Source organism: Rutilus rutilus, assembly GCF_951802725.1.
Source record: "Rutilus rutilus genome assembly, chromosome: 24".
NCBI lineage: Eukaryota > Metazoa > Chordata > Actinopteri > Cypriniformes > Leuciscidae > Rutilus > Rutilus rutilus.
In genome coordinates this window covers 30,501,849-30,563,513 of record NC_140228.1, presented here as the reverse complement: position 1 = coordinate 30,563,513, position 61,665 = coordinate 30,501,849, and the positions used below count along the sequence as shown (strand labels likewise).

Sequence of the window (61,665 nt, the reverse complement as noted above, 5' to 3'; positions counted from 1 at the left end):
GGCAACTCTGTGCCAGAAAGTCCAGGGCCACTTTTTAGCCCTGGTCCACCCCTACTCTTGGGGGAATTAAATGAGCTTACTTCGGAGTCGGGTCTAACCCAACACAATAGGAACCAGTGACATTAGTATACGCTGATTGCTCGAACGCATGCCATATGAAACACCAGCACCCGCCATTTAAAAAAAAAAGCTGTGTACTCACACAGTTTACTTCACAAACAAACTCTACAATGGAAAATAGCTATAGATGGACCGACGCCGAAATTCAGGCGCTGCTTTACCTTTGGGACACAGAAGAAATCCAACACGACTTTGAAGGTGCCAAGCAAAACATGAACATTTTTGCTTATATTTCTGATCAGCAAATGACGCTGGGCATCAACCACACGGCAAAGCAGTGCCACGAAAAACTTAAGAAACTGAAGCAGAACTACAAAAAATAAAAGATCACAACCACCAGAGCGCAAAACTAGCAAATGGTACCAGCTTCTTGATGGAATAGAACAACAGGAAGTCACAGGTTGACCAAAGCTCTCTCTTCTTCTTCTTCTTCTTCTTCTTCTTCTTCTTATTTTTATTTTTATTGGTGGTTGGCAAACCAACTTAAAAGGTGCATTACCGCCACCTACTGGACTTGGAGTATTTTAATCGTGCGGACTTAAAGGCTGCACTCCCTAAATTCCACCAGCATGTTAAGTGTGCTACAAGAGGAGATAACATCCTGGACAAGGTATACTCTAACATCAAACTGGGCTACAGGGCCAGACCACTACCACACCTGGGCCAGTCCGAAACATTTTTCCTTGCTTTTAATCCACGCATATTCCCCCCTCAGGAAAACTGCTCCCGCCATCACACAGACTGTTGCCACATGGCCAGAGGGTGCCATCCCAGCAGCTACAGGACTGCTCTGAGAGGACCATCAACATCAGGACCATCAACATCAGGACCTGGAGGTGTTCACAGACAGTGTTCTGTGCTACATTAAGAACTGCATAGACACTGTCACAGTGGACAAACGCATCCACGTCTACCCCAACCAGAAGCCCTGGATGACACGGGGGTCCAGCAGCTGCTAAAAGAGAGGAACACTGCCTGGAGGTCCGGCAACAAAGACCTCTACAGTACAGCCCGAGCTGAAAAACATAACATAAAGAGAAAAACATAAAACAGACTTACACACAACTTCACAGTTCACACAATATTGTTGTACTGATAAGCAACTTTTAAAAATATGAGTGCTAGTAGCCTCTTCCACTTAATCTGGTAGACTTTATGAGGTAAAGCTCTGGTTGGCAAGTAACTTTTTAACTTTAAATGTGTCACGGTTCATAAATCCTTGTGTTCATTTTGTGGATCTGTTGGTGTGTGTTAGGTGTTGGGTCTATGTGTGTTGCTTGTTTGTTGCCTAGTGACCAGCTCATCACTCCAATCAGTCACTTCAGCTGCAGCTAGTTACTGCCTATATCTAGCTGGAGAGAGTAATGATGGGTGTCGGTTCGTCACTTATGTCTTGTTCTTGTTGCCAGTTACCTCGTCTGAGCTGCTTGCTGTGTTCTGCTCCCCGCGTTCTCCTCTGAGTCCCACGTGGCGCTGGATTACCAGTTCGGGAATTCACATCGACCAGTCTCTTGTAGTGCACCCTGAGTATTCCTTTATGGTTTCGTCTGTCAAGTTTCATCAGTCTCCTGCATCTTGTCTGATCATCTTCTCTGTCTAATAAACTGAGTAACTTGCATTTGGATCTGGAACTCGTTATTGTGACAAAATGACTCAAAACTGATGTTATAGTCTTTGGCCCATCTGACAAATTCTAGTTTAATAACTTTATTTTAGAAAGTCTGTTACCTTTTAATTCAAAGTCTGTACGGATCCTTGGTGTTCTTCTTGACAGTCAATCGATGCAGATATTTCACAAGCTTATTGTTTCCACTGTAAAATCATAAAACCTGTGGGTATACTAAAATAATGATAAAAAAGTTTTTCCACAAGTGTGTATAACGAGATATGAAAGATGAAAGATGCAGTTCTGCAGTTACAGTAAATTAATCTCATGTTATTTTCAGCTTGTTTAAGTTAATATGAGCACACACGCTGCCACAAACACTCACTGTTTCATCACGGTTTGCTCTCTGGGACAGTTTCTGATTCTTCTATAGAAATCATGAGAAAAATGTTAATGATTCAAGAGTGTTTTGTGAGGGAAAGAGAGCATATGATTATCTTTCTTTACAGACATGAGGAACACATTAGATGAGGAAATATCATTTCTATAATGAGGGCGAGATGCTCTCCTCACTGGTTAGATAAAGTCTTATATGATCGTTTACAATCCAATCCTGTCTCTCGTATAATTCTCATAGACTCAGACTGGGCTCAGCAAGACAAAGAATAAAAATGAGTTATTACAAAGAAGACAAGCAGCAATAAAAGATGAAAACAATGAGATGCTCTTTCAGAGTTAATGAACTGAATGCATGAACTGACAACTTCTGAGTTTGTAAAAGAAAAAACCTTCAGAATAAGTGTATTGTGAGTGTCCAAACTCCTGCTAACTACACAGAATTGTATTAAGTTTAGTGACAACACAATGTTACGTACACCGACTGGTAGATACTGTTTTATTATTGCTCGACACAAATTTCACGATTTCAATTCTTGTGATTTGATTCCGATCTTGATTTAATATCGATTAATGTGGATGAATATTAGGTACAGTAGATGTGTGTTATGATGCATCTCATCTAATGCTGTAAACATACAGAGAGCCCTGTCAGCTGGCAGAATTAATATTATTAAAGGTTAAAAATAACAACTCAGTTCAATATAATGGGGTTTTTAATATAATAACAACGTTATAATATTTTAATGATATAAGTAAAAATATAATAGGGAATGTAGTGCACATATTTAGCAAAATACTCCTCTCTATAGCTCATTTTTCTAGCCAACTAGCGTGCTATGGTCATTAACTGGCTTTCCTGAGGTAAATATAACGTGACATTATTCTCCAGCTGTTTTATTGACTTCTTTCCAGCATTAAAAACACTGATTGATCGATATTATGTATGAGGCAAATACATTTCAGTAAGTTGTACTGTCTCTTTCAACACACCTATTGTTCATTCGTGTTTATTTACTATTAACTAGTAGTAAAAGAGTAAGAGATGATCTGCACGTCACTTTTACAAGCTCCAAAACGGTATTTATTGTTCTAATTTAATTCTAAAAGTAATAAAATTGACAGAATTTGAATTCAGAATTAGTCTGATATCAGCAGTAACTGCTGTGTGTGTGTGTCCTCTCTCTCCTGAGTCTCTGAAGGCCTGAGGCAGATGTGCTGATGTTCATCTGTCATTATAGTAACTCTGCTGCCCTCTAGTGCCTGTGTGTCACTGTTGCACACCACACACACATCTCTCTGAACCACACACACATCTCTCTGAAACACACATCTCTCTGAATCACACACACATCTCTCTGAATCACACACACATCTCTCTGACACACACATCTCTCTGAATCACACACACATCTCTCTGAATCACACACACATCTCTCTGAAACACACACATCTCTCTGAATCACACACACATCTCTCTGAATCACACACACATCTCTCTGAATCACACACACATCTCTCTGAATCACACACACATCTCTCTGAATCACACACACATCTCTCTGAATCACACACACATCTCTCTGAATCACACACACACATCTCTCTGAATCACACACACATCTCTCTGAAACACACACACATCTCTCTGAATCACACACACATCTCTCTGAATCACACACACATCTCTCTGAAACACACACACATCTCTCTGAAACACACACACATCTCTCTGAATCACACACACATCTCTCTGAAACACACACACATCTCTCTGAAACACACACACTGAAACACACACACATCTCTCTGAATCACACACACACATCTCTCTGAAACACACACACATCTCTCTGAAACACACACACATCTCTCTCTGAATCACACACACATCTCTCTGAAACACACACACTGAAACACACACACACATCTCTCTGAATCACACACACACATCTCTCTGAAACACACACACATCTCTCTGAAACACACACACATCTCTCTGAATCACACACACATCTCTCTGAAACACACACATCTCTCTGAAACACACACACATCTCTCTGAAACACACACACTGAAACACACACTGGCTGACACACTTCAGTCATTCCTCTCGAAACTCCTCATGCTAAACTCTAAAGGCCGGGTGTTCTCGACTTAATAAACATGTTTCAGACAAACACCAGTCTCTCTCTCTCTATATATGATGTGATGAACGTGACGCGATACTCCCTAAAATCAGCTTCAGTTGAAGGTTTCCAGTCAATAACTTGAAGGTAAGAGTAAATGTTCATTCTCCTGAGCCTCAGACACTGGAGGATCGTCTAGCTGGAGGAACGGCTCAGATCCAGACACACACACTTCAGCCTGTGAGCAAAGCTAATAATATACTGAATGATTTCACTGCTCTGAAGCTTACACTTGTCCTTGTATAAATGTAGTTACTTTTTTAGTGTTTGTTACCTTTTTATTTACTATTTTCTGCAGCCACATACATTATATGGTTATGTTCAAGGTCTGTCTTATTGTTAGTGTTCTCTAGTATTTCTCTGATGCCTGTTTATTTGTACATTTGTCTGGTTTCAATAAGAAAACACAGTCTATGTAGTGCAGGGCAGTTTCTAGCCTTTTTGGCACCCTAGGCCCTAGGCCAGATTCCTGTTGAGCAAATCTAGTACATTTGAAGGTTAAATGCATCAGTCTCGTGCACTGAGAGCTCAAGATTAAGAGCTTCAACCCATGACCTGTGCACACATTGAACAAAGAAGCATTGACTTGTCCCTGGACATTAAAGAGGGCTCACACATCTCTTTAGTTATGATATAGAGTCTCAGTCTACTTTACATTATATGTATGTATGTGTGTGTGTGTGTGTGTGTGTGTGTGTCGTCCACTATGTAGGAAGCACGCGTGACGGATGGAGACGCGGGCCGCGTGACGTCAGGAGCGTGACGTCAGCGTCAGCTCCCCTGGGCCAGTGCGCATGCGCGGGCTCCACTACTGTCTGCACTTCCTGTTGATGCTCTTCTTCTTTTTCTTCTTCTTCTCGCGCGCAGTCATGGCGCTGCTCACTGCAGGTACAGATGCTTTATTCATAACTCATGATCATATCTGAGATATCGTGATCAGGCAGTTATGGTGTGTGTGTGTGTGTTTGCAGTTTTCTCCTGTCTTCTCCTCAGTCCGCTGCTGGTGGCTCATGTGCAGGATCTCGATGACATGTAAGATAGTCCGTCTCGTTTGATATTTTCTGTTTTTTCAAATTAATTTTCATGAGGTGAACAATATTTATGAGGAAGATTTATGTCGACAGATGTAAGGCTCACTTGAAACAGTTTATTGCAATTGGAATGAAAGTGTTGAAAAGTTAAGGTGTGTATGATCTGATGCATTAATATCTGTATGATCACGTGACTGATGCATGATTCATGTCTGAGTTTGATAAATATGTCTGAGTTTGATAAATCTATATGTCTTTATGTGTTTTATCTTTTCTGTTTCTGGTTATATCTTGCTTTGAGAAACCGGATTGTGCTTTAATGCTTTAAAGCCATAAAGCTCATGATCACAGTCTGCATTGTTTAAAATGAAACTCATGAAACTGCTTGATAAGTAGTTTTCTCTTCTGGACTGACATGAGTTTGAAAGCCGGCGGTGAAAGACAGTCATGAGATTCAGACACTGGAAGATGTTCATCATGTTCATCATCATGTAAAGGATAAATCAGCTGAAGATGAAGATCTGTCATCCGTTACTCTAATGTTCTCTTAAAGACAAACACAAACAGATTCATATAAACTCAGACGCTTCGAACGATAATAAAGTTATAAATAAATAATTATTAATGGAGCGTTAAATCCAGTTCTTCTGAAGAGACTCGATCGCTGTATATGAAGAACAGGTTTAATTCAGGAATCAGGCTGTTACTCACAGAAACATCAATCAGCGACTCAGTTCCATCCATCCGTGTGTGTGTGTGTGTTCCATCCATCCGTGTGTGTGTGTTCCATCCATCCGTGTGTGTGTGTGTGTGTTCCATCCATCAGTGAGTGTGTGTGTGTGTGTGTGTGTGTGTGTGTTCCTCCAGTGTGTGTTCTGATCAGTGTGTGTGTGTGTTCCTCCAGTGTGTTCTTCAGATCAGTGTGTGTTCCTCCAGTGTGTTCGTGTTCCTCCAGTGTGTTCGTGTTCCTCCAGTGTGTTCGTGTTCCTCCAGTGTGTTCGTTTTCCTCCAGTGTGTGTTCTGATCAGTGTGTGTGTGTGTGTGTTCCTCCAGTGTGTTCGTGTTCCTCCAGTGTGTTCTGATCAGTGTGTGTGTGTGTGTGTTCCTCCAGTGTGTTCGTGTTCCTCCAGTGTGTTCTGATCAGTGTGTGTGTGTGTGTGTTTGTGTGTGTGTGTGTGTGTTCCTCCAGTGTGTGTGTGTTCCTCCAGTGTGTTCGTGTTCCTCCAGTGTGTTCGTGTTCCTCCAGTGTGTTCGTGTTCCTCCAGTGTGTTCGTGTTCCTCCAGTGTGTTCGTGTTCCTCCAGTGTGTTCCTCCTCCAGTGTGTTCCTCCTCCAGTGTGTTCGTGTTCCTCCAGTGTGTTCGTGTTCCTCCAGTGTGTTCGTGTTCCTCCAGTGTGTTCGTGTTCCTCCAGTGTGTTCGTGTTCCTCCAGTGTGTTCGTGTTCCTCCAGTGTGTTCGTGTTCCTCCTCCAGTGTGTTCGTGTTCCTCCAGTGTGATCGTGTTCCTCCAGTGTGATCGTGTTCCTCCAGTGTGATCGTGTTCCTCCAGTGTGTTCGTGTTCCTCCAGTGTGTTCGTGTTCCTCCTCCAGTGTGTTCCCCCTCCAGTGTGTTCGTGTTCCTCCAGTGTGTTCCTCCTCCAGTGTGTTCGTGTTCCTCCTCCAGTGTGTTCCTCCTCCAGTGTGTTCGTGTTCCTCCAGTGTGTTCCTCCTCCAGTGTGTTCATGTTCCTCCAGTGTTCCTCCTCCAGTGTGTTCGTGTTCCTCCTCCAGTGTGTTCCTCCTCCAGTGTGTTCGTGTTCCTCCTCCAGTGTGTTCCTCCTCCAGTGTGTTCGTGTTCCTCCAGTGTGTTCCTCCTCCAGTGTGTTCATGTTCCTCCAGTGTTCCTCCTCCAGTGTGTTCGTGTTCCTCCTCCAGTGTGTTCCTCCTCCAGTGTTCCTCCTCCAGTGTGTTCCTCCTCCAGTGTGTTCGTGTTTCGTGTTCCTCCAGTGTGTTCGTGTTCCTCCAGTGTGTTCGTGTTCCTCCTCCAGTGTGTTTGTGTTCCTCCTCCAGTGTGTTTGTGTTCCTCCTCCAGTGTGTTTGTGTTCCTCCTCCAGTGTGTTTGTGTTCCTCCTCCAGTGTGATCGTGTTCCTCCAGTGTGTTCGTGTTCCTCCAGTGTGTTCGTGTTCCTCCAGTGTGTTCGTGTTCCTCCTCCAGTGTGTTCGTGTTCCTCCTCCAGTGTGTTCCTCCTCCAGTGTGTTCCTCCTCCAGTGTGTTCCTCCTCCAGTGTGTTCCTCCTCCAGTGTGTTCCTCCTCCAGTGTGTTCGTGTTCCTCCAGTGTGTTCGTGTTCCTCCAGTGTGTTCCTCCTCCAGTGTGTTCCTCCTCCAGTGTGTTCGTGTTCCTCCAGTGTGTTCGTGTTCCTCCAGTGTGTTCGTGTTCCTCCAGTGTGTTCGTGTTCCTCCAGTGTGTTCGTGTTCCTCCAGTGTGTTCGTGTTCCTCCTCCAGTGTGTTCGTGTTCCTCCTCCAGTGTGTTCCTCCTCCAGTGTGTTCCTCCTCCAGTGTGTTCCTCCTCCAGTGTGTTCCTCCTCCAGTGTGTTCCTCCTCCAGTGTGTTCCTCCTCCAGTGTGTTCCTCCTCCAGTGTGTTCCTCCTCCAGTGTGTTCCTCCTCCAGTGTGTTCGTGTTCCTCCAGTGTGTTCGTGTTCCTCCAGTGTGTTCGTGTTCCTCCTCCAGTGTGTTCCTCCTCCAGTGTGTTCCTCCTCCAGTGTGTTCCTCCTCCAGTGTGTTCCTCCGGTGTGTTCGTGTTCCTCCAGTGTGTTCCTCCTCCAGTGTGTTCCTCCTCCAGTGTGTTCCTCCTCCAGTGTGTTCGTGTTCCTCCAGTGTGTTCGTGTTCCTCCAGTGTGTTCGTGTTCCTCCAGTGTGTTCGTGTTCCTCCAGTGTGTTCGTGTTCCTCCAGTGTGTTCGTGTTCCTCCAGTGTGTTCGTGTTCCTCCAGTGTGTTCGTGTTCCTCCAGTGTGTTCGTGTTCCTCCAGTGTGTTCGTGTTCCTCCAGTGTGTTCCTCCTCCAGTGTGTTCGTGTTCCTCCAGTGTGTTCCTCCTCCAATGTGTTCGTGTTCCTCCAGTGTGTTCGTGTTCCTCCAGTGTGTTCGTGTTCCTCCAGTGTGTTCGTGTTCCTCCAGTGTGTTCCTCCTCCAGTGTGTTCCTCCTCCAGTGTGTTCCTCCTCCAGTGTGTTCCTCCTCCGGTGTGTTCGTGTTCCTCCAGTGTGTTCCTCCTCCAGTGTGTTCCTCCTCCAGTGTGTTCGTGTTCCTCCAGTGTGTTCGTGTTCCTCCAGTGTGTTCGTGTTCCTCCAGTGTGTTCGTGTTCCTCCAGTGTGTTCGTGTTCCTCCAGTGTGTTCCTCCTCCAGTGTGTTCGTGTTCCTCCAGTGTGTTCCTCCTCCAATGTGTTCGTGTTCCTCCAGTGTGTTCGTGTTCCTCCAGTGTGTTCGTGTTCCTCCAGTGTGTTCGTGTTCCTCCAGTGTGTTCGTGTTCCTCCAGTGTGTTCCTCCTCCAGTGTGTTCCTCCTCCAGTGTGTTCCTCCTCCAGTGTGTTCCTCCTCCGGTGTGTTCGTGTTCCTCCAGTGTGTTCCTCCTCCAGTGTGTTCCTCCTCCAGTGTGTTCGTGTTCCTCCAGTGTGTTCGTGTTCCTCCAGTGTGTTCGTGTTCCTCCAGTGTGTTCGTGTTCCTCCAGTGTGTTCGTGTTCCTCCTCCAGTGTGTTCGTGTTCCTCCTCCAGTGTGTTCCTCCTCCAGTGTGTTCCTCCTCCAGTGTGTTCCTCCTCCAGTGTGTTCCTCCTCCAGTGTGTTCCTCCTCCAGTGTGTTCCTCCTCCAGTGTGTTCCTCCTCCAGTGTGTTCCTCCTCCAGTGTGTTCGTGTTCCTCCAGTGTGTTCCTCCTCCAGTGTGTTCCTCCTCCAGTGTGTTCCTCCTCCAGTGTGTTCCTCCTCCAGTGTGTTCCTCCTCCAGTGTGTTCCTCCTCCAGTGTGTTCGTGTTCCTCCAGTGTGTTCCTCCTCCAGTGTGTTCCTCCTCCAGTGTGTTCCTCCTCCAGTGTGTTCCTCCTCCAGTGTGTTCCTCCTCCAGTGTGTTCCTCCTCCAGTGTGTTCCTCCTCCAGTGTGTTCGTGTTCCTCCTCCAGTGTGTTCCTCCTCCAGTGTGTTCGTGTTCCTCCAGTGTGTTCGTGTTCCTCCAGTGTGTTCGTGTTCCTCCAGTGTGTTCGTGTTCCTCCAGTGTGTTCGTGTTCCTCCTCCAGTGTGTTCCTCCTCCAGTGTGTTCCTCCTCCAGTGTGTTCCTCCTCCAGTGTGTTCCTCCTCCAGTGTGTTCCTCCTCCGGTGTGTTCGTGTTCCTCCAGTGTGTTCCTCCTCCAGTGTGTTCCTCCTCCAGTGTGTTCGTGTTCCTCCAGTGTGTTCGTGTTCCTCCAGTGTGTTCGTGTTCCTCCAGTGTGTTCGTGTTCCTCCAGTGTGTTCGTGTTCCTCCAGTGTGTTCGTGTTCCTCCTCCAGTGTGTTCGTGTTCCTCCTCCAGTGTGTTCCTCCTCCAGTGTGTTCCTCCTCCAGTGTGTTCCTCCTCCAGTGTGTTCCTCCTCCAGTGTGTTCCTCCTCCAGTGTGTTCGTGTTCCTCCAGTGTGTTCCTCCTCCAGTGTGTTCCTCCTCCAGTGTGTTCCTCCTCCAGTGTGTTCCTCCTCCAGTGTGTTCCTCCTCCAGTGTGTTCCTCCTCCAGTGTGTTCGTGTTCCTCCAGTGTGTTCGTGTTCCTCCAGTGTGTTCGTGTTCCTCCAGTGTGTTCCTCCTCCAGTGTGTTCGTGTTCCTCCAGTGTGTTCCTCCTCCAATGTGTTCGTGTTCCTCCAGTGTGTTCGTGTTCCTCCTCCAGTGTGTTCCTCCTCCAGTGTGTTCCTCCTCCAGTGTGTTCCTCCTCCAGTGTGTTCCTCCTCCAGTGTGTTCCTCCTCCAGTGTGTTCCTCCTCCAGTGTGTTCCTCCAGTGTGTTCCTCCTCCAGTGTGTTCCTCCTCCAGTGTGTTCCTCCTCCAGTGTGTTCGTGTTCCTCCTCCAGTGTGTTCCTCCTCCAGTGTGTTCGTGTTCCTCCTCCAGTGTGTTCCTCCTCCAGTGTGTTCCTCCTCCAGTGTGTTCCTCCTCCAGTGTGTTCCTCCTCCAGTGTGTTCGTGTTCCTCCAGTGTGTTCGTGTTCCTCCAGTGTGTTCGTGTTCCTCCAGTGTGTTCCTCCTCCAGTGTGTTCCTCCTCCAGTGTGTTCCTCCTCCAGTGTGTTCCTCCTCCAGTGTGTTCCTCCTCCAGTGTGTTCCTCCTCCAGTGTGTTCGTGTTCCTCCAGTGTGTTCGTGTTCCTCCAGTGTGTTCGTGTTCCTCCAGTGTGTTCCTCCTCCAGTGTGTTCGTGTTCCTCCAGTGTGTTCCTCCTCCAGTGTGTTCCTCCTCCAATGTGTTCGTGTTCCTCCAGTGTGTTCGTGTTCCTCCAGTGTGTTCCTCCTCCAGTGTGTTCCTCCTCCAGTGTGTTCCTCCTCCAGTGTGTTCCTCCTCCAGTGTGTTCCTCCTCCAGTGTGTTCGTGTTCCTCCTCCAGTGTGTTCGTGTTCCTCCTCCAGTGTGTTCCTCCTCCAGTGTGTTCCTCCTCCAGTGTGTTCCTCCTCCAGTGTGTTCGTGTTCCTCCAGTGTGTTCGTGTTCCTCCAGTGTGTTCGTGTTCCTCCAGTGTGTTCGTGTTCCTCCAGTGTGTTCGTGTTCCTCCAGTGTGTTCGTGTTCCTCCAGTGTGTTCGTGTTCCTCCAGTGTGTTCGTGTTCCTCCAGTGTGTTCGTGTTCCTCCAGTGTGTTCATGTTCCTCCAGTGTGTTCCTCCTCCAGTGTGTGTTCTGATCAGTGTGTGTTCTGATCAGTGTGTGTGTGTTCCTCCAGTGTGTTCCTCCAGTGTGTGTGTGTGTGTGTGTGTGTGTTCCTTCAGTGTGTTCTTCTGATCAGTGTTTTAGAGCAGAACACGAAGCGCTACTGTCGGACTGCTGTTAGTGTGTTCAGTAAATGCAGATCTTGTGTTTGTGTGTTTCCCGCAGGTTTAAGGAGAACCGAATGGCTGACGTCTGGCTGGTGGATGTGAGTGACCCTTCCTGTAATGTGTGTGTGTCGGAGCTGTGTGTTGGGCTGTAGTTTTATGCGGCGTGTTTGTGTGTGTCGGAGCTGTGTGTTAGGCTGTAGTTTTATGCTGTGTGTGTGTGTCGGAGCTGTGTGTTGGGCTGTAGTTTTATGCTGTGTGTGTGTGTGTCGGAGCTGTGTGTTGGGCTGTAGTTTTATGTGCTGTGTGTGTGTGTGTGTGTGTGTGTGTGTGTGTGTGTGTGTGTGTGTGTGTGTGTGTGCTGTAGTTCTACGCCCCGTGGTGTGGATACTGTAAGAAGCTGGAGCCGGTCTGGCAGGAGGTCGGAGCAGAACTCTCACACTCCGGGTCGCCGGTGCGAGTCGGGAAGATGGACGCCACTGCATACTCAGGTGATCACACACACACACACACACACACTCACACACACAAACACACACAGACAGACTGAGTCTCCACACACACACACACACACACACAGACAGACTGAGTCTCCTGTGCACACACACACACACACTGAGTCTCCTATACATACACACACACACACACACTGAGTCTCCTGTGCACACACTCCCTGGAGAGATACATTTGTGTCTTCATTAGTGGTTTCCAGACGAGTGTCCACACAAAACTGCGAGTGAATGGTAGCTCCGACTCTCTCTATCACACACACACTCTCAGTCCTGCTGTCACGGAAAGCTCAAGGTCAGGAATACCTGGAGATCAGCTTCGTTTTAGTTAAAAGGGATTGACATTAAACAGGAAGAGGTTTAGAGTTGGGCGATATATCACAACAGTGAGTCCTCGTTCAGTTTCTGAAAACGATTTAACAGTTCATAAGAAAACAAGAACCGAAGAACAAGAAGCTTTAGGACATATGAATACACCAGAAGAAAGATCCTAATGAGCTTCAGGGACAGCGAGTGTGTGACTGCGCATCAGATCTGAAGAGACACTCGTTACTGGGAGTGAGACTGAGGAGAAGCGTCTCAGCATAAAGAGAAGAGAAACATCTCAGCATAAATCTGCAACACAGTCTGAACACGGAAGGAGTCTGAACACTGAAGGGGTCTGAACACTGAAGGAGTGTGAACACTGAAGGGGTCTGAACATTGAAGGAGTGTGAACACTGAAGGGGTCTGAACACTGAAGGAGTGTGAACACTGAAGGAGTCTGAACACTGAAGGGGTCTGAACACTGAAGGGGTCTGAACACTGAAGGAGTCTGAACACTGAAGGGGTCTGAACACTGAAGGGGTCTGAACACTGAAGGGGTCTGAAGGGGTCTGAACACTGAAGGGGTCTGAAGGGGTCTGAACACTGAAGGGGTCTGAACACTGAAGGGGTCTGAACACTGAAGGAGTGTGAACACTGAAGGAGTGTGAACACTGAAGGGGTCTGAACACTGAAGGGGTCTGAACACTGAAGGAGTGTGAACACTGAAGGAGTGTGAACACTGAAGGGGTCTGAACACTGAAGGAGTGTGAACACTGAAGGGGTCTGAACACTGAAGGAGTGTGAACACTGAAGGGGTCTGAACACTGAAGGGGTCTGAACACTGAAGGAGTGTGAACACTGAAGGGGTCTGAACACTGAAGGAGTGTGAACACTGAAGGGGTCTGAACATTGAAGGAGTGTGAACACTGAAGGGGTCTGAACACTGAAGGAGTGTGAACACTGAAGGAGTCTGAACACTGAAGGGGTCTGAACACTGAAGGGGTCTGAACACTGAAGGAGTCTGAACACTGAAGGGGTCTGAACACTGAAGGGGTCTGAACACTGAAGGGGTCTGAACACTGAAGGGGTCTGAACACTGAAGGGGTCTGAACACTGAAGGGGTCTGAAGGGGTCTGAACACTGAAGGGGTCTGAACACTGAAGGAGTGTGAACACTGAAGGAGTGTGAACACTGAAGGGGTCTGAACACTGAAGGGGTCTGAACACTGAAGGAGTGTGAACACTGAAGGAGTGTGAACACTGAAGGGGTCTGAACACTGAAGGGGTCTGAACACTGAAGGAGTGTGAACACTGAAGGAGTGTGAACACTGAAGGGGTCTGAACACTGAAGGGGTCTGAACACTGAAGGAGTGTGAACACTGAAGGAGTGTGAACACTGAAGGGGTCTGAACACTGAAGGAGTGTGAACACTGAAGGGGTCTGAACACTGAAGGAGTGTGAACACTGAAGGGGTCTGAACACTGAAGGGGTCTGAACACTGAAGGAGTGTGAACACTGAAGGGGTCTGAACACTGAAGGAGTGTGAACACTGAAGGGGTCTGAACATTGAAGGAGTGTGAACACTGAAGGGGTCTGAACACTGAAGGAGTGTGAACACTGAAGGAGTCTGAACACTGAAGGGGTCTGAACACTGAAGGGGTCTGAACACTGAAGGAGTCTGAACACTGAAGGGGTCTGAACACTGAAGGGGTCTGAACACTGAAGGGGTCTGAACACTGAAGGGGTCTGAACACTGAAGGGGTCTGAACACTGAAGGGGTCTGAAGGGGTCTGAACACTGAAGGGGTCTGAACACTGAAGGAGTGTGAACACTGAAGGAGTGTGAACACTGAAGGGGTCTGAACACTGAAGGGGTCTGAACACTGAAGGAGTGTGAACACTGAAGGAGTGTGAACACTGAAGGGGTCTGAACACTGAAGGAGTGTGAACACTGAAGGGGTCTGAACACTGAAGGAGTGTGAACACTGAAGGGGTCTGAACACTGAAGGGGTCTGAACACTGAAGGAGTGTGAACACTGAAGGAGTGTGAACACTGAAGGGGTCTGAACACTGAAGGGGTCTGAACACTGAAGGGGTCTGAACACTGAAGGAGTGTGAACACTGAAGGAGTGTGAACACTGAAGGGGTCTGAACACTGAAGGGGTCTGAACACTGAAGGGGTCTGAACACTGAAGGAGTGTGAACACTGAAGGAGTGTGAACACTGAAGGGGTCTGAACACTGAAGGAGTCTGAACACTGAAGGGTCTGAACACTGAAGGGTCTGAACACTGAAGGAGTCTGAACACTGAAGGGGTCTGAACACTGAAGGGGTCTGAACACTGAAGGGTCTGAACACTGAAGGAGTCTGAACACTGAAGGAGTCTGAACACTGAAGGGGTCTGAACACTGAAGGGGTCTGAACACTGAAGGGTCTGAACACTGAAGGAGTCTGAACACTGAAGGGGTCTGAACACTGAAGGGGTCTGAACACTGAAGGGGTCTGAACACTGAAGGAGTCTGAACACTGAAGGAGTGTGAACACTGAAGGAGTGTGAACACTGAAGGGGTCTGAACACTGAAGGGGTCTGAACACTGAAGGAGTATGAACACTGAAGGGGTCTGAACACTGAAGGAGTCTGAACACTGAAGGGGTCTGAACACTGAAGGGGTCTGAACACTGAAGGGGTCTGAACACTGAAGGAGTATGAACACTGAAGGGGTCTGAACACTGAAGGAGTCTGAACACTGAAGGGGTCTGAACACTGAAGGGTCTGAACACTGAAGGGTCTGAACACTGAAGGGGTCTGGACACTGAAGGGGTCTGGACACTGAAGGGGTCTGAACACTGAAGGGGTCTGGACACTGAAGGGGTCTGGACACTGAAGGGGTCTGAACACTGAAGGAGTGTGAACACTGAAGGGGTCTGAACACTGAAGGGTCTGAACACTGAAGGGGTCTGGACACTGAAGGGGTCTGAACACTGAAGGGGTCTGAACACTGAAGGGGTCTGAACACTGAAGGGTCTGAACACTGAAGGGTCTGAACACTGAAGGGGTCTGGACACTGAAGGGGTCTGGACACTGAAGGGGTCTGAACACTGAAGGGGTCTGGACACTGAAGGGGTCTGAACACTGAAGGGGTCTGAACACTGAAGGAGTGTGAACACTGAAGGGGTCTGAACACTGAAGGGTCTGAACACTGAAGGGGTCTGGACACTGAAGGGGTCTGAACACTGAAGGGGTCTGAACACTGAAGGAGTGTGAACACTGAAGGGGTGTGAACACTGAAGGAGTGTGAACACTGAAGGGGTCTGAACACTGAAGGGGTCTGGACACTGAAGGGGTCTGAACACTGAAGGGGTCTGAACACTGAAGGGGTCTGAACACTGAAGGGGTCTGAACACTGAAGGAGTATGAACACTGAAGGGGTCTGAACACTGAAGGAGTCTGAACACTGAAGGGGTCTGAACACTGAAGGGTCTGAACACTGAAGGGTCTGAACACTGAAGGGGTCTGGACACTGAAGGGGTCTGAACACTGAAGGGGTCTGAACACTGAAGGGGTCTGGACACTGAAGGGGTCTGAACACTGAAGGAGTCTGAACACTGAAGGGGTCTGAACACTGAAGGGGTCTGAACACTGAAGGGGTCTGAACACTGAAGGAGTATGAACACTGAAGGGGTCTGAACACTGAAGGAGTCTGAACACTGAAGGGGTCTGAACACTGAAGGGTCTGAACACTGAAGGGTCTGAACACTGAAGGGGTCTGGACACTGAAGGGGTCTGAACACTGAAGGGGTCTGAACACTGAAGGGGTCTGGACACTGAAGGGGTCTGAACACTGAAGGGGTCTGAACACTGAAGGGGTCTGAACACTGAAGGAGTGTGAACACTGAAGGGGTCTGAACACTGAAGGGTCTGAACACTGAAGGGGTCTGGACACTGAAGGGGTCTGAACACTGAAGGGGTCTGAACACTGAAGGAGTGTGAACACTGAAGGGGTGTGAACACTGAAGGAGTGTGAACACTGAAGGGGTCTGAACACTGAAGGGGTCTGGACACTGAAGGGGTCTGAACACTGAAGGGGTCTGAACACTGAAGGGGTCTGAACACTGAAGGGGTCTGAACACTGAAGGAGTATGAACACTGAAGGGGTCTGAACACTGAAGGGGTCTGAACACTGAAGGGTCTGAACACTGAAGGGGTCTGGACACTGAAGGGGTCTGAACACTGAAGGGGTCTGAACACTGAAGGGGTCTGGACACTGAAGGGGTCTGAACACTGAAGGGGTCTGAACACTGAAGGGGTCTGAACACTGAAGGAGTGTGAACACTGAAGGGGTCTGAACACTGAAGGGTCTGAACACTGAAGGGGTCTGGACACTGAAGGGGTCTGAACACTGAAGGGGTCTGAACACTGAAGGAGTGTGAACACTGAAGGAGTATGAACACTGAAGGGGTCTGAACACTGAAGGAGTCTGAACACTGAAGGGGTCTGAACACTGAAGGGTCTGAACACTGAAGGGGTCTGAACACTGAAGGAGTATGAACACTGAAGGGGTCTGAACACTGAAGGAGTCTGAACACTGAAGGGGTCTGAACACTGAAGGGTCTGAACACTGAAGGGTCTGAACACTGAAGGGGTCTGGACACTGAAGGGGTCTGAACACTGAAGGGGTCTGAACACTGAAGGGGTCTGGACACTGAAGGGGTCTGAACACTGAAGGGGTCTGAACACTGAAGGGGTCTGAACACTGAAGGAGTGTGAACACTGAAGGGGTCTGAACACTGAAGGGTCTGAACACTGAAGGGGTCTGGACACTGAAGGGGTCTGAACACTGAAGGGGTCTGAACACTGAAGGAGTGTGAACACTGAAGGAGTGTGAACACTGAAGGGGTCTGAACACTGAAGGAGTGTGAACACTGAAGGGGTGTGAACACTGAAGGAGTGTGAACACTGAAGGGGTCTGAACACTGAAGGGGTCTGAACACTGAAGGAGTGTGAACACTGATGGGGTCTGAACACTGAAGGAGTGTGAACACTGATGGGGTCTGAACACTGAAGGGGTCTGAACACTGAAGGGGTCTGAACACTGAAGGAGTGTGAACACTGAAGGGGTCTGAACACTGAAGGAGTGTGAACACTGAAGGGGTCTGAACACTGAAGGAGTCTGAACACTGAAGGGGTCTGAACACTGAAGGGTCTGAACACTGAAGGAGTGTGAACACTGAAGGGGTGTGAACACTGAAGGAGTGTGAACACTGAAGGGGTCTGAACACTGAAGGGGTCTGGACACTGAAGGGGTCTGAACACTGAAGGGGTCTGAACACTGAAGGGGTCTGAACACTGAAGGAGTGTGAACACTGAAGGGGTCTGAACACTGAAGGGGTCTGAACACTGAAGGGGTCTGAACACTGAAGGAGTGTGAACACTGAAGGGGTCTGAACACTGAAGGAGTGTGAACACTGAAGGGGTCTGAACACTGAAGGAGTCTGAACACTGAAGGGGTCTGAACACTGAAGGGGTCTGAACACTGAAGGGTCTGAACACTGAAGGGGTCTGAACACTGAAGGGGTCTGAACACTGAAGGAGTGTGAACACTGAAGGGGTCTGAACACTGAAGGAGTGTGAACACTGAAGGGGTCTGAACACTGAAGGGGTCTGAACACTGAAGGGGTCTGAACAGTGAAGGAGTCTGAACACTGAAGGGGTCTGAACAGTGAAGGAGTCTGAACACTGTTGAATCCTCTTCACCAACAGTTTACATTCACTCAGGCGTAACTGCATGTTTCTAACTCTCACAGGCATACACATCTAACACATAAGAGGAGAACACACATTATATGAAAATCCCACTGAAATGTTGACAGGTGCTAATAATGCTAATAACAGTTATTGCCGTGTCATGTGACTGGTTGTTGATGTGTTGATGCAGGAATGGCCTCAGAGTTCGGCGTGCGAGGATATCCCACCATTAAACTGTGAGTCTGTCACCAACATTATTAACATATTAAAATCTCTGTGTTCAAAGTTGAAGTGTTTGCCAGCTAATGGATCTTAAAGGGATCATGACATATTTTGACACATAAGAGGCCTTTGTACCATTAAAACATCCTGCAAGTTTCAGAGCTTAAAACATCCTCATTATAAACAAAACATTTATGTATTCAAGCTCCAAAAACAGCTCGTTTTGATATTGCGATATCTGTGATGTCACACAGGTAAATATATTTGCATATGCCCGCCTCCAGAGTGAGACATCGACCAATAGTTATTCATCACACCATAGGCTGTGACTAAAGGCCCCGCCCACTGGTGTTCAGTCAAGTAACGGCTGATTATAAAGACTGACGCTGATACGCTGATACTGTTATACAGTGTGTCTACACTGAAATACTGTGTCTACTACCAAATAAATAGTGTTCCAACCAATCACAGACAGGGGAGGGTGTTCCAACCAATCACAGACAGGGGAGGGTGTTGTGAGGTTTAGCGCTCGTGCACGGCTGCACGCGAAGTCGGAGAACACGAGCGCTGAACCTCACAACACCCTCCCCTGTCTGTGATTGGTTGGAACACCCTCCCCTGTCTGTGATTGGTTGGAACACCCTCCCCTGTCTGTGATTGGTTGGAACACTATTTATTTGGGTTTTGAGTGTTGGTGAAACGAACTGTTTTTGTGTGCGAATCTCAGAGCCTCGGCTGCCGACAGAGACGCGGTTATGAGGCGGGCAGCTAGCGGATCGTTAGGAAAGATTAGATGAATGTGATCATTTATGTTTGGGCCTGAAATCGCTGATACAACCTTTAATATGCTGCCGTTAATCGTTTATATGTAAATGAGTGTTTGACAGATGATGAAGTCATATTAGCATCCATTACATCAGTTGTACTAATATTGTTTGTTGTTAAAGCTTGAAGCTGGTGACTTTCACTGCCATTAGATGGTCAAGCTGGGATCCGTGTTTCTCTGCATGGAGTCGGGAGTGCAGCTCATTCCCGTGGGATTGTGGGATCAGGGGAGGCAGGTGTTGATGAAGCTCCCCGTGAGGCTAATGCTCCGCCTAATGAAGGACAAGATCTCTCCCCAGAGTACATGTTTATCAGTATATTTATTCATTTCATTTGTTATATTATTGCGTTTATTGGCACCCTGGGGTTTCTCTTCTATATCTGTCAATCATCCTCCATCTAGCAGCTAAACATTCAGGATTCATATAAAGCACAGATCTGTCAGTGTGTTGCTGAGTGTGTGAGACGCTGACAGTAGCGGAGAGCAGGACTGGGATGTTGTCAGTGACTAACTCTCGGGAGATTACGGGAATAGTCTTGTGTACTTCTGTAACCATAGAAAACATTCCTTTATGGGTGTCGAGTGCACAACAGTTGCTGGAGCGATATCTTAGGATGCGTTGCATCATTTGCATGACAGTGGAGGGTTAATACATCTAACAAACACACACAGTCTCACACTCACACACAGTCTCACACTCACTCACACACACAGTCTCACACTCACTCACACACACAGTCTCACACTCACACACACACACAGTCTCACACACACAGCGGTGTGACGGGGCTCTCTTGGACTCATGTAGAGGTTTACTTGCACATGTTGTGAGTCGAAGAGAAGAGCACTGCAGCCTAGAAGTGAGGAGGTCCTGGACGAGGAGTTGTTGAATGTTCAGTTGTGGGAAAGGCCTGATCTTCCTGATCTTCCTGATCTTCCTGATGCTGTGCAGTGCTAACATGCGTAACCCGTGTCCCGCTGTGAAGGGCTTGCAGAGCTCAGACCCATCAGACACACATGATCAAGCTCTTCAGCGTTACTGAAGATGAGCATACTTACGCAAACAGATCAGCTCTTTTTTTCCTTAAGCGTTTTTATTTGTTTGTTACATGAATTTTGTTGGTTTCAATATTACATTAAAGGTGTAGAAAGATCTGACAATCTCAGAGAGCTGCAGTAACTGGGGTGTGTAGACTTTTACACACTGTAGGTGAGAATCACATGATCTGAATGCATCGGTGGTTCACAGCTACTCATGGATCGTCCATTACATTTGCTTACATTACTGATCTCTCTCTCTCTCTCTCTCTCTCTCTCTCTCTCTCTCTCTCTCTCTCTCTCTCTCTCTCTCTCTCTCTCTCTCTCTCTCTCTCTGTCTCTCTCTCTCTCTCTCTCTCTCTCTCTCTGTCTCTCTCTCTCTCTCTCTCTCTCTGTCTCTCTCTCTCTCTCTCTCTCTCTGTCTCTCTCTCTCTCTCTCTCTCTCTCTCTCTCTCTCTCTCTCTCTCTCTCTCTCTCTCTCTCTCTCTCTCAGGCTGAAGGGCGAGCTGGCATACAATTACAAAGGACCGAGAACCAAAGACGACATAATCGAGTTCGCCAACAGAGTGGCTGGGTGAGAAATTAATACAGATGCTGTTGAACCTTTAGCATTTTTTAATTTACTTTTTTTTTTTCTCTTAACCTTCTGAAAGTTTAAAAGCTATCGGACATAATTCAAGTTATGGTGATAAACATACATTGCATTATTTCAGCAAGATTGTCCTGTTATTGAGTTCATATTAAACAATGATTTGTGTGAATATTACTATCTCTTTTACGAGTGCTTCATGAGGGCAGAGAGCAGGAATACACACTGCATATATAATACCCCTTTTCCACCAACAAGAACCAGGTGCTGGTTCGGAGCTAGAGCTAGTGCCGGTTCGGAGTTGGTTCTACTGACGAGCCTCCAAAGAACCGGTTTGCTTTTCCACAGGCTAAAAGAGCCAGCGCAGAGCCAGGTCTTACGTCACAGCTACGTCTCATCTTTCTCAGCAACGTTTGCGCGGCGGCGCCAAACACAAACACATCATCAACAATGGCGCACGTTGCTTTGCTATTGATGTTCATGGCTTTGCAGACCTACATCGGCATCCAAACACGGCGGATCCAACGTGTTCGCGCGGCTCGCCATTATTTGTACAGACGGAGATTACAAGCGAGAGTAACGGCATATACATAACATTTATTTTTAACAATAAGATGCCGACTTTAGCCTTAGATTTATATTTTAGATCGCATCCATCGTGTTTAGCTGCTGTTAGCTCGATTAGCTGCTATTTGAAAATGGCGGTCACAAGTTTCTCTTCAGTCTTGTTGGCCACGGTAACCCCGCCCCCAGCCTCTGATGCAAGCGGTTCTTTCTTGGCTCCGTTCTAGACCCTGCAATGATTTGGTGCTACTTAAGAACCAGTTTTACTGGTTCGGAGCTGGTGCTTTGGCGGTGGAAAAACAAAGAACCGATTTGAAACTAGGCTCTGGCTCCGAACCAGCACCAGCTCTGCCTTGGTGGAAAAGGGGTATAAGTCCGTTATCTTAATGTCGCCGCCAGTTCTGGTAGATCGTCCTGTTCCTGCGAGTCCTCCTTTACACAGAGCCTGAATGTGTGTGTGTGTGTGTGTGTGTGTGTGTGTGTGTGTGTGTGTGTGTGTGGGACCGACGGTTAAGGAGAGACGCCCTGAAAGAGGGTTTGAGGGATTAAAAATCAATATCTAACCTGATAAAAATGTCATCTGCAAAAACATAATTGCACAAAGAGCACATCAGCGAAACAGTCGTTTGGCTATCGACTATGAACATCATTATGCAGTGAACGTGTGCGACCCGAGACCCGCAGATCAACAGCCGGCTTGTTTTCTCTCCAATATGGCAGGAAGAAGTAAATAGTATAAATTGAATGTGTAGTGTGTGTGAATGAGGACATGAACTGTGACAGGATGATTGACAGGCCGGGTTATGGTGACAGAATGCTGTAACTAAATGCTAAAGTGGTCTGTGGTTTCAAGGCATTTTTATGACGTCCCAAAACTTGCTTCTGTTACACTCAGAGGGTTGTACTTTTTATTCACATGAAGAGCACATGGTTCTAGGGCGCATTATAAGTCTGTGAACTGAAGCAGGGTGAAGGTGCAGGACCTGAGGGGTAAACCTGAAAGATCCTCAGCTAATGGATGCCATGTCATGTAGTGACTGAGACAAATCAGACACTTGTTATATTTAACAAATAATCTTTAAAACTCACCCATCCACAGAGCAAGGTGCCTGTGACCCCCCAGTGGCCGCACCAGGCGTCTGGTCCATGGTTTTACATGTGAAAGAGTCGACACTCACTCCAGTCCTTGAAACGCACAGAATGCTCATAAAGGACTCGTTCACATTCATAGGAAACATTCTGTGAAGGAACATGCATATCTCCAGGACCTTGTGTGTGATTACTGCTGTCTTGTATAGTGTCGTTTGTATTGTATACCGTTTTATGAATGCTTTATGATAAAACCAACAATTAATGTATCTTCACCTATACCATGTTTGGTATTTAGTATCTAGTTGTTCCTTAAACCCCAATCGTTCTCTCCGCTCGTCTGACTCTTCCACTCTACAGCAGCCCACATTCACATTAAAGTCGATGGGTGGACGCTCCTTTACGGTTACCGCCCCGCGGTTGTGGAATAAACTTCCATTTGCGATTAAAAACTCCCCAACTCTGGACTGCTTTAAGAGGTCTCTTAAGACCCATCTTTTTAAAAATGCTTACTGTCTTTGAAGTGTATCTTATTTATATTTTTTTGTCTGATTTTTCTGTTTTTAATTATTGTTTAATCATCTTATATTATGTTTACTATACTGTGTAGCGCTTTGGGTTGGAGAAAAGCGCATTACAAATAAAATGTATCATCATCATCATCATTTATGAATTAGTATTTGATGATCTAAATGATCGTGTGTATTATATGTTGATACCAATGCAACATTTCAGTATTACGAGAATCTTTAATAGTTTCTGCATCAATACCTAATCCAGTTACATATGCAAATTACCTTAAAGGGGCATTCCACCCATTTGAACATTGTTTTTTATTTAAAGTGGGTCATATATGTAGCCGAAATGTAAAATAAATTTTGAATTTGGTGCCTTTGTGACCGAGGAAAGACAAAAAATAACTTCAGGACGCATTTGTGTGAAAGACAACAACTCCCACAATGCACCACATTGCACAGCTCCGCAAGCCACTCCCACTAATCCAGAAAGCGCATATCTGCCTATAAGAGAAATCACTCTTCCGTCTACAAGGCTAGCTACCACCAGAGCTTGAAATTCATTTCACACAAAATGTCTAGTTAGTTGGCGAACTCATTAGTGCATTACTCCTCATTTGTATTTCTTTCGAAAAGGTGAATGATTGCATGGTACCTGGATGTTCAGTCAGAACATATGCGGTGCGAAACTAGGATAGTTCTCAACACAAACGTCCGTGTCCTCGTCTGATTCAGAGATTTCGTCCAGGAGAAATTGTCATTGTTGAAATTCTTTGCCACAGACGGACTCTATCTCTGTGTTCGTAGCGGTTCGTAGATGCATAGTGAGGTCACCGGCGCCACCAGTCCGCCCTAACCCGAGCCAGTCCGGGCTCCTCGTCCGCGGCAGGCAGGTCTTCTGCCTCGGCTGCTCTTCGCTATAATGCGGCTTGTAAAGGTAGCCACAAACACCTGATTCAAGCATCAGACTTCCGAAATCCTCTTCTTCTATATCATATTGAGCACTCTCCTCCGCTATTGTCATAACTTTACATCTGTCTCCACAGCGCCTGTTAGCTTAGCTTCAAACAAGATGGAGGATATTGCTTTCAGTTTCAGAGAGTAAAGTCCCACCCACTGATCTGTAATAGGTCTGTAGCGTGAGCGGGTCCCGCCCCCTGGGAAAGATGAGGAACGAGTGTCTGTAGTCTCAACAGAAATCCCCCCCTCTTACACTTCCTCCTACAATGACGCAAAATTACGATTTTTGCGTCATTGTAGGAGGAAGTGTAAGAGGTAAATAACGGATTTCTCCCGTCTCAGGGGAAAATGAGAGAGTGTTGCACGACCATTCAATAGTATGACTGGGTTTCTAACAATGCAAAGCTTAATGCAAATGGGTGGAGTGTCCCTTTAATTCCCTCCGAAAGCTCAAGCTTCCATTGGCTCACTGACTCCCGGGAGAGGGCGTCTGTGGATCTGTGGATCTGAGTCTGAAACGAGGACTGGTGGGACGATGTCCTGCACATCTTTCCTCTCAGTCTGTGAAGAGGCTTTCAGAACGACAGGAAACTCATTTATGACACTTCATTCAAAAGAAAGAGCTGCTCGTTCCACACGTCATACGTCATTACGCTATTTCTACGTCATTACTCGTTACGCAGGACTCTCCAGTTTTGGTCTTCAATCCGTTCAAGTGTTTATATGTCCTCTCAATCGGATAATCAATAACCCACTCCTTACAATCTGAGTGAAATTTTAATCAGATCTGGCCAATTCATTCCGATTGAAGTGGTTACAAGTGACTTTCTTTTCCGATTGTGCTAGTCCGATTACAGTCAGATTGTTCGGGTCCATGTAAACGCAGCTTATGTTTAAGCTGGCCATCACTTCTTCATTCAGCGCGGAAGAAACCGATTTCATCTTCAACACCATCGACCCACAGAACCTTCTAGACTTTCTTCTGAAACTGCATCCGGAAGCTCTTTCAGTATCTAAGGCAATACAAGTATTGTGCGATTGACTGACGACAGGTTTATTATGAGCGGTTGAGTCCTCCTCACTGAAGCTTAGGAGTCAGGAACTGATGCTTCTGTTGAGAGGGTTAAAGACTCACGGCTTTATTCCCTGTTTCTGTTTCCGTTTCCGTTCACTTAAACTTTCCATTTTACAGATTAGTTTTGTGTTTGTTATTTAGTTAAATAAAACGTTGTGTACATTCATGCTTGTTGATTCTGGTCACTGCTTGTGAATCAACATCAGTTTAGCGATTATGATCACAGCTACATGCTAAGAAAGAGTTATTTTTCTGTAATATCCTTTCTGAGCGTTAAGAGATGAGTAATACGGAGTGTTCGCTGGACGAACAGATTCATTGATTGTAATATTAGTTCAGCTACATCAACTTAATTCAATTAACTGATCCAAATGTTTATAATTTTAACAAATTATGATTAATTATTCATATTTCCCTTTTGAGCTAATTTGCTAGAGTCATGTTCTGTGTGTGTGTGTGTGTGTGTGTGTGTGTGTGTTTCAGACCGGCGGTGCGATCGCTCCCGAGTCGGCAGATGTTTGAGCACATGTTGAAGAGGCACAGTGTCCTGTTTGTGTATGTCGGAGGGGAGTCTCCTCTTAAAGTGAGCTGATCTTCATATCTACACTGAACCACAGCCAAGACACCACAATAAAACAGCACAATTTCTGTTTTTATAAATACCGATCAACATTCGTTCTGATGTTCATTCATGTTTTTTTGGTGCTGTAACTAGTAGTAAAGAGGAAGAGATTGAGCTTGATCTGAGGTGGCTATAATTCAGCTGGGCAAAAAATATATTAAGCATTTTTTGGCAACATAAACTAGGAATCTGAATACTTTTTTAATTAATTGTAATTAATAGTGTTCCTGGTCAAATATAAGTGTGCTGAATCTCTCTCTCTCTCTCTCTCTCTCTCTCTCTCTCAATGTTGTGATTTCAGGAGAAATACATCGAGGTGGCGGCTGAGCTCATTGTCTACACATATTTCTTCTCTGCATCTGAAGATGCCTTAACAGAGGTGAAGCGAATCATTTTCAGATTCTGCTGCTCGTACTTTCATAATTCATATATCCATGTCTGTTTGTTTGAACACTCGTCACATGAAAACTCTATAAATGTCTTCTTTTTCTGCAGTCCGTGACTCTGCCTGAATTGCCTTCAGTGGTCGTCTTCAAAGATGGAAGCTATTTCACGTATGATGGTAAGTGAAGAAAACTAAACCATCGTCTGGTTTTGTTTATGCAAGTCTTTAATGTGTGACGACTGACCGATCGCTGTAGCGGCTCGTGAACCGTTCATCTCTTCTCCTCTATTTACTACTAGTTAGTTTCCCAGTAACCCTTTCTATGCTCTACTAGCTGAGACAGACACGCGCTTAGAATAAACAGAACGGTATCGTCCGCTGGTGTGGACGTTAATATATTTATCTTTATAGTTATCGCTCTTGGTGTGAATGGGCCTTTAGTGCCGTTTCGAAGCGGAGCGCGAGACTTTCACTCAAACTTAATGCCGGCGTTTGTTCAGCCTGTGGAAAGTCAGCATCGTTAGGCAGAGCTGTTTTCACAGATTCTTCGTGTCAGCATAATAACAGCAGATTCATGTTGTGTTTCAGAGTATGAAGATGGCAGCTTGTCATCCTGGGTAAATCGCGAGCGTTTCCAGAGTTATCTGCCGATCGATGGCTTCACTCTGTACGAGCTGGGAGAAACCGGTGAGTAACCGCGACACACATGAGCTTTAACTCAAGTGTTGATAACATTTACATTTTACATTTATTCATTTAGCTGACGCTTTTATCCAAAGCGACTTACAATTGCTATATATGTCAGAGGTCGCACGCCTCTGGAGCAACTAGGGGTTAAGTGTCTTGCTCAGGGACACATTGGTGTCTCACAGTGGATTCGAACCCGGGTCTCTCACACCAAAGGCATGTGTCTTATCCATTGCGCCACACCACCCCTATGCCCTGATAAGCATTAGGGTTAGAAGAGCATATGTTGGATAGAAAGCTCGCTTTAAGAGTAACCTTATATTATCTCCTTGATGAATGTAAATTAGTGAAAGTTGGTCAACAAGAGCCGGTTTTGTTTTGGTCAAGAAAATATGACTATTGTTTCCTTTCTTTCTGTTCTGTGCGACAGGTAAATTGGTAGCGATTGCCGTTACTGACGAGAAGGATCCGACAGAGAAAAGCATCAGGTACAGACGGGCTCGGAGTGAAGCGATGTCTGACCTTTTCTTTAGTGCTTGAAGAATTGACTATAGAATTGATTCCCTGTATTTCAGGTTAAAAGGTCTGATCCAGAGAGTGGCTGCGGAGCACAGGGATCAGTTCAACAGGTGAGAGACTCAGAAACTCTCTGTCTGACCAAAACCAGCCCAGGGCCTCGGTTCAGGGCCTCGGTTCAGGGCCTCGGTTCAGATCCTCGTTTCAGATCCTCGTTTCAGGGCCTCGGTTCAGGGCCTCGGTTCAGGGCCTCGTTTCAGGGCCTCGGTTCAGATTCTCGGTTCAGATCCTCGGTTCAGGGCCTCGGTTCAGATCCTCTTTTCAGATCCTCGGTTCAGGGCCTCGGTTCAGATCCTCGTTTCAGGGCCTCGGTTCAGATCCTCGGTTCAGATCCTCGTTTCAGGGCCTCGTTTCAGATCCTCGTTTCAGGGCCTCGGTTCAGATCTTCGGTTCAGATCCTCGGTTCAGATGCTCGGTTCAGATCCTCGGTTCAGATCCTCGTTTCAGATCCTCGTTTCAGGGCCTCGTTTCAGGGCCTCGGTTCAGATCCTCGTTTCAGGGCCTCGTTTCAGGGCCTCGTTTCAGGGCCTCGGTTCAGATCCTCGTTTCAGATCCTCGTTTCAGATCCTCAGTTCAGATGCTCGTTTCAGATGCTCGTTTCAGATCCTCGGTTCAGGGCCTCGGTTCAGGGCCTCGGTTCAGATCCTCGTTTCAGGGCCTCGTTTCAGGGCCTCGGTTCAGATCCTCGGTTCAGATCCTCGTTTCAGGGCCTCGGTTCAGATCCTCGGTTCAGGGCCTCGTTTCAGGGCCTCGTTTCAGGGCCTCGTTTCAGATCCTCGGTTCAGATCCTCGGTTCAGATGCTCGTTTCAGATCCTCGGTTCAGGGCCTCGGTTCAGATCCTCGGTTCAGATCCTCGGTTCAGATGCTCGTTTCAGATCCTCGGTTCAGGGCCTCGGTTCAGATCCTCGTTTCAGATCCTCGGTTCAGGGCCTCGTTTCAGATCCTCGTTTCAGGGCCTCGGTTCAGATCCTCGTTTCAGGGCCTCGGTTCAGGGCCTCGTTTCAGATCCTCGTTTCAGGGCCTCGTTTCAGATCCTCGGTTCAGATCCTCGTTTCAGATCCTCGTTTCAGATCCTCGTTTCAGATCCTCGGTTCAGGGCCTCGGTTCAGGGCCTCGGTTCAGGGCCTCGGTTCAGGGCCTATATTGAGATAACATGTTACTGTCAATCTGATGAGAAAACGACCCCTGACAGAAAAACACATGATTTTCCACATGTGGAGCACAAATACTGCACATTTTCAAAGTTTCACCATATTATTTTCTCATGCTGTCTGTCTTCCTGCGTTCCAGAGATTTCCAGTTTGGCCACATGGACGGTAATGACTACATCAACAGCCTGATCATGAGGTGAGTGTCTGGATCAGATGACGGCACAGATTCACTCATCTTCCTGATTTACTGAAGGTGCACAAGTGTGAGGGGAAGATGGTTATGTGACAGATAACATATTTTGCATGTGATAAACCGTATATACTGTAATGTCAGCACTCACGCTCTTCATCTAGTGTGTCTGCAGTGAGGTGTATATACTGTAATCTCTTCATCTAGTGTGTCTGCAGTGAGGTGTATATACTGTAATCTCTTCATCTTGTGTGTCTGCAGTGAGGTGCCAGTTCCCAGCCTCCTCATCCTCAACACCTCGAACGAGCAGTACTTCGTGCCGGAGGAGCCGGTGGAGAGTCTGGAGCAGATGCTGATGTTCTTCACCAGTGTTCTGGACGGCAGCGCTCCGGTGAACGGCTCATTCTCACTCTCTCGCTCGCAGCTAACATCAACTCAGATCAATACATGCTTTAGAAGTAGTTTTCATTATTAGTTTAACCAATATAGTTTAATAATGGTAACAAACTCCAATTTTTTTATTTTGTTAATTTTCTGTTGAAAGACTAGCATAAATAGTGATGAAAACCAAAATATTAAATGTCAACAGATGTATATTTACGGAGTAGTCCACTATTATGTCGACGGGGTCATAATGACAGTTTTCACCTGAGATTTGGAGCCAAATTACAGAGGTGTAAAAATGACCTTAGAAAGGGGTTGGTCATGATTGGTCACACCTTAGAATGTGAGGGGTCATGATTTTCATGACTGATCAGCATCATGATTTTATTTTCACACAGAGATTGGTTGATCTATTAGTGAAATCTATTTACTTTAGCAATCTTTGTATCATTATATGCCAGCGGTGAGCGTTCAAAAAGGGGAAAAGGCACTTCTTCTGTTTTTTTGCCTCAAGTTTGCATGCCTGTTATTACAGCTGATTAGTGTTGTCAAAAGAACTGACTTCGCTACCAAGTCGGTACTTAAATAAAAAAAAATGGGATGATACCAGTATTTCCCTCTAGCATTTTGAGCACTGGATGTTTAAACACCTCTGATTGGCCATTGTTAACATGCTCAACATACGGTATATGTCTGTGATTGGCTACAATGATCAGCAATGACATCTTTGACGTTCTTCACCGAGCGCTTACACAGATACACACAGGAGCGTTTGACATCAGCCTCTATCAGCTGATCTCTAATATATCCACTGATAGATGGATCCGCTGATAGATAAATAATGAAGCTGACATAAAGTAATTTTTATTCTCCTGTAATTTGGCTCCATATATCAAATGAAATTTGTTATTTTGACCCTCCTCTACAAAATAGTGGATTTCTTAGTAAATATGCATCTGTGACATTTAATATTTGGATTTATTCACTATTTATGGTTGTCTTTCTACAGAAAAAATATTAACAAATAAATTTGAGCCGGTGACCTCTGGTTGAGTTGACACGGAATGACCCTGTTGCAAAGTGTTAATTAAATGAGACGAGTTAAATTCATCCAATTCCAAATGATTAACATCCTGCATCAAATTCCCAACAGGCTTATGGAGGAGATGGAATATTCCAGAGGATCAAGCGTGTGGCGTTTGATGCCCGATCCACAATAATGGTGAGTCGAGGTTAAGAAACGAACTTAATTCATGGAGAAGTTTAATTGAACTGTTAATTAAAATATGATTTATATTCTTTACGCTGAATGACAGTTGAAGGAGTTAATGTTACTGATTGAAATCTTGTACCTGCCAAGGCCTAGAAAGCCATCCCCGGCCTGTCAGAATGGGTGCTAAACGAGCTCACGTCGTCCGCGTCCAAGTAATGATTTTACTGGCGAAAGGAGCTGTAGAGACCGTTCCTCCTCCCCACAGCGAGTCAGGCTTCTACAGCCTCTTCTTCCTCGTTCCCAAGAAGAATGGGGCCCATCCCAGACCTCAGACTGAACCCCACCCTCATGAGACGGCCGTTCAAGATGCTAACATTGAACAAATCCTCTCGCAAGTACAACCAGGGGATTGTTTTTTTCTCAGTGGATCCAAAATATGCATACTTTTATATGCAAATAGTCCCCCATCACAAACCTCTTTGAGATTCGCGTTCAAAAGGGTGGCATACCGTAATACAGTCCTACCATTCAGACTAGGCCTCATGGCCTCTGCATCGCCAGTACTTCTGCTGGGTCTGCTACACATGCGCGCCCTGCAGTTCTGGTTGAAACCCCAGGCCCCAGCTCACTCATGGCGGTCGCCTCTACGTCTGCATCAGGGCCCTGGCCCCTTGGAAGGACCCTAATCGTTACTAGATTGAAGTAAGCATGGGGTTGGTCTGGAGGAGAAAGGTGGTCTCCACGGACGCCTCAAACACAGGTTGGGGAGCTCTGTGCGAAGGCAGACCAACTTACGGCTCCTGTTCGAGCACGGAAAAGCGGCTGCGTATCAACTGCCTCGAAATAATGGCGGTTTATCTGGGCCTCAAAACCTTCCTACCAGACCTAATAGGACACCATGTCTTAGTTCGATCAGACAACTTGGCAGTAGTGTCCTACATAAACCACCATGGTGGACTGAGGTTGAGTCTGTACAGACTAGACCGACACCTTCAATCATGGGCACAGTGGGGAGACTGAGGCAGGGAGCAGACATGCTGTTCCGGGATAATGTGTTCCCAGGGGAATGGTCCCTCCATCGCCAGACGGTTCATACAATCTGGAGCAGCTTCGGCAAGGCAGAGGGCGACCTCTCCTTCTCCGGAGACAACTCTCACTGCCCAATATTCTTCTCAAAGAACATGGATGCGCTGGCCCACGAATGGCCAAGCCTTCCCCCTTTACGCCTTCCCCTCGATCACTCCCCTCCCTCAGGTCATCAGACGGATCAGGGAAGACAGGCTGTCCTTCTGGTGACCCTTCTCTGGCGGACCCAACCGTGCTTCCCCGAGTTGATTCAGCAGATCGCAGCCCTGTGGCCAATTCCCCGGAGGAAAGACCTCCTTTCCCAGGCGAACGGGACAATCTGGCATCCCTACCCAAGATGTGGGCCTTCTACACATGGCCCCTCAACGGGAACTTACAGACCTGCCAGCGAGAGTCCTGAGTACTCTCTCAGAGACTAGAGCTCCATCCATGAGACGTGTCTACGCTCTTAAGTGGTCCGTCTTCTCTGACTGGTGTTCAGTCCAGAACCAGGCCCCCTTTATCATGCGAAGTACCTCTGGTACTCTCCCTCTGGGTCGCACCCCCTCCACGCTCAGTCTATGTGGAGGCCATAGCAGCGCACCACTCTCCTGTGGCAGGCCGGTCTCTGGGTAGAAGCAACCTGGCCGTCCGCTTCCTGAAAGGGGCAAGAAGGCTCAACCCTCCTCGGCCTCTTACCACACCCTGTGGGACCTATCCACAGTCCTCAGGGCTCGAGCCGCTACAGTCAGCTGAGGTCCGGACTCTTTCGCTTCAGACCGCACTACTGCTAGCATAGCATGAGCATCGGTCAAGCGAGTGGGTGACCTGTAAGTGCTCTCCGTCAGCGCTTCTTGCCTTGAGTTTGGTCCTAACGACTATGAGGTCGTCCTCAAGCCAAGGCATGGCTATGTGCCCAAAGTGTTTTCTACTCTGTTCAGTGCACAAGTGATTACGCTGTCTGCTCTTCCCGATTCAGAAGATGAGCGTCAACCTCACTTACTCTGCCCTGTTCGGACTTAAGAGTATTCATTCAGCGCTCTGCTGATTTAGGCAGTCAGAGCAGCTCTTCGTATGCTTCGGTGGCCGGACTATAGGGCTTCCGGTCACAAAGCAGAGACTATCCCGTTGGGTAGTGGACGCTATTGCGTTGGCCTACGCTTCGGTGGGCCTTCAATGCCCCATCGGCGTCAGAGCTCACTCCACCTGAGGCGTGGTCCAGTGGCGTGTCTATTGGTTAGGGTTAGGGTTAGGTTAGGTTATCTGTGCGGCGACCTGCACTGCAGGCTCAAATCCTCATGTCTCGGTTTCTCGCGTAACCTCGGTTCCCTGAGATGACGGGAACGAGTATTGTGTTGACGGCCATGCTATGGCGCTTCACGTCTGGCGAAATGAGCTGCTTTAATGCGTGAGCTGTGCTCACTCGCTGGATCCGCCACGATTGGTTCGCGCAGACATGCTGCCTCGCAATTGGTTCGTGCAGTTCCCACTGAGCAGCCAATGAGTGCGTTCAGGTCGCCTCTGTAATGGCTGTGCAGTGGCACTGGGCTGTTGAATTAAAGGCTTCAGAATGCAGAGAAAAAGGAGTTTTCCCCATAGCGTCTCGCAAAGACACAATACTTGTTCCAGTTATCTCAGGGAACCGAGCTTACGCAAGTAACCGAGACGTTTCTATCTTCAATTCAATGTAGGTTTTGTCGAGTTTGGTTCTTTCTAGAGGTGTTTCAGTTTAATAGCTTGAGTGGAGGATGATTTCTCACTGTCTCTCAACTGATGTGTCCATTTTAAAGGGTTTACTAAAATCTCGTATTAAAATAGAATTTACTCTCTAGAAACTGGTCAATGACATGGAAATGTTTAAATTCAAATGGGGAATAAATGTGATGTTTATTGACGGATGTTTGAAAATGTATATTTAAGTGTAACTGTGTAATGGAATTATTGATTTTTTATTATTATTTTTTTTCTTCCTGGAAACATCTTTAATGTGAAAAGTTAATGTTGTTTTTATTTTTTAAATAAATAGCCCATTAAACGTCTCGCTCTCTGCTCAGTCCGTGTTCCGCAGTTCTCCGCTGCTCGGCTGCTTCCTCTTCGGCCTTCCTCTGGGTGTCATCAGCCTGATGTGTTACGGCATCTGCACAGCCGAGTCTGACGACGGGTCCGAGGACGTGATGAAGAGAGAAGCCCTCACTGATGAAGAGGAGGAGGAGGAGGAGGAGGAGGAGGAGCAGAGACTCACCGAGGGAACACCGAACACAGAAGACCCCGGAGAACCGGTTCAACACAAGAATCCAAGTGAAAAAAAGGTTGATTAACGAAGGTGGAGAAACGAGAGCGAACGCCTCGCAAGAGGAAACCATGGCCTAGAGTTTCCTCAGGTTTTCATGGGATTATTTTCACTATCCCATTTCTTTATTTTCATAACTTCCCAAATTGTTCATCAAATTGAAAGATTCGAGACGAGCAGCGGAGCTCCACCTATGATTTACAGAACACACATGGACCGAAACAAACACTGTTTTAAAGTTACGTGACGGTAGTCCTTTCTGCTTATCAATAATCATGATTGTAATGTGCCCTTATGATGCGTGATCTACATCACTGTAACTCCTCCAGCGGCTGAAACATGCGAAAGCGATTGATATCTTAATGGACACACTTTGTTTTGTTGTTGTTTTTGAATGAGAAAGTGCAGTTATTGTTGTATCAAAGACTTTATCTACAGAGGATTGTCTTACATGAGGTTAATTGGCATTTTCAGAAATAACGAGCACACATCAGTGCTTCTCCTGAGCTCATCGGACTGGATGTAGGAAGGGTTCACACTTGGGAATAATCTAGTGGCGATGGACTTGGTAAGAGTTTATTTCTCAGTCGATCGCATGCACTGAACAGATTAGATGAGCTTTGGAGCGAGTCCCTCGTGGCTGTCCTTCTGTAAGGTGCTACTCTACATTATAGCCGTGTCCGTCTGTGTTTATAGATAGAGAAGGCTTCATATGTCAGCGGTTCTAGAGGAGATTACCAACATTTACTCTCAAACTTTATTGCATTCATGAAAAGTGAAGACTTTTTCCAGATTCCCAAAACTCAAGCAGATCTTCTGACCGTTGTGAAAGTGTGTGTGTGACACAACATACAGTGCAAGGAGACGGATGGAGTGGAGCTGCTGTTACAAGGTGTGTGTGTGTGTGTGTGTGTGTGTGTGTGTGTGTGTGTGTGTGTGTGAGAGAGAGAGAAGGAGTGAGTAAGTGTGTGTGTGAGTAAGTGTGTGTGAGTCAGGCCGCTGATCTCTCACACACACACTTTTACAAGGTGTTGTTTGCAGTTTGAGCCAAAGCTGTCGTTGCACAAGAACGCTCTTGTGTGTGTGTGGATGCTGAACATGAAGCATCAGCCTTTAGTAATGAAATAATGTCTGCTAACTTTCCCTTCACATTCCCTTCATTGCCTCTTTATGGTTCTCATATTTTGACAGGTCAGTCTTACTGTTTGTGATCTGTTCATTAAATGTTTCTTTGTCTCTACATCTCCTGTGTTCTTCCCTCATGATAAAGTAGACTTTTTGTATGCAGTTACAGTATAATTAGCTGAAAGTGAGAACTGTGTCTGTTTGATAGGGTTATGAAATATAATAGTACACTACTGTTTTTGATTTAATATCAGGTCCAGATATCATGGTAAATCATGGTAAATAAACAGCATCTGATTCAGGGTTTTGTTCACGGATGTGAAGTTATGACAGAATCTGCTCAGATTATTGTAGATTTAAGCACAAATATGTCTAAACCCAGACTGACCGTTTCCTCCAAACATACTTATGTAATCACAGTAAAACCAGCTTTCAATTAAAATGACATTTACAACACGCCGGCTTAGTCTTCCTAGTGTTACAATTATATCCAATATTAATATTGATTTCCAATATTCAAATTCAATTCAATTCAAATTTATTTGTATAGCGCTTTTCACAATACATATTGTTTCAAAGCAGCTTTACAGAAAGTGCATTTCAGAAATGTACATAGAGAAATACAGTTAGTTAATCATGTATTGATTTAGGGCATAAACATCGCCCGCGTCGAGTCGTCTCAACTGTAGTATAAAATGTAAGTATTATGTGAATGCCTGGCTGAAGAGATGCGTCTTTAATCTAGTTTTAAACTGGGACAGCGAGTCTGAGCCTCGAACAATATCAGGAAGGCCATTCCACAGTTTAGGAGCTAAATGTGAAAAAGCTCTCCCTCCTTTAGTGGACTTAGATATCCTAGGAATGACCAGAAGCCTCGAATTTAGTGATCTTAAACAGCGCGATGGATTGTAGGGCGATAGAAGTTCCGTTAAATACACGGGAGCTAAACCATTTAGGGCTTTATAGGTCAGTAGCAATACTTTGTAATTGATACGGAACTTTATAGGTAACCAATGTAGAGACGACAGAATTGGTGTTATATGATCGTATTTTCTTGATCTAGTAAGAACTCTAGCGGCGGCATTTTGGACTAACTGTAGCTTGTTTATTGAGGATGCAGGACAACCAGCTAATAAAGCATTACAGTAATCTAGTCTCGAGGTCATGAATGCATGAACTAACTTTTCTGCATCAGAAACAGATAGCATGTTACGTAGCTTAGCAATGTTTCTAAGGTGGAAAAAGGCTGTTCTTGTAACATATGAAATATGATTTTCAAAAGACAAGTTGCGGTCTAATATAACACCCAGGTCTTTTACTGTAGAGGATAAAGTAACAGGACACCCTTCTAAATTAAAGTTGTATTGTAAGAGGTTTTGTGGGCAGTTTTTTGGACTAATAAGTAATACCTCCGTTTTATCTGAATTTAATAGCAGAAAATTACATGTCATCCAGTATTTTATATCTTTAACACACTCTGTTAATTTAGATAATTTAGCGTTTTCATCTGGTCGTGATGAAATATATAATTGAGTGTCATCAGCATAACAGTGGAAATTAATTCCATGTTTTCTTATAATATTACCAAGTGGCAGCATATATATTGAGAATAGCAGAGGGCCTAACACAGATCCTTGCGGTACACCGTAGTTTACTGACGTTATCTTCGATTTTTCCCCATTTACGCAGACAAAATGGTAACGGTCTGATAAGTACGATCTAAACCAGTTTAATGCCTGTCCCTGAACACCAGTGTAGTTTTGTAGTCGGTCTAAGAGTATTGTGTGATCTATAGTATCGAACGCAGCACTAAGATCAAGTAAAACTAGTATTGAGATACAGCCTTGGTCAGAAGCTAGAAGTAAATCATTTGTAATTTTAACAAGCGCAGTTTCAGTGCTATGGTGCGGCCTGAATCCTGACTGAAACTTTTCATAGATATCATTTTCTTGCAAGAAAGAGCACAGTTGAGCGGACACCACTTTTTCTAGTATTTTAGACATAAATGGAAGATTTGAAATGGGTCTGTAATTTGCTAGGTTATTATGATCTAATTGTGGTTTCTTAATAAGAGGTTTTATAACTGCCAACTTGAATATTCTTGGAACATGACCTAAGGATAAAGACGAGTTAATAATATTGAGAAGAGGCTCTTCCACTACAGGTAACACTTGTTTCAGTAGTTTAGTTGGTATTGGATCTAATAAACACGTTGTTGGTTTAGATGCAATGATAAGTTTATTTAACTCTTCCTGTCCTATAGTTGCAAAGCGCTGTAATTGTTCTTGCGGGGTGATAATTGAGGCTGAATCATAAGACACCATTAAAGATTGTACATTTACAATTGTGTTTCTGATGCTTTCTATTTTCTCAGTGAAGAAATTCATAAAATCATTACTACTACACTGTGACAGAATATTTTGCTCCGGTAACGTCTGTTTATTTGTTAGTCTAGCGACGGTGTTAAATAAAAACCTTGGATTGTTTTGGTTGTTTTCTATTAGTTTGCGGAGATGCTCAGCCCTGGCTGCTTTTAGGGCCTTTTTATAACGTGACATACTGTCTTTCCATGCGATTCTAAAGACCTCTAGATTAGTTTGTTTCCATTTACGCTCTAAATTACGAGTTTCTCTCTTTAGAACATGCGTAACACTGTTGTACCATGGTGCTTTAGTTTTCTCTCTAACCTTTTTTAATCTAATTGGTGCAACGATGTCTAATGTACTAGAGAAAATGGTGCTCATAGTGCTAGTCATTTCCTCTAGTTCATCTGTTTGTTTGGGTTCACTGAGCAGCTGAGACAGATCAGGTAAGCTATTTGAGAATCTATCTATAGTGGTTGGAAGGATTGTTCTGCCTGGTCGATAACGCGGCGCAACATGACAAATTTCAGCGGTACGTAGTATGCAAGTGACCATGTAATGGTCAGTGACTTCATCACTTTGCGGTATAATATCTATATCGGTTGGATCGGCTCCATGTGATATAATTAAATCTAGCGTATGATTAAGACGATGAGTGGGACCAGTTACGTTTTGCTTGACCCCAAAGGAGTTTAATAAATCTGTAAACGCAGCCCCTAAAGCATCATTTGAATTATCTACGTGTATGTTAAAATCTCCAACAATTAATGCTTTATCGACATTGACCAAAAGATCTGAGAGAAAGTCTGCAAACTCTTTTAGGAAATCAGCGTAAGGCCCAGGCGGTCTATATACGGTAGCCAAGGCTAGAGATAATATGGATTTCTTTCTTACATCTAAGAGAGTAACATGTAGCACAAGTACTTCAAACGAATTAAACCTGTGACCTGTTTTCTGAGTAACAGTAAGAATATCTTTATAGATTATAGCAACACCACCGCCACGACCAATCAGACGGGGCTCATGCTTGTAACAGTATCCAGGAGGAGTAGACTCATTAAGACCGAAATAATCATTTGGTTTAAGCCAGGTTTCAGTAAGGCAAAGTACATCAAAACTATTATCTGTGACCATTTCATTTACAATAACCGCCTTAGGTGTAAGCGATCTGATGTTTAAAAGACCTAGCTTTATAAATTGTTTTTGTTCACTAATATTGAGATTTTCTGGTTTAATCACAATTAGATTTTTCTTAGATCCTGCAGTAGATTTATTATTTGATCTCACTAAACGAGGAATAGACACAGTTTCAATATAATGTTCTACATTGGTACTTATATCAATTAAGTTTGGACAGCAAAGAGTGTGATTTGGACTTTGACTTACTAGTCATATGGTGTGTAGCGTCTTGGAGATGTTGTCCGACAGAATAGCCGCTCCGATTCTGCTGGGGTGAAGGCCATCAGCACGGAAGAGCCTAGGTCGCTCCCAGAAAAGATTCCAATTATTTACAAAGAGCAGTCTCTGTTCATTACACCATGACATTAACCATTCATTTAGAGCAAATAATCTACTGAACCTTTCGTGTCCTAGTCGGTAGGTGGGAAGCGGTCCAGACACGATGATCGTTGTTTCAGGCGATGTGCTGCGTACCGTCTCGATCAGGCTCCTGTAGTCCTTCTTCAGAACCTCCGACTGCCGTAGCCTGATGTCGTTCGTTCCCGCGTGCAGCACGACAGCTCCGACGGGCTCGTCACCGTTCAGAATCCCGGGAACCTGTGCAGCGACATCGAGAACACGAGCACCAGGAAAGCAGTGAGTGCGAACCTTACCTTTACCTATGGTAGCACGGACATGCCGGACGATGGAACTGCCGATGATCACAGCGTCGCATTCCGTCTCGCGTAGAGGGGAGAAGCGGTTCTGGGTGGAGATCTCGAAGGCCGGGAGGGGCGGAGAGGTCCTAGCTCTGGTCCTGGCCCGCGTCTTCCGCAGTGGAATCATCCAGGGTCCATGTTGTTGTGTCGGTGCCGGAGTGAATGAAACCAGGGATGATCGCATCCTGGGCAGAGAAACACATGGAGTAGACGAGGTCGGAGTCAAAAGGTTACTAACCACTGACTTTTGAGCATCGGCGCGTGATGTTTCAAGCGCGAAACATCGATCTCGTAGCTCGGCCTGTCTCTCTAGTAGGTCGCGGATCTGCTTCTCCACGGATTCCAGCTCTAACTGCACAGAATGCAGCTCGAAGGTGTCCTCACCTGCACTCAAAGGTAACGTTAGACACACATCCGTTATATTCGCCATTATAGCAGATGTGCTATAATGGCGAATTATAGCTTTCAGTGATACGGGTGTAAATAAGTCGATCGATAGGCGCGACCACGCGTGTAATGCTAGCGGGCTAAGGCTAGTAGCGGAAGTTCGAAAGGTTGGATATATGTAGCGATATCAGAGCAATCCGATTGTTTTTTAAGGAGAATAGTATTCCAGATATGTTCACACGCTATAAAAATGAAAAAGTTCGTTTGTAAAAGAGTGTAAAGAAGAAAAACAAGGTTTCTGAATTAATTCGACGGAGCTCCAAACACAACAACGCACTCAGTCGTGTTATGCACAACGCAACGCAATATGTAAAAACATTTTTAAAAAGAGATTTCACTATTTGTGACTGTCAAGGTTTCCTGTGTTGGGTTAGGCTTATGGAAAGGGTTAGGGTTAGGGCTTCCAGTGTTAGGGTTGGGGTTAGGGCTTCCTGGGTTAGGGCTAGGGTTTCCAGTGTTAGGGTTAGGGCTTCCTGTGTTGGGGTTAGGGCTTCCTGTGTTAGGGTTAGGGCTTCCTGTGTTGGGGTTAGGGCTTCCTGTGTTAGGGTTAGGGCTTCCTGTGTTAGGGTTAGGGCTTCCTGTGTTAGGGTTGGCTTAGGGCTTCCTGTGTTGAAGCGCATCGACTGGAAACTGAACCTTTCTTTCTTGAGCATGTATTGTTGGTGAGAAGAGAAAGATCTTGAGTGATCAGTGTGATCTAATGATCTAAATTATTATTCATGGGAGTCGCCACAGATCAGTGTCTTCATGACTGATAGCGATCAGAGCCATCGCAGAACTGTGTGATCTGAGCAAAATTATGTTAGGTAATAAATAAAATAAAAACTGAATTAATCAAATTCATAAATTGAGATGGGTGACAATTTTAATGAAGGGGATTTTAGCATGGTTGTTTTATAGAGTTTTAGACTGGTTTTATAGCACAGGCTGGCTTAGACTTGGTTTAAAGCACAGGCTGGTTTAGACTTGGTTTAAAGCACAGACTGGTTTTATAGCACAGGCTGGTTTTATAGCACAGGCTGGTTTAGACTGGTTTAAAGCACAGGCTGGTTTAGACTTGGTTTAATGCACAGACTGGTGTAAAGCACAGGCTGGTTTAGACTTGGTTTAATGCACAGACTGGTTTAAAGCACAAGCTGGGTTTGACTTGGTTTAAAGCACAGGCTGGTTTAGACTTGGTTTAATGCACAGACTGGTTTAAAGCACAGGCTGGTTTAGACTTGGTTTAAAGCACAGACTGGTTTAAAGCACAGGCTGGTTTAGACTTGGTTTAATGCACAGACTGGTTTAAAGCACAGGCTGGTTTAGACTTGGTTTAATGCACAGACTGGTTTAAAGCACAGGCTGGTTTAGACTTGGTTTAAAGCACAGACTGGTTTAAAGCACAGGCTGGTTTAGACTTGCTTAAAGCACAGGTTTAGCCAAGAAGAGACTGTTTAAAGCACAGGCTGGTTTAGACTTTGTTTAAAGCATAGACTGGTTTAAAGCACAGGCTTGTTTAGACTGGTTTAAAGCACAGGCTGGTTTAGACTTGGTTTAAAGCACAGACTGTTTTAAAGCACAGGCTGGTTTAGACTTGGTTTAAAGCACAGACTGGTTTAAAGCACAGGCTGGTTTAGACTGGTTTAAAGCACAGGCTGGTTTTATAGCACAGGCTGGTTTTATAGCACAGGCTGGTTTAGACTTGGTTTAATGCACAGACTGGTTTAAAGCACAGGCTGGTTTAGACTTGGTTTAAAGCACAGACTGGTTTAAAGCACAGGCTGGTTTAGACTTGGTTTAATGCACAGACTGGTTTAAAGCACAGGCTGGTTTAGACTTGGTTTAAAGCACAGGCTGGTTTAGACTGGTTTAAAGCACAGGCTGGTTTAGACTGGTTTAAAGCACAGGCTGGTTTAGACTGGTTTAAAGGACAGGTTTAGCCAAGAAGAGACAGTTTAAAGCACAGACTGGTTTAGACTTTGTTTAAAGCATAGACTGGTTTAAAGCACAGGCTTGTTTAGACTGGTTTAAAGCACAGGCTGGTTTAGACTGGTTTAAAGCACAGGCTGGTTTAGACTGGTTTAAAGCACAGGCTGGTTTAGACTGGTTTAAAGCACAGGCTGGTTTAGACTGGTTTAAAGCACAGGTTTAGCCAAGAAGAGACTGTTTAAAGCACAGACTGGTTTAGACTTTGTTTAAAGCATAGACTGGTTTAAAGCACAGGCTTGTTTAGACTGGTTTAAAGCACAGGCTGGTTTAGACTGGTTTAAAGCACAGGCTGGTTTAGACTTGGTTTAAAGCACAGACTGGTTTAAAGCACAGGCTGGTTTAGACTTGGTTTAAAGCACAGACTGGTTTAAAGCACAGGCTGGTTTAGACTGGTTTAAAGCACAAGCTGGTTTTATAGCACAGGCTGGTTTTATAGCACAGGCTGGTTTAGACTTGGTTTAATGCACAGACTGGTTTAAAGCACAGGCTGGTTTAGACTGGGTTTAAAGCACAGACTGGTTTAAAGCACAGGCTGGTTTAGACTTGGTTTAATGCACAGACTGGTTTAAAGCACAGGCTGGTTTAGACGTGGTTTAAAGCACAGGCTGGTTTAAAGCACAGACTGGTTTAAAGCACAGGCTGGTTTAGACAGGTTTAGCCAAGAAGAGACTGTTTAAAGCACAGACTGGTTTAAAGCACAGGCTGGTTTAGACTTGTTTAAAGCACAGGTTTAGCCAAGAAGAGACTGTTTAAAGCACAGGCTGGTTTAGACTTTGTTTAAAGCATAGACTGGTTTAAAGCACAGACTGGTTTAGACTTTGTTTAAAGCACAGGCTGGTTTAGACTGGTTTAAAGCACAGGCTGGTTTAGACTGGTTTAAAGCACAGGCTGGTTTAGACTGGTTTAAAGCACAGGTTTAGCCAAGAAGAGACTGTTTAAAGCACAGACTGGTTTAGACTTTGTTTAAAGCATAGACTGGTTTAAAGCACAGGCTTGTTTAGACTGGTTTAAAGCACAGGCTGGTTTAGACTGGTTTAAAGCACAGGCTGGTTTAGACTGGTTTAAAGCACAGGCTGGTTTAGACTGGTTTAAAGCACAGGCTGGTTTAGACTGGTTTAAAGCACATGCTGGTTTAGACTGGTTTAAAGCACAGGCTGGTTTAGACTGGTTTAAAGCACAGGCTGGTTTAGACTGGTTTAAAGCACAGGCTGGTTTAGACTGGTTTAAAGCACAGGCTGGTTTAGACTGGTTTAAAGCACAGGCTGGTTTAGACTGGTTTAAAGCACAGGCTGGTTTAAAGCACAGGCTGGTTTAGACTTGGTTTAAAGCACAGGCTGGTTTAGACTGGTTTAAAGCACAGGCTGGTTTAGACTTGGTTTAAAGCACAGGCTGGTTTAGACTTGGTTTAAAGCACAGACTGGTTTAAAGCACAGGCTGGTTTAGACTGGTTTAAAGCACAGGCTGGATTAGACTTGGTTTAAAGCACAGGCTGGTTTAGACTGGTTTAAAGCACAGGCTGGTTTAGACTGGTTTAAAGCACAGGCTGGTTTAGACTGGTTTAAAGCACAGGCTGGATTAGACTTGGTTTAAAGCACAGGCTGGTTTAGACTTGGTTTAAAGCACAGACTGGTTTAAAGCACAGGCTGGTTTAGACTTGGTTTAATGCACAGACTGGTTTAAAGCACAGGCTGGTTTAGACTTGGTTTAAAGCACAGGCTGGTTTAGACTTGGTTTAAAGCACAGACTGGTTTAGACTTGGTTTAAAGCACAGACTGGTTTAAAGCACAGGCTGGTTTAGACTTGTTTAAAGCACAGGTTTAGCCAAGAAGAGACTGTTTAAAGCACAGGCTGGTTTAGACTTTGTTTAAAGCATAGACTGGTTTAAAGCACAGGCTGGTTTAGACTTGGTTTAAAGCACAGACTGGTTTAAAGCACAGGCTGGTTTAGACTTGTTTAAAGCACAGGTTTAGCCAAGAAGAGACTGTTTAAAGCACAGGCTGGTTTAGACTTTGTTTAAAGCATAGACTGGTTTAAAGCACAGGCTTGTTTAGACTGGTTTAAAGCACAGGCTGGTTTAGACTTGGTTTAAAGCACAGACTGTTTTAAAGCACAGGCTGGTTTAGACTTGGTTTAAAGCACAGGCTGGTTTAGACTGGTTTAAAGCACAGGCTGGTTTAAAGCACAGGCTGGTTTAGACTGGTTTAAAGCACAGGCTGGTTTAGACTTGGTTTAATGCACAGACTGGTTTAAAGCACAGGCTGGTTTAGACTTGGTTTAAAGCACAGACTGGTTTAAAGCACAGGCTGGTTTAGACTGGTTTAAAGCACAGGCTGGTTTAGACTGGTTTAAAGCACAGGCTGGTTTAGACTGGTTTAAAGCACAGGCTGGTTTAGACTGGTTTAAAGCACAGGCTGGTTTAGACTGGTTTAAAGCACAGGTTTAGCCAAGAAGAGACTGTTTAAAGCACAGACTGGTTTAGACTTTGTTTAAAGCATAGACTGGTTTAAAGCACAGGCTTGTTTAGACTGGTTTAAAGCACAGGCTGGTTTAGACTGGTTTAAAGCACAGGCTGGTTTAGACTTGGTTTAAAGCACAGACTGGTTTAAAGCACAGGCTGGTTTAGACTGGTTTAAAGCACAAGCTGGTTTTATAGCACAGGCTGGTTTTATAGCACAGGCTGGTTTAGACTTGGTTTAATGCACAGACTGGTTTAAAGCACAGGCTGGTTTAGACTGGGTTTAAAGCACAGACTGGTTTAAAGCACAGGCTGGTTTAGACTTGGTTTAATGCACAGACTGGTTTAAAGCACAGGCTGGTTTAGACATGGTTTAAAGCACAGGCTGGTTTAAAGCACAGACTGGTTTAAAGCACAGGCTGGTTTAGACAGGTTTAGCCAAGAAGAGACTGTTTAAAGCACAGACTGGTTTAAAGCACAGGCTGGTTTAGACTTGTTTAAAGCACAGGTTTAGCCAAGAAGAGACTGTTTAAAGCACAGGCTGGTTTAGACTTTGTTTAAAGCATAGACTGGTTTAATGCACAGACTGGTTTAGACTTTGTTTAAAGCACAGGCTGGTTTAGACTGGTTTAAAGCACAGGCTGGTTTAGACTGGTTTAAAGCACAGGCTGGTTTAGACTGGTTTAAAGCACAGGTTTAGCCAAGAAGAGACTGTTTAAAGCACAGACTGGTTTAGACTTTGTTTAAAGCATAGACTGGTTTAAAGCACAGGCTTGTTTAGACTGGTTTAAAGCACAGGCTGGTTTAGACTGGTTTAAAGCACAGGCTGGTTTAGACTGGTTTAAAGCACAGGCTGGTTTAGACTGGTTTAAAGCACAGGCTGGTTTAGACTGGTTTAAAGCACAGGCTGGTTTAGACTGGTTTAAAGCACAGGCTGGTTTAGACTGGTTTAAAGCACAGGCTGGTTTAGACTGGTTTAAAGCACAGGCTGGTTTAGACTGGTTTAAAGCACAGGCTGGTTTAGACTGGTTTAAAGCACAGGCTGGTTTAGACTGGTTTAAAGCACAGGCTGGTTTAGACTGGTTTAAAGCACAGGCTGTTTTAAAGCACAGGCTGGTTTAGACTGGTTTAAAGCACAGGCTGTTTTAAAGCACAGGCTGGTTTAGACTGGTTTAAAGCACAGGCTGGTTTAGACTGGTTTAAAGCACAGGCTGGTTTAGACTGGTTTAAAGCACAGGCTGGTTTAGACTGGTTTAAAGCACAGGCTGGTTTAGACTGGTTTAAAGCACAGGCTGGTTTAGACTGGTTTAAAGCACAGGCTGTTTTAAAGCACAGGCTGGTTTAGACTTGGTTTAAAGCACAGGCTGGTTTAGACTGGTTTAAAGCACAGGCTGGTTTAGACTGGTTTAAAGCACAGGCTGGATTAGACTTGGTTTAAAGCACAGGCTGGTTTAGACTTGGTTTAAAGCACAGACTGGTTTAAAGCACAGGCTGGTTTAGACTTGGTTTAATGCACAGACTGGTTTAAAGCACAGGCTGGTTTAGACTGGTTTAAAGCACAGGCTGGTTTAGACTGGTTTAAAGCACAGGCTGGATTAGACTTGGTTTAAAGCACAGGCTGGTTTAGACTGGTTTAAAGCACAGGCTGGTTTAGACTGGTTTAAAGCACAGGCTGGTTTAGACTGGTTTAAAGCACAGGCTGGATTAGACTTGGTTTAAAGCACAGGCTGGTTTAGACTTGGTTTAAAGCACAGACTGGTTTAAAGCACAGGCTGGTTTAGACTTGGTTTAATGCACAGACTGGTTTAAAGCACAGGCTGGTTTAGACTTGGTTTAAAGCACAGGCTGGTTTAGACTTGGTTTAAAGCACAGACTGGTTTAAAGCACAGGCTGGTTTAGACTTGTTTAAAGCACAGGTTTAGCCAAGAAGAGACTGTTTAAAGCACCGGCTGGTTTAGACTTTGTTTAAAGCATAGACTGGTTTAAAGCACAGGCTGGTTTAGACTTGGTTTAAAGCACAGACTGGTTTAAAGCACAGGCTGGTTTAGACTTGTTTAAAGCACAGGTTTAGCCAAGAAGAGACTGTTTAAAGCACAGGCTGGTTTAGACTTTGTTTAAAGCATAGACTGGTTTAAAGCACAGGCTTGTTTAGACTGGTTTAAAGCACAGGCTGGTTTAGACTTGGTTTAAAGCACAGACTGTTTTAAAGCACAGGCTGGTTTAGACTTGGTTTAAAGCACAGGCTGGTTTAGACTGGTTTAAAGCACAGGCTGGTTTAAAGCACAGGCTGGTTTAGACTGGTTTAAAGCACAGGCTGGTTTAGACTTGGTTTAATGCACAGACTGGTTTAAAGCACAGGCTGGTTTAGACTTGGTTTAAAGCACAGACTGGTTTAAAGCACAGGCTGGTTTAGACTTGGTTTAATGCACAGACTGGTTTAAAGCACAGGCTGGTTTAGACTTGGTTTAAAGCACAGGCTGGTTTAGACTGGTTTAAAGCACAGGCTGGTTTAGACTGGTTTAAAGCACAGGCTGGTTTAGACTGGTTTAAAGCACAGGCTAGTTTAGACTGGTTTAAAGCACAGGCTGGTTTAGACTTGTTTAAAGCACAGGTTTAGCCAAGAAGAGACTGTTTAAAGCACAGACTGGTTTAGACTTTGTTTAAAGCATAGACTGGTTTAAAGCACAGGCTTGTTTAGACTGGTTTAAAGCACAGACTGGTTTAGACTGGTTTAAAGCACAGACTGGTTTAGACTGGTTTAAAGCACAGACTGGTTTAGACTGGTTTAAAGCACAGGCTGGTTTAGACTGGTTTAAAGCACAGGCTGGTTTAGACTTGTTTAAAGCACAGGTTTAGCCAAGAAGAGACTGTTTAAAGCACAGACTGGTTTAGACTTTGTTTAAAGCATAGACTGGTTTAAAGCACAGGCTAGTTTAGACTGGTTTAAAGCACAGGCTGGTTTAGACTTGTTTAAAGCACAGGTTTAGCCAAGAAGAGACTGTTTAAAGCACAGACTGGTTTAGACTTTGTTTAAAGCATAGACTGGTTTAAAGCACAGACTTGTTTAGACTGGTTTAAAGCACAGACTGGTTTAGACTGGTTTAAAGCACAGACTGGTTTAGACTGGTTTAAAGCACAGGCTGGTTTAGACTGGTTTAAAGCACAGGTTTAGCCAAGAAGAGACTGTTTAAAGCACAGGCTGGTTTAGACTGGTTTAAAGCACAGGCTGGATTAGACTTGGTTTAAAGCACAGACTGGTTTAAAGCACAGGCTGGTTTAGACTTGGTTTAAAGCACAGGCTGGTTTAGACTGGTTTAAAGCACATGCTGGTTTAGACTGGTTTAAAGCACAGGCTGGTTTAGACTGGTTTAAAGCACAGGTATGGTTTAGACTGGTTTAAAGCACAGGCTGGTTTAGACTGGTTTAAAGCACAGGCTGGTTTAGACTGGTTTAAAGCACAGGCTGGTTTAGACTGGTTTAAAGCACAGGCTGGTTTAGACTGGTTTAAAGCACAGGCTGGTTTAGACTGGTTTAAAGCACAGACTGTTTTAAAGCACAGGCTGGTTTAGACTGGTTTAAAGCACAGGCTGGTTTAGACTGGTTTAAAGCACAGGCTGGTTTAGACTGGTTTAAAGCACAGGCTGGTTTAGACTGGTTTAAAGCACAGGCTGGTTTAGACTGGTTTAAAGCACAGGCTGGTTTAGACTGGTTTAAAGCACAGGCTGGTTTAGACTGGTTTAAAGCACAGGCTGGTTTAGACTGGTTTAAAGCACAGGCTGGTTTAGACTGGTTTAAAGCACAGGCTGGTTTAGACTGGTTTAAAGCACAGGCTGTTTTAAAGCACAGGCTGGTTTAGACTTGGTTTAAAGCACAGGCTGGTTTAGACTGGTTTAAAGCACAGGCTGGTTTAGACTGGTTTAAAGCACAGGCTGGATTAGACTTGGTTTAAAGCACAGGCTGGTTTAGACTTGGTTTAAAGCACAGACTGGTTTAAAGCACAGGCTGGTTTAGACTTGGTTTAATGCACAGACTGGTTTAAAGCACAGGCTGGTTTAGACTGGTTTAAAGCACAGGCTGGTTTAGACTGGTTTAAAGCACAGGCTGGATTAGACTTGGTTTAAAGCACAGGCTGGTTTAGACTGGTTTAAAGCACAGGCTGGTTTAGACTGGTTTAAAGCACAGGCTGGTTTAGACTGGTTTAAAGCACAGGCTGGATTAGACTTGGTTTAAAGCACAGGCTGGTTTAGACTTGGTTTAAAGCACAGACTGGTTTAAAGCACAGGCTGGTTTAGACTTGGTTTAATGCACAGACTGGTTTAAAGCACAGGCTGGTTTAGACTTGGTTTAAAGCACAGGCTGGTTTAGACTTGGTTTAAAGCACAGACTGGTTTAGACTTGGTTTAAAGCACAGACTGGTTTAAAGCACAGGCTGGTTTAGACTTGTTTAAAGCACAGGTTTAGCCAAGAAGAGACTGTTTAAAGCACCGGCTGGTTTAGACTTTGTTTAAAGCATAGACTGGTTTAAAGCACAGGCTGGTTTAGACTTGGTTTAAAGCACAGACTGGTTTAAAGCACAGGCTGGTTTAGACTTGTTTAAAGCACAGGTTTAGCCAAGAAGAGACTGTTTAAAGCACAGGCTGGTTTAGACTTTGTTTAAAGCATAGACTGGTTTAAAGCACAGGCTTGTTTAGACTGGTTTAAAGCACAGGCTGGTTTAGACTTGGTTTAAAGCACAGACTGTTTTAAAGCACAGGCTGGTTTAGACTTGGTTTAAAGCACAGGCTGGTTTAGACTGGTTTAAAGCACAGGCTGGTTTAAAGCACAGGCTGGTTTAGACTGGTTTAAAGCACAGGCTGGTTTAGACTTGGTTTAATGCACAGACTGGTTTAAAGCACAGGCTGGTTTAGACTTGGTTTAAAGCACAGACTGGTTTAAAGCACAGGCTGGTTTAGACTTGGTTTAATGCACAGACTGGTTTAAAGCACAGGCTGGTTTAGACTTGGTTTAAAGCACAGGCTGGTTTAGACTGGTTTAAAGCACAGGCTGGTTTAGACTGGTTTAAAGCACAGGCTGGTTTAGACTGGTTTAAAGCACAGGCTAGTTTAGACTGGTTTAAAGCACAGGCTGGTTTAGACTTGTTTAAAGCACAGGTTTAGCCAAGAAGAGACTGTTTAAAGCACAGACTGGTTTAGACTTTGTTTAAAGCATAGACTGGTTTAAAGCACAGGCTTGTTTAGACTGGTTTAAAGCACAGACTGGTTTAGACTGGTTTAAAGCACAGACTGGTTTAGACTGGTTTAAAGCACAGACTGGTTTAGACTGGTTTAAAGCACAGGCTGGTTTAGACTGGTTTAAAGCACAGGCTGGTTTAGACTTGTTTAAAGCACAGGTTTAGCCAAGAAGAGACTGTTTAAAGCACAGACTGGTTTAGACTTTGTTTAAAGCATAGACTGGTTTAAAGCACAGGCTAGTTTAGACTGGTTTAAAGCACAGGCTGGTTTAGACTTGTTTAAAGCACAGGTTTAGCCAAGAAGAGACTGTTTAAAGCACAGACTGGTTTAGACTTTGTTTAAAGCATAGACTGGTTTAAAGCACAGGCTTGTTTAGACTGGTTTAAAGCACAGACTGGTTTAGACTGGTTTAAAGCACAGACTGGTTTAGACTGGTTTAAAGCACAGGCTGGTTTAGACTGGTTTAAAGCACAGGTTTAGCCAAGAAGAGACTGTTTAAAGCACAGGCTGGTTTAGACTGGTTTAAAGCACAGGCTGGATTAGACTTGGTTTAAAGCACAGACTGGTTTAAAGCACAGGCTGGTTTAGACTTGGTTTAAAGCACAGACTGGTTTAAAGCACAGGCTGGTTTAGACTGGCTTTATAGCTTAGACACATTAGTATAATTAAAAGGAATAATAGTATTGAACAGTCTCTTCTTGGCCTGAGGTGTGTTTCCTGTATAACGCCGTAACTCGCCGGTTCATCATCGCTGAAGAATCGTCAGGTTAGTCTCCACTGTTCCTGAAGCCGTACTGCCGCAGAGTGCTCGTTCAACCGCTGGTTAATGATGTCAGCAGGTGTTGGAGTAACTGCTGTTAATGAAGCTGTCTGAGATCTAACTAATGCCAGATGTTCTGCTATAGATTACAAACACGTCTGAAGAATATTTCTCATTTTTCTCAGTTATTTTGTGTTATTTCCAGATTCAATCATAGACTCGTTCTTACACACTAGAGCTCGTTCACACTCTTCAGAAACAACACTTCAAATCTCTTGAAAAACTAAAAGATGAAAATGACATTTGTGTGTATTCTAAACAAGACGACAATAATGAAGATTGCACTGAATGACAGATCTGTCCTCCACACACACACACACAACTCTGCGATGCTCGAGATCTGTCCTCCACACACACACACAACTCTGCGATGCTCGAGATCTGTCCTCCACACACACACACAACTCTGCGATGCTCGAGATCTGTCCTCCACACACACACACACACACACACACACACACACACAACTCTGCGATGCTCGAGATCTGTCCTCCACACACACACACACACACACACAACTCTGCGATGCTCGAGATCTGTCCTCCACACACACACACACACAACTCTGCGATGCTCGAGATCTGTCCTCCACACACACACACACACAACTCTGCGATGCTCGAGATCTGTCCTCCACACACACACACACACAACTCTGCGATGCTGTTCGTTAGAGTGATGGTTTCGGGAACGTACGCCTGTTCAGCGGAGCAATCCATGGAACAATCAAGAAAAGCCCTGAAACCTGATGAACGAACACATCTGATGTGAAATGGTGACGCAGTTCTGGGTTCAGATCCTGAGCTTTGAAAGCGTGAAATCTGAGCATTAGGACATTAGCTGTGGGAGTCTGATTAAACCGCTTCGCTTCCGGAGAGCTGATGCAGGAGACGTGATGAGAACGACTCTGAGATGAGGATTCCTGAGCCGGAGAAACAGGAGAACCCGGAGAACCCGGATCTGGAGATCAGATCATAAGAGCCCTGATGATGTCTTTAATAATCATGCATGATGTCTGTTGTGTTGATGTTCAATATGTTTGGCCATTATTACACACAGCCGACTCATCAACACACACACAACGACACATGATGTCAGTCAGATGGTGTGTGTATGTACAGGATATCTGACATGATGTTGGCTTAATATCAGCACATGCTGTCACACACACACACACACACACACACACACACACACACACACAACCAGAGGAAGCAGCAGTAAAACATGACAGCTCTTTAAACTGGTGATGAGAGGGAAGTTGTGCTGGTCTTCTCTCCTCTATTGTGGCGTATATCGAGTGAATCGCTTCTGGAACAAGATAAAATGTGGGCGGGGCTTGATTGTGTCAGTGGGGAGTTGATTGGCTGGTTGGATGGTTGTGGTTTGCTATTGGCTGATCTCATGTGAGTGACAGGTTTCCCCGCCCACATCATCAGAGAAGAGATTCTGCAAGAGGAACTTATTCTGATTCAACATTATTAACACAATAATGATGATGTGCACCCATAACTCATTTACAATAAACACCATCTTGATTTCATGATGACTTTAAGAGTTTAACCTGTGAAAATGAGCAGCAGATGTTATATTCATTTTTTATATTCAGACGTTTATTGATTGTTGTTTCTTGTTTGTATTTAGGTATTATTATGGGCTAGGGTAATATTGTCTCATAAATATATTATTAAGGGACAATTGTGGATGAAGTTTATATTATGTCAGTGTCGTGTGTGAGAGAGAGAGAGTGTGCGTGTGTGTGTGTGTGTGTGTGTGTGTGTGTGTGTGTGTGAGAGAGAGAGTGTGTGTTTGTGAGAGAGTAGAGTGTGTACGTGTGTGTGTGTTTGAGAGAGAGTGTGTGTGTGTGTGTGTGTGTGTGTGTGTGTGTGTGTGTGTGTGTGTGTGTGTGTGTGTGTGTGTGTGTGTGAGAGAGACAGAGAGTGTGTGTGTGTGTGAGAGAGAGAGACAGAGAGAGTGAGTGTGTGTGTGTGTGTGTGTGTGTGTGTGTGTGAGAGAGAGAGAGAGAGAGAGTGTGTGTGTGAGCGCCCTCTACTGTCAGCGGTCGCTATGGTAACGTCAGACGGAGCCGCAGACTCTAATGGCAGAAGAACATCAGGCTCGATGAGATCCCGCGCTAACAGACACACACACACACACCAGAACTCTGATCTCTGAGGATTATGAGGCGGACGCTGGAATATCCGTGATCGAAGATGCCGTGGATTGTGCCTTTTCTCCAATTCTACTCGAACTTTCCATTAACTTGCGCTGTTTCTCTACATCTGTCTGCAGTGCACGGCGAATGCGCGCGCCCGCGGGCGGATAACAGCGCCCGACATGTTTTCACTCCTCAGGAACACAGATCCGATCCTGAGTGATGCATCATGGTCCTGTCGTGTGTGTGTGTGCGTGTGTGTGTGTTCTGATGATCAGAGGTCAGTGATTGATGGAGGATCGATGGTGATGATGATGATGATGAAGATGATGGGCAGATGCTCGTGCACGCGCTCACACACACCACCTGACAGCTCGCTTTAATGGATTACTGACAACTAGGTCGGATTTTTCTGACAAATGAACGGATTACCGAGTCGCACCTCATTATTACACATCACTCTTCTTCATCTCACTCTCTGCTGATCTCAGATCGGACATTTCCTGAGCTCTTTACCACATGTAAGTTCACAGAATGGTGTTAAAGGGGTAATGACAGGAATCTTTAACGTTTATTTAGTAATACATGACCATTTTCTCTCTGTGTCGATCTGCACTTCAGTGTAAACAGCCGGAGTTCTGATTGGCTGCAGTCTCTGCATGAGAAATGAAGGATCATGACGTGGAGGTGTTGAAACCCTTCATCATATATAGACATGAGGAAATCAAGAAGACATTAATACTATAACAACAAAACCCCTGTGCATTTCTTGTCTGCTACTAATATCCTCAACGGAAATAAGCAGTTTGAGCAGATCTAGAATTTGACTATATTCTAAAGCAATAGCATTAAGTAAACAATTAGTTAAACTAAAGTGCTCCCAGTTTGCAGACTTAAGCACTATTCTGCTTTATAGTATAAATCGTGTGATTAGTGTGTTCACACTGAGTGCACTTCAGTTACCCATGATGCACTTAAAGAAAGAAAAATAGAGGGCCATTTTAGTGCTGATTGTGATCAAGATCTATTGGTTTAGATGTTTAAACACACACAGACACATTAGAGATGCACCGATGATAACCAATGATTCTTTATATTTGAAAACCGATATATTGGCTGATAAAACTAAATCCAAATTTGTATATAATTTTTGAGAGCCTGATTACAAAAACAAACGTCTCCTTATTGAAAGCCATGTCTCAAACACACAATTATAATGATGTTTTCTTTATACTTTTATGTAGCCAATCATCAGGCTGGCACTCAGCAAACCTCCCATGTTTAAACACCAGCACCTTTGTGACTTTAGGAACTCAAAATGGTTAATTTGGTGAGAAAGAGAGAGCTGTAACGGGAGAACTAATGTCTCTGTTCATCTTTAACCCAACGATGGTGAATAATTGCTACTGCTCAAATACAGCCATAAATAAACTGACCTTGATCATCTCTAAAGTACAAATACTACAGTCTGCTGAGGCATTATACACCCGAAACAAACACCAGTAACACTGAAAGTCAGCGCATTCTGACTCAAAAGCCATAAATATTACATCAGCGGATCAGAAGGAAACAGTAGAGTGGAAGCAGCGGTTTGCTGTCCGTCCAGGATCAGTTATCATTCAATGACAGGTTATTTGCAAAGCCTTCTTCATGGTTCATCAACAGTCTGTGCAGAACACACACAATCCCACACTGATCAGTGCTTCATTATAATAACCCTCAGCTCTTTCTTAATACTGATCCCTCTGATATAGAGTTTCCATCTCCAGGAGCAGAAGTAATTCACTGTATTCGTACAGAGAAAATAATGCAGCTTTTCTCAATCACTGTGGAAGTTCTTCCCTGAAAGCCACTGTTAGAGCGACCGGAAATACTCACAGCACTGTTCATTTATTATGTATCTTTGTTATATTGAGTTTATTCATCATATTGATTTGCTTCTGTTGTTTCATTACTGACTATTTACTTCAATAATTGACTTTTTACCTACATTAGTTTGTCTAGTGTAGTTTTTTCTGTGATGTCGAAATTGGTATCTATTAGTTAGGATGAGATGCGCTCCTGTTTACGAGCAGTGCAAGTGATCACGCGGGCGCCTCTATAATTGTGTTGTCTGCTATATTTGGTATTTGGCAATTGGTTGATAAAAAAATAAAATAAAATTAAGATTCAATTTATACAAAACGAAATTCACTTAAAAAAGCGTTTTCTGCAAAACAAAACTTAATTAAGTGGTCAAAATCATGTCTGACCCGCTCCATGTCTCTCGATATTGCGTATACTCGTGTGTGCGGTTCACTTTTCATAATCAACATAGATGAAAAAATAACATTATTATATTTTAACAAAAATGAAACTAAATGAGCTTATTTAATGGTAACAACACAGTAGGCCTAGACTCTGTATTTGTACAAATTGCTGCACATTCATTTTATTCTGAATTTTGCACACACAAGTTGAAATGCATTTGTTTGTGCATGCATGTAAAACATATCTGCAACATTTATCAAGTTCACTGATAATTATGCATGCATTTATTAATTATTATCTTAATGAATAATGTAACAAGGACGAAGCATGTAAACTGTTTAGAATTTGGATCGATCATCGCAAATAGATCCGAAAGAAGAAACGTACAAAACCATAGGCTATAGAAAATGGGTGGGCCCGGACCTAAATGCCCACCCGGGCCCAATGGTAGCGCCGCGGCTGGTGGTAGCCCTACATCTTACACATCGTGGAAACAAAATAAGAATGGAAACTAAAATATGCAGTATCGCCCTACAGCGCACATTCTATCAGCAGTTCTGGCGCCTCAGTCTGTTAAACTCGACGTACGTTCACATCACATGTTAATGCAGCGGTAGAGTTACTCACAGGACACTGTGCACTTAACACAGTTCAATGAAGTTCATTATTTGCTCGTGCTTTAAAGCTTTGCCGGGTAAACATTTCTTTGGCATTCTGTTCTGACATGATGCACTTTTTCTAAGCGCGAACTGAAGCGCACACTGTCAAACAGCGCCGAACTGGATTTTTGTTGGGTCAGACTAGGGGTGTCCATGGTTAACCGATTAACCGATTAACCGTTAAAAATTGCGTAACCGAGTGAAACATTTTGCTCGGTTAAGTGGCGTCAATGGCGTGCACTGAATTTAGTTGTAATACATTTTTGCACCACCAGAGACCGCTAGACCAGTTTTCTAATATGAAGCGGGCAAAGAAAGCGCGCGTCCGAGAGTGAAGGCTGTGCGAGAGTGAAGGCTGTGCGCGAGCGTGCGCGAGCCAGAAACAAACATAGTATCCGCGCCACTGATGGCAGCACAATAATATCTGTCTGCAGAGCCGCAGAGCCACAGCTTTACCCCAGCAGTTTTACCTCGAGCATGCGCAATTTCATCACAACAGTTTTACCCGCAGAGTCCGTTTACCGTTACATTAACCCATACAATTTGTATTATGCATTTCCTAAACATGTACTTGCTAATCAAACACTTTATCTGAACAAACTACTAATCTATAAAACACAATCGGTCTTCCGACCTTTTACTATTGTGTTGATATGCGCGAGGGAGAGAGAGCAATACAGCGCTCGTGTTGTTTGAAGGCGGTGAGAGTGCGCGCGCGCGGCCGGGGCTCTCTCACTGTTTGTTCTTATGCGCCCTGTCCACTGATCTAAATAATTAGTTGTTACGATGACTTATTTGTTCCCTCGTTTTAATAAATCGTGGACACGTTGAACAAATTCCCTCCCTCATTTTGATTTAACGAATTACAACGTGGCCAAAAACAGTTTGATACTATTAATTAGTGAATGCTAAAGACCTATTTTTTGTGAATTGGTGAATATTCAGGTGAATTATTTCGTGGCCACGAATTAATAATTATTAAACTGTTTTTCTTACCTGTGAAGATAGCTCTTCAGTGAAGGCCGACTATTCTCGTACAGCTTTTTATTCCTTTTTTTGGTGTGTGTGTGTGATGTGAACGGGTGAATATTCAGGTGAATTGTTTCGTGGCCACGAATTAATAATACCTCCGCACGTTTTACAAGACCCTTCTCGATCGCAGCGGCAACGAGCACTTTGATCACTTGATTTAAAAAACAAAACATTTCAGCGCTAGATCGCCAAAAAAAAAAAAAAAAACGAACGAACGAAATGAATGCTCTGCTAGTTAACTGGAGATGTTTTGTTTATTTGTATTGGTATTCCTGCCGCGAGATGTTTCAAAAGTGGTGGGGACTGGGGACAATACAATATCGACCTTAGAAAATAGTGGTGGGGTCGTGGGGATATGTCTCACCCGCGGCGCGCACACTATGGTTAACCGAGTATTAACCGCTAAGGGCCTCGGTTAACGGTTAATGAAAAACTTGAAAACGTGCAGCCCTAGGTCAGACCCATCTGATATCGAAGGTGGGCTGATAACGCGAGATCAACATGGAGCTAAATGGAAATAAATAGCACCAAACAAGCCACTTTGAAATGTTGCTGTTTTCATGAATATAAAAGTTGGGTGACCCTCCCCCTAGACTAAAAAAAGTTGGATGACCCTCCCCTCAACAAAGAATAAAAAGACATGACCCTCCCCTATTTTCCTCCGGTGGCCCCTTCCATAAATACCGAACGGTCCCTAACATGGTATAATTATTCCAGCAAATAAAAAGAAAATCATATTGTTAAAGTAAAAGAAAATATACAATATAGGATTTTGGTCATATCACCCTCCCCTGCCATAACCCCTTTACCATCACTGATGTTTAATATTGTTGAATTGCAAGAATTTCACTTTTGTTTCTGTTTTCCAACAGCGCATCAGAGGCTGTGGAGGCCAAAGCAAACGCAGTCAATAACAGCTGAATGTATGCCATGAAGAAACTCCCTCTGAACGAGAAGGTAAAGTGGGGAGAGGCTTCCCAGATCAAACCAGACGCGCTATAGCCAGCAAAACAAAGGACGAGCAGAAACATGTTGTGGACGGTGGTTCTGAGGTCCGTAGCGTGGCCTACATTTGTAGCGTCCCTATTTCTAGCAGTGGGACCTGCATTCTCCAGAGTCTTTAATGCCTCAGGAAAAGATATTTTTAGTGAGTTTGGAGAGTTCCAGCTCAGTGAGAAAGGCCCAGCGGAGCTACGGAAACTCCAAGCCTCCAATCTTCATCCTAACTTGTACTTTAACCAAGACGATATACCACTGTTGAGACAAAGGTCAACTACGACTCATAGCCAGATTTTTAAAGTCATCCGGACCGCTGTGATGACGATGCTCTCGACCGGCCCGCTCTACATGCCGCCCACAAAGCATGAGGAGTTCACCAGCAAATGGAATGAGATTTATGGGAACAACCTCCCAGCGCTGGCCCTGTACTGTTTGCTGTATCCCGAGGACTCCTCTGCCCTGCTCTTCCTGATGAAGTTCATGGACCGAATGATGGAGTATCCGGACTGGAGAGTAACCAGTGCACCCAGTGATGAAGTTCCAGTGGCTCATTCGCTCACTGGATTTGCTACTGCTTTTGACTTCATCTACTCGCTCCTGGACCAGCAGCGCCGAGACCTGTACTTAAAGAAGATTAGTTCTGAGACCCGAGAGCTGTACGAGGCCTCGAAGTACCGGGGCTGGGGGAAACAGTTCCTCCAGAACCACCAAACCACTAATATTCTGGCCATTCTGACCGGAGCAATAGTCGTGGGCGCACATGATGTCACTGAGTCGACGGTTTGGAAACAGGTGTCTGTAAATTACATGGAGAAGACGATGTTTCTGTTAAATCATGTTGTAGACGGCTCTCTGGACGAGGGCGTTGCGTACGGGAGCTACACAGCTAAGTCCGTTACGCAGTATGTTTTCCTAGCGCAGCGCCACTTCAACATAGACAACACTCAGAACAACTGGCTGCGCACTCACTTCTGGTTTTATTACGCCACGCTGCTTCCCGGGTTCCAGAGAACGGTCGGTATCGGGGACTCCAACTATAACTGGTTCTACGGGCCAGAGAGCCAGTTAGTCTTTTTAGATACTTTTGTGATCAGAAACGGGTCGGGGAATTGGCTGGCACAGCAGATTAGGAAGCACAGGCCTAGAGACGGTCCCATGAGTCAGTCCTTGGCCCAGCGCTGGACGACGCTTCACACAGAGTTCATCTGGTATAATGCCGACCTCACGCCACAGCCCCCTTACGGCCACAGTAAGGCCAAGATGCACATATTCTCCAACTGGGGCGTGGTGACGTACGGCGCGGGTTTATCTGTGGCTCAGGGCAACACCTTTGTCTCATTTAAATCTGGAAAGCTGGGTGGCCGGGCCGTGTTTGACATTGTCCATGCTAAGCCTTACTCTTGGGTGAACGGGTGGAACAGCTTCAACCCTGGTCATGAGCACCCCGATCAAAACTCATTCACTTTCGCCCCTAATGGACAAGTATTTGTTTCCGAGGCTCTATACGGCCCCAAATACAGCTTCCTAAACAACGTGTTAGTGTTCAGCCCTTCCCCGACCAGCCAGTGTAACATCCCTTGGGAAGGTCAGCTTGGCGAATGTGCGAAGTGGCTGCGCTGGACCGACGACGGGGTCGGAGACTCGGCAGGAGAGCTGGTCGCCGCTTCTGCCCACGGAGACACCATGTTCGTGAGCGGCGAAGCGGCCGCTGCTTACTCCTCAGCCATGAGACTGAAGAGTGTGTACCGAGCCCTGGTGCTCCTCAACTCACAGACTCTCCTGGTGGTCGACCATGTTGAGAAAAGACACGACTCACCAGTGAACATGGCCAGTGCGTTCTTTCACAACCTGGATATCGACTTTAAGTACGTGCCCCATAGTTTCTCAGACAGGTACAATGGGGCGCTGATGGACGTCTGGGATGCTCATTACAAGATGTTCTGGTTTGACAGTCAGGGACACAGTCCTGATACTCAGATACAGGAGGCTGAGCAGGAGGCAGAGTTTAAAAAGAGGTGGACACAGTTCATCAATGTCTCCTTTCCTTTCACTGATTCAGTCAGTAGAATGGCGTACGTGATGCACGGGCCTTACGTGAAAGTTTCCGACTGTAGGTTCATTGAAAGCAGTAAGAATGGGCTCAAACTTTCTCTCACCATCAACAATACTGAGAAAATAGTTTCAATAGTAACCAATCACAAAGACATAGGGGCACGTTCAAGCTATCTGGGGTTTGGGGGTTACGCTAAGGTGCAAGACAGACATCAGATAGTCCGGTTTGGCTTGGGGACACAGCTTGTCCCCAAACAGACCAAGTTACACAATCATCTGTTCGACTTTGGAGTTACGGTGAATGTTGCAGCCGGGGTACTGTTGTGTGTGGCGATTGTTTTCCTGACCCTACAGCGCAAGTTTTACGCTTGCTTTAGCAGACTGATGCGTTACGCTTTGCTTTCTGTCTTAATCCTGTGGATAAGCGAGCTCCTGTTCGTCTCCAACAGCTGCGATCAGCTCCTGTGTGGAGTAAAGTGGCACGGATACGCCACAGACCCGGAGCTCAGCAAACAAATGACCCTTTATGACCAGCATCAACTCCCTCTCCCCACTGTAGTGATAACATCGCTGCCTGGCTCCGGGTCCGACATCCTCAAGCACCTTTTCTACAACAACACAGACTTCGTCTACCTACGCATTCCCACAGAACACTTGGATATACCTGAAACAGAGTTTGAGTTTGACTCTTTAGTAGATGCTTGTGAATGGACACGCTCAGAAGCACAGTATGGGCGTTTTAAAATGATTCAGGGCTGGCTACATTCACTGGTCCACAACACCCACTTATTCCTGCAAAATATCCCACTCCATGACACCAGCCACATGAAACCGGCCCAAAGAGTCAGTCTCTCCCAGGACAAGAGGAAAAGGCTGAGAAGACGAGAGTCCAGGGCTGAGATGAAAGGTCGTGTGCGAGTGGACAGGGATGTGGAGTACGTGAGGGAGTTGAGGAGACACACGGTGGACTACCCTAATGCCCGTGTCGTCCTCAACCTGTGCAGCGGCAGCTGGGCTCTAAAGCTGCCCTTTCTCCAAGAAGTCCTCGGCCCATCTCTGAGGGCCATCTACGTCATCCGGGACCCTCGTGCGTGGGTTTATCTGATGCTGTATAATAGCAAACCTAGCCTTTACTCGCTCAAGAACATTCCTCAGCATCTAGCCCTCCTTTTCAAAGAAGATACGGTTAGTGACGGGTGTCCGACCGCATTCGCAGCTGAGTTCAGAGCGCTGTGGCTCCTCATATCCCGTTCAGAGACCGATCCTGTGCTGTTGCTGGCCCACCTGTGGCTCGCCCACACGGCCGCCGTCCTCAGAGTCACGTCCACATTATCCGAAGAGTCCTTTCTCCAGGTCAGGTTTGAGGATGTTGTAGACTATCCTCAGGACACAGCCGAGAAGATACACTCCTTCCTCGGAGTCCCCGTATCTCCCTCGGCCCTGAATCAGCTCATGTTCACCACCTCCACAAACTTGTATAACTTGATGTATGAAGGGGACATATCACCAGCCAACATCAACATATGGAGGCGAAACCTGCCAAGGAGAGACATCAGACTCATAGAGCACACCTGTGGGTTCCTGATGAGGCAGCTCGGGTATCAAAGGTTCACTGACTAATTAGCTGCTGGCCAGCTGTTGTCCTAAATCTCTTGTGTCTGTTTGATATTTATGTTGTATTTTTGCACAAATTTGGGTTGCAAACCAAGTAAAAGTGAAAATGAACGAAATAGGCACAAGAATTGAATGTCAGTCTGCACCATGTCTAATCTAACATGTCATTTTTTACTACAATGCCTTCAGGATACTGTTCAAAAGTTTTAGATCGGTAAGATGTTTTTAAAAGAAGTCTCTTCTGCTCACCAAGACTGCATTTATACAGTAAAAAGAGTTGTATTGTGAAATATTATTGCAAGCTAAGGGTGTACTCACACTAGGCACGGTCGTCTTGTCCCGAGCCCTGGCGCGATGGTCCGCCTATATAGATATATAGAGACCTAAATATACTCAAATTAAATTAATTGAAAAGTGTACTGTCCAGGTAGAATGTAGTAGAAGATGTTTGCTGTCGTTCTGATGACAGTAGCGCTCACAACAGTAGTAGCTGAGGTTAGCGATCACACTACTGTACATGCGTACCGCGCCCGAGCCCAACTGGAACAGTACGAATCGATCACACTAGTCAAACGAACCAGACAACGCGTTCGGGCACGGTTCAGATCGCCTCGTGTGAGTTCACCCTAATCTGCTTTCTATGGAAGCTTGTTTCCGACACAGAATAAAAAAGGTAATTGAGACTTTTTATCTCACAACTCTGACTTTTTATCTCAGAATTGCGTGAAATAAAGTCTTAATTGCGAGTTATAAAGTCAGAATTGCGTGATATAAAGTTGTAATTGCGAGTTATAAAGTCAGAATTGCGTCATATAAAGTCGCTATTGTGTATAAACTCGCAATCGCGAGAAATAAAAAGTCAGAATTGCATGTTTATATCTTTATATTATGCAATTCTGACTTTATATCTCGCAATGGTGAGATACAAAGTCGCAATAATCTTTTTAAATGTTTTATTTTGTGGTGGAAACAAGCTTCCATAGTTTTCTATGTGAATATATTGTAAAAAAAGAAATATATATATATTGTAAAAATATTTTACAATATTACTGTTTTTGCTGTATTAGCAGAAAACGCTTCATTAAAAATTCTTACAAATCTAAAACTTTCAAAAGTGACAGTAAAGACTGAGATATTCACATTATCCTTTATATTTAACACTGTGTTTCCTGTTGTGTGTGACTTGTGAAGTATCATACAACAGGAAAAGATCAACATATGGATCATCATCACCATCGACATACAGTACAAATAATGCTTTGCTCCCAGAGTCACATCATGAAAGTCCCAA

General features: G+C 44.9%; 2 protein-coding genes across 2 annotated transcripts; both read left to right on the top strand.

Annotated features, from left to right (window-relative positions):
• The first annotated feature begins 5,104 nt into the window (after positions 1–5,104).
• On the top strand, positions 5,105–34,564 carry tmx3b (thioredoxin related transmembrane protein 3b). Its single transcript, XM_084399046.1, has 16 exons — positions 5,105–5,199; positions 5,283–5,343; positions 11,386–11,425; positions 11,692–11,815; positions 18,073–18,118; positions 20,462–20,542; positions 25,244–25,343; positions 25,684–25,761; positions 25,878–25,944; positions 26,356–26,454; positions 26,885–26,942; positions 27,030–27,083; positions 28,322–28,378; positions 28,634–28,763; positions 29,910–29,978; positions 33,089–34,564. The coding sequence occupies exons 1-16, from the start codon at positions 5,106–5,108 to the stop codon at positions 33,350–33,352; spliced, it is 1,422 nt and encodes a 473-aa protein (XP_084255172.1). The 5' UTR covers position 5,105; the 3' UTR covers positions 33,353–34,564.
• Positions 34,565–51,587: 17,023 nt separating this feature from the next.
• On the top strand, positions 51,588–61,274 carry dselb (dermatan sulfate epimerase like b). The gene is made up of 2 exons (XM_084398284.1): positions 51,588–52,289; positions 56,582–61,274. Exon 2 carries the CDS (start codon positions 56,739–56,741, stop codon positions 60,378–60,380), a length of 3,642 nt encoding a protein of 1,213 aa, XP_084254410.1. The 5' UTR covers positions 51,588–52,289; positions 56,582–56,738; the 3' UTR covers positions 60,381–61,274.
• Positions 61,275–61,665: the final 391 nt, after the last annotated feature.

What these genes read in the sequence shown, in the direction of transcription:
- tmx3b (XM_084399046.1), top strand. Translation starts at nt 5,106, where the DNA reads ATGCGCGGGCTCCACTACTGTCTGCACTTCCTGTTGATGCTCTTCTTC. An exon ending in CATGGCGCTGCTCACTGCAG is followed by an intron (nt 5,200 to 5,282) that starts GTACAGATGCTT and finishes GTGTGTTTGCAG; the next exon opens with TTTTCTCCTGTCTTCTCCTC. An exon ending in GGATATCCCACCATTAAACT is followed by an intron (nt 18,119 to 20,461) that starts GTGAGTCTGTCA and finishes TCTCTCTCTCAG; the next exon opens with GCTGAAGGGCGAGCTGGCAT.
- dselb (XM_084398284.1), top strand. Translation starts at nt 56,739, where the DNA reads ATGTTGTGGACGGTGGTTCTGAGGTCCGTAGCGTGGCCTACATTTGTA.